The sequence below is a fragment of the Psittacula echo genome (assembly GCF_963264785.1).
Source record: "Psittacula echo genome assembly, chromosome: 17".
In the NCBI taxonomy this organism is placed as follows: domain Eukaryota; kingdom Metazoa; phylum Chordata; class Aves; order Psittaciformes; family Psittacidae; genus Psittacula; species Psittacula echo.
This window is the reverse complement of record NC_137753.1, coordinates 6967970-7038143: the sequence shown is the minus strand read 5'-3', so window position 1 is coordinate 7038143 and position 70174 is coordinate 6967970. Positions and strand designations below refer to the sequence as shown.

The following is a 70174-nucleotide window of genomic DNA, read 5'->3' as shown; positions in this document are numbered from 1 at the left end:
ACAGAAGCCTGGGGATATTTAGCCTGCTTCACTACCAGCTGGCACAAGCAGAAAAGCGACCCAAGCTCCAAGCAGGGTGCTACAGACCTGTGCTGCTCACGCACTTCCCTTTGCCATTTTGCAAGCATCACTTCTGTGATCTGCCCCATCGGCCACCTTTGCTTGGAAGGTGATGCTGAAATGCACAACTACAGCAAGCGGCCTCTTGTCTCATTGAGTGCAGCTCCTGACATCATTCAGCTTCTCGTGGGTTGATGCTGGTGGATGGGGCATCATTGCTCCCTCAGGCTCACACCTTTTGCCATGTAAGGTTTCAGGGTTTTTAACCTTTCTTTTCTTAAGCTCCTGTGCCATCCTCAGGAGTAGCACTGGAACACACGCGGTTATTCCTGAAGGATGTGAGCTTTGCCATCTGGTTTGGGGAGGCAAAGGTGTTTTCTTGGAAAGGATGCATCTGGAAGCTGTCTAAAGGGGCTACGTGCAAGAGAAAGAAGAAATGTCCCGTACTGGGACAATGATGCCTGGGGAAAAAGTCCTGCTGGAAGCACAGGATCCCAGCAGGGCCGGTGGAAGGGGGCTCGGGGGTCCCAGACCAACCTCCCACCACCAGCAGGACGGCTTCCAGCACTAGACTGGGCTGCCCATGGCTTCGTCCAGCTGAGTCTTGGACAAACCCATCCTGCACCTCTCCCAAGGCATGGGAAGAAGAGGTTCTCAGTGTCCTGCCTGGACCTTCCAACCCCCAATATGTCACCATTGCCCCGGTACCATCAGCTTGGCTCTGTGCTCTCTGTAACTGCTCTCCAAGTACCTGCTGCTGCTGTGTTTCATTGCAGGGTGGCTCTGCCATACAGTGCCTGGTCAGAGCTCAGAGAAGATGCTCAGGCACCAGCCCTCAGGGACCGGCTCTCAAGGACCCCACAGCTGCCACTTGTGTGAGCAGAGGTGATTTATGCTGACTTTTCATTCTGTTGTTTAGTAAACCAGGACCTTGGAAATCGGCATGGTTTCTTGTGCGAGCCTCGCTAACGGCCGAGGTTATCACAACAGCTATAAATCCCCTGCGATTCTGGATGGGAAATCTCATTATTTCTCCTCTCTCCTCCCCTCCCTGGGCCATGAGACCTGGCAGAGCCACGGGAGAGAGGAGTTGATTCAATCCAGCTCCGGCTAAAGTGATCAACTGTGAATCATCATCTCCTGGAGACCCTCTCCTTCGCTGAGTCTTGACTGCTGGGAAGCTGTGCTTGAGCAGGCACTGCCCCAGGGCTCAAGCAGCGAGTGATGTGGACACCTCCTGCCCTGACAAGGCAGATGCCACAGAAGAGAGATGGAAACCATGCTGTTCTTTTGTCCATGCATCCTTCTTTTGTTCACTCCTGCACTCTCAGTGGGGATACAAAATAACCAGGAGAGAAGGTAGACGATGGGGGACAACTACCATTGAGCAGGTCTTCTAGGACTTTAAAGACTGTAAATGGTCTTCAGACAGCGAGGTTATGAGGACAAACATTCATGAACAAAGACAGACCCAAAGGGCATTCCCCTCCTCTCTTCTGCTGCCTTCCCATCTCTCTCTGCCTCCTGGGAGGGGCTCCACACCACTTTACCCCATGGGTTCCACTCTACTGCCACATGCACCCCTTCTTCTGCACCTTTGGTGCTGTCTTAAACAGATGCTCCAGAGCCTTGCTGTTGGCGTGTGGGAAGGGCATAGAAATCCCAGACTGGTTTGTGTTGGAAGGGACCTTTAGGGTCATCCAGCTCCAACCCCTGCCACGGGCAGGGACCCCTTCCACTGGAGCAGCTTGCTCCAAGCCCCTGTGTCCAACCTGGCCTTGAACACTGCCAGGGATGGGGCAGCCACAGCTTCTCTGGGCACCCTGGGCCAGCACCTCAGCACCCTCACAGGGAAGAACTTGTGCCTAAGAGCTCATCTCAGTCTCCCCTCTGGCAGGTTCAAGCCATTCCCCTTGGCCTGTCCCTACACTTTTCTCCCTGCCAGCAGCTCAAGGGAGTCAGAGGGTTTATGACGTTCCCTTGTACTTGGCAGCCCTCTGGGTGTCCATGTAAGTCCTTCTCAGCTTGTAAAAGCAGCTGCATGAGTCCCACAGCAAGATATCACCTTTTCATCCCTGCCACCCCAGTTTTGGATAACAGCAGATGGTGAGATGGAGTAAACCAGGTTGTGTGGGTATCCCCAGGCCAACACCTTCTCCTCACCTGTTCACTCCATTGTCCTCCCTCCTGGTCTCCCTGGTGCACTCCACTGCTGCTCCCCAAAGTCCTTCTGCCCCTCTGCTCCCCCATATCCCATGGGACATGGCATGACCGCAGGGGAGGGCTGCTCTGGAGGAGGGCACCCTGCTGGCTTATGTGATGGCTTTATAATATCCTCCAGATTCCCCTCCATTCCCACCCCTGCTGTGTCCAATTGTTTCCCTCTTTTTGGGGTTCTTTTTTGTTTTGCTTGCTGCTGAGCAGAGATCTTTCTGTGCACATTTCTGTTGGTGCACAGTCATTTCATTCTTATATTCCTACACAAGCCTTGGGTGCATCCTGGGGCTCAGTGACTTACAGCTCTTCTGACACCACTGGTGCTCATTGTATAACCTGAAAAGAGCAGACCCAGGGTATTTTTCTCCCCAGCATCCTCTGTGGTCCTGAATGACACGAAGAAAACACTCAGCTTCCCACTGTTACTTTTTGCCATCACCCTCTGTTTCTCTCCCAGGCTTCCAGCTACTGGCAAACATCAGATTTTATGCCTTTTCATGTCTTTTTGTGTCTTTTTATTGCTTATTTTTATACCTTTTTTATTTTATAACTTTGTTTGCCATTCGCTCTGATGAAATCCCATCCTAATTCCCTTGTTAGGTAATCCCTGGCATGCTTAACGCTTGCTTCTATTGCCTGCGCTAAGGCTGGATTTCCTCTTCCTGAAGTACCCTGTTCAGCTCAAACACACGATGAAACCCTGTCATTTCAGCAAATGCTGTTGATTTTCTTTCCCACATGGGCCTTTCTGCTTTTCCTCTTAGGTTATGCAACCTTCAAAGCCTCATTGATGGGCACGTATATGGCTTCCATATCAAAGCTATGGCCTTCAACGAATTTGCCTTTAGGGCCCTTTAAATGAACTCTCCTGATTTATTTATTTTGAAGTAAGTCCCCACTTTCTAACACTGAGCAGCCTCCAGCAGTTTTGGAGACAGCACTTCCCCAAGTGACTCTGCCTCATTGCTTTGTGAGCCCTGGAAGTTAATAGCTCGCCACTGGCAGCTTCTTGAAGCAAAACCTCCACTTCAGAGTGGGGCAGAAATGGCAAGATATCTGTTCACCCCCCCAAATAAATAACCCAGGCAGCAGTTGTGACTGTGTGTGTCGCTGTCTGGCTCACATCAGTCACCCCTGCCTGAGCTGGAACCCAAATTGTTCACGCTGCAGTTGCAGTTATTGGTGGGAGAAATGTCAGTTTTGATAACAGTCATTACAATCAGGATTTGAGGGGGACAGGAGCTTTAGTTACAGTTCCAAGTAGTTTTGTCAGATGGGTTGTGGACTCCTTGACTCTAAAGTAAAGGCAAGAAAATGAGGCTTGAAGCAGCAGACGTTCCCCCAAATGCTGCAGATTCCCCAGCTTTTCAAACCAGAATAAACTTGCAAGTACCATTATACCCATGCCTGCGTCTTAACGGCATCCCTTGCAAAAATACCCTACATGTGCTATGGTAAGGAACTATTCCCTCAAAGCACGCTTCCCTGGCCCATCCCCTTGTGCTGCCCAGATGCTCCAGGGCTTGTGCTGAGGGTTATTGCAGTGATGCATCCCCAGCTCCCACAGTGCATCCCAGTTCCCACACAGCACAGGCTGTGCCTCCCAAAACAGCAAGGCAACTTCTCCCCCTTGAGAGCTCTCTGCACTTATAAACAGCAGCTTCATCCCCGTGTCCCCACAGAGGCAACACGGCTCCTGCTGCCCTCAGCCCCCAAACAGCTCCTGGATGCGGCAGGCGTGCTGCGGGCTGCATCGTGGACCGCTGAGCCTGGCGCAGGCAGCTCCCTGCCAGCTCCAGCCGGGAGCCAGCATTCCTCAACCGGCAAGCCTCTGGCCCGATGAAAAGCCCCAATTCAGCTGCCTGTGTGCCGAGTACCTGACACCTTCCCCAGCACAAAGAGGGCTTTCTGCCTCCCGCACCCGGCTGCTGTAGGAAGCGGTGGGCACAGCGAGCTGCCTCTTGCGGAGAGGGGTCACCGAGCCACATCCTGCACACAGCCCGAACAAAACCTGCTTGTCTGGAGCGGGGTGGCAGAGAACACAGCCCGGGGCAGGTGGCTGCCAGCCGGGCTCGTGGCTCCAGGTCTGCCAAGCTTCGGGATGGAATGGCTTTCCCAGGTCTCCAAGCATTCCTCAGCTCAACGGGACGGCGAGGCTCAGACTGCAGAGGTTTTAGGATCAGCGCGGTGGCTCGGCTCCTGTCTCTGAGCTGGGTGACCGCGGGTGATCAGTGTCCCTGTGCTCCTGCACACGAGCCTGGAGCTGGGATGGAGCGCTTGGTCACTGGTGGGCTGGATGGGGTGTGATGATGCACAGGCTTGGCTGGGAGGTGCGGAGTAATCTCAGAACTGAAACAGGGTTTGTGATGGATGGAGGGCAACCCATTTAGGGAGGTATTCACTGGGGAAGCACTGGTGAAGCCATCAGTCTTCATGTTATCTTCTCTGCTCTTCCTGTTCCCCCGGAGAGTCAAAGCTGGAAGTGGTCCACAAAGGCTCCCTCCCCTTCCAGTGCCTAAATGTGGCTGCAGTGCGTGACACAGACCCTGCAGGACATAACCTACTCAGCTCAGAGACCCTAGTTTTCATCCAGGGACTGTCAGATGCGATGTACATGAGCCATCCAGGAGAAGAGGACCAGATCTCAGGTCTCCCATCCTGCTGTGGCATGCCAAAGCCTCCAGCCTGCATTCAGGCCCCCATCCTCAGCTTCCCTGTCCATCCCCAAGGGAACCCAGACTTCTAAATCTACCTATCCAGACACCTAAAAGACAAGCTGTGCAGTGCAGAGCACTGCAGCAAACCCCCTTCTTGGACCCTTTGAAACTCAGGGTGCGTTTTGACATCAGCCAGCTTTGGTTCAGGCCCTGTGGTCACCCCAAGGGCAAATCATCCCAGGTCTGGTGTCCCACAAGCCCCCAGGTGCTGCCCAGAGAGGCTCAGCCCATTACAGGAGACCAGGGAGATACTGGCTGCACTCGCATTCCTCCTGAATGCAAGTCAGATGTGAAGCGAAATGTCACAGTTCAGGCAGACGGGCCAAAAAACCAAAACCAAGGTTGCGCTCAGCAAGATGTGCAAACCCTTTCCTGGCTCCCCTCATCATCATTCTGCCTTTTATTGCTCTCACAAACTGTCTCGCAGAAAGCACATGTGGCTTCAAAAACCCCAGATCCATTCTTGGTTATTGCCCATGCTTCCAAAACAACATCTGGGCACTTTGAAGGGGAAGCAAGACATCCCTGTGGGGGTCTAATGAAGGAATAAAAGGCTGAAGATGCTTGTGGATATCAGGGGATACAGTGCCCAGATCTGTGCAATTCTTGCATGTTTGTCTAAGCAGGAACCCAGCACAGCTCACACATCTCATGGCCATGTCTACCTCCAACAGCAGTGCTGCATGCAGTCCTTTCAGAAAGGAGTGGAAAAGGCTTGCTCCATCTGTACATAACAGCTGGGAAGAGCAAAATCAGGCTCCAAAGCCGCCTCTGCTTAATGCACTGAAGTCCCTGGGCTCCAAGCTCTCCAGCAGTGGTTGCATCAGTGGCTTCGTGGAGGCTGCAGGAGAAAGCTGGTGAGTAGTGGCGTTCTGTGTTCTATGATAGTGCAGAAATGGCCTTGTGAATAGAAAGCCCTGCAGTGGTCACAGCACAGGGCAGGTCCCTCCACTCATGCAGTCCCCAACAACAGTGCAGTTGCTCTGGAGGTCGTTAGGCCTGATCCTGGCATTCCCATGCGATCAGCAGGCACTTCTACTGGGGAGAGGATGCTGTCAGGACCATCGGGGGAGATGCTTGGAAGCATCCCAAGCACTCAGTGGGATGTGCGTGGGGGTGGCAGCAGACATCTCTCCACCTCCCTCCTTTCCTTTCACATCGAAGCATCTCCTCCCTGATCTCTTTTTCCTTCTCTTTCTTCTGCTTGGAGCTCCCCTCTGCACGCCACCGGCGCAGAGATGCTATAAACAGGATATGGGCTCTCTGGCAATCTGCAAGCAGGAGTGGCTGAAGGTATTTAATAGTATCCCTGCAGTAAACAGGGATAAAGGGGGATCAGCTGTATGGAGCAGGGAGTAAGTATCAGATGGAGTTGCTCTGCCATGCTGGCTCTTCACTGAAACAGGAAACAAATATTTGTTTTGGCTTTTGCCAAAAGAAAGATTTCTTTAAAAATGTGTTAATATTAGAAGTAAAAATGAAGCTTTTGGACATGTAAAGTGGCCACATTCACTGCCGTTTTATTTACTATATAAAGGTTAACATTGGTCTGTTTATCCTACGGACGAGATTTCCAGCAAATTACAAGAAGGGTCATGTAACAGTCAGCTCCTGCTTGCCTGAGATTATTTGCCAGAGCCAAATCCCTGAAGCCTGCGGAGCTGGAGCAGAGAGAAGGGATATTTAGAAGGACTCAGAATGGGAGAAAAGGAATAACAGAGCTTTAAGTTGCTTTGAGTTCACTCACTGGGGAGGTGGAGGCTGGGCTCACGCTGGTGCTGGGGTGGTGAGAGGCAGGGATGCTGTGTTGGACCCCCCAGTGCGGTCAGTTGGAGGAAGGCTAAAGAAAACCCATCACCAGTACAAGCAATGCTTTCCTGCTAACCCCAAAGAGCCAGTTTAAAGCCTGGATCAGGAGATTTTATCCCTTGGCCAGTGCTTCCCTCCTAGTTTTACTATGATTACTGTGCTTGAGATATGGTGGTCTCCATACATTGTCTTGGTCCTTCATCTGGGAAGGACATCCTGAGACTTGTGCTGAGGGAACACTGCCATTCCAGTTTCTCTTCCAGATGTGCTGTCCCTTCCCTGAGGGACCAGGCTACCTTGTACCTCACCCTATCCCCCCTGACCTGGCAGTCCCCTGTCTTGAATGGGCTCCATGAGGTCGTCCCATCTCCTCCGGCCACTTTCGGAACTTGCTTCTTCCTGCAGCTTCCCACACTGCCCTGAGGGAAACCAATTCTCAAAACGGTTGTGAAAGTCCCAGAAAATTATTCTGTGTTAAAAAATACATCAGAAAATGAGTACATTATTAATGGCCCTGCTGTCAGCACCGCAAAATCCTGAGTGAACAGGGAGGAAAGGTTTTCTTTAATGAAGCAGCGCTGGTGCAATCAAATGACATTGCTATCTCGAAGAGATGCTTTAGACAAATTATTAGCCCTAACACAGAAAAATCAAGGTAAAGATAAAAGGCTTGAGATACCTAGGAGGTTGAATTAGGGGATTTACTACTTTTCTTGTGATTTGCATAGCCTTGTTAGCAGGAATCAACATGATCTTACAATGGACCTGGCAGAGGACAGGCAGAGAGCAGGCAGAGGAGAGCCTGGCTGCAGTCTGGAGATCTTGGCTCTTGGCTCTGGGATGGGAGCCCTGAGGTCTGGTGCTGGTTGTTTAACACATGGGGACACCTTGGCCACTGGTTTGTGTGGTCATTCCTCAGACTGGTTGGCATCGATGCAGTGTGACCTGCTGCTCCTTTACAGCGGGAGGAGGAACACTGGGTGCTGGCAGCACTTCCACTCCATAGGTGTCAAACCTGGCATGGCCATGGAGGGTGAGGGGAAGGACGGGTGTCTGGAGAGGAGGGACGGCCAAAGCAAGCTAACACCGACCTCTGCAAGTCTGTAAAGGACCAGGCTTTGTACCTACCACCATGTGTGGTCTGTCTGGCTCCAGGAGCTCGGGGACATTATTGGGACATTGCCTGGTCATGATGTGATCTCATGGAGGTGATTTCTCCCTGCCATGTTTCACTGCCTACCCACACTGGCGAGGTGCAGGAGCTGACAGAAATTAAGATATCACAAATATCACTTCGGCTCCAAGACTGGAGGCAGCCAGGAGCCACCCCACAAGGGTGCGTGACAGAAAGTCTTGGCAGCGGTAGCCATAGCTGCTGCTATATTGGCTATTGCAGGAGGGAAAATCTGAATCAGGAATAATGAACCAAGTGGAGAGCCCTGCTGATGGCGGAGACAAGTGTTCCCTGAGCATTAGGAGCATCCCAGCATCACCGTGAAAGAGATTGTTCCTTTCCAAGGGAACCTTTCCAGGACCAGTCCTCCTCAGGGGTCCAACTTCTTGCCTTCATTACCTGGTGAATATGAAGAAACCTCCCCAGGCCCTCATTTTGCCAAAGAGGTAGAAACAGCTTCCAATGACCTTCATGGATCTGTGTTTCCTACTCTCAACAAGCAGGAAAGCTGAGCTGTGTCCTCCCCAAGGAGTCACTGTAAGTAGAGAGGCCCTGAAGGAAATCTTGCCAAGTTTCCTTTCCACTTTGTGATGAAGGAGGCAGCGTGCACTGTAAAGGATGGGGAGAAGAACGTGTATTCAGTTACACCCCCAACCATCAGGTTAAGCAGGGTATCTAGCTCCTCTGGGGGATCAGCCCAATATGCCATGAAAAAGGATGGGTTTCTGCCCTCCTTTTGGAATCCCAGGCTGAAACTTTTCCATTATGTGCCAATGTTTCCTCAGATCTCCCCATGTCTTTCCCCATATCTGTGAGAGAAGGTTTAGAAGGAAAAGGTGGTTTTATTCCACACAAACAAAACCGTTTTCACTCACTCTGTCTCATACCCACAAACAACACCAGGACAAATGTCCAGTGTTCATGCTCTGAGATATTGGTGAGTCCTTGACACAACACAGAGAGAAAGGAGGCCAGAAGCAAGTCTGTCTTGAAAAGCTACTCACAGACGTGCTGTAATCTGAATGACCTTGGTGCCATAAATGCCTGATACTCTTTTACCCCTTTTTGACATCTCTTCCTGAGCTTTGACCTCTCGCTCAGGCTTTATGTGTCTACTACACATCTCCACAGGTACACATAGGTCTTTTGAAGGAAGCCCAGTCTACTCCTGTCCTCTGCTCTGATCAGGAGAGGTTGTGTCAATAAGGCACGGTGTTTGCTTTCGAGAGCTTTTCACCTTTACCTATACCCCACTGCTGGGCAGTCTTGTGAGGATTGTGGCCCAGCCAAGGAGAACACAAAGACTTCTGCATGCTGTTCAGTCTGATGTCTTCGTGATGGGCAATGCTGGCATGATTTCTCTTTTCCAACCAAGCTCCTCACACTCTGAGACAGGACAAAAGCTTTGGGTACCAGAACGGTTTCAGTAGTTTTCTTCTGCATGTGGAAAGCTGGCGTGGCCCTCAGTAAGAGCCTTTGTGTTCCTAGGAACAGTCTTTCCTCTTTTCTCCCCCAGAAGAACCCAGAGAAGGTTTGCATCCGTATTTCTTTAACTGCTGGGCAAGGTGATGCAGCCACGGTGAAGAGTCATTTGGTTTCCAACTCCTCACCATTCTCCTGGCTGGCTGGTACACCTCTAATGGCATGTTCTCTCCTTGCTGGCCATTGCCATCTTCACACCATTGCTGGAAATGGAGGGCTCATAAACTGCAGCTCAAAAATGCCGACGAACGTGTGGGTTGGCTGTGTTGGACAGCAGATAATTTGTGGTGAAATCCACAAAACGTCTGGGATTTGTAAATGTTTTCATGATGACCTGGCTCTTCTCCAAACACTCCCATCTACTGACAAACACGAGCCATGAATCACCGCACACAGGGAAATCTCCCAAGGCCTTGACTTACTCCTGACCCAGCTCTGTTCTGATAGCACTCGCTGCCTGCTGGGGAACGAGGGCTTCAGGGTCAAGGTGAAGGAGATGCTTGGCAGCCCCACAGATGCTCTATATTGGTCTCTGGGTAAAGGAGGTGGGGACATGGCATACTGGCTTGTCTCTATGGGTAGTATCCCATGGGATGGAGCAGTGCTGGGACTGTTCTAGCTGATGTCAAGGCCCCTTGAAATAGCCCAGAGATCACCTCCTTTCCCAGAGAGGGGATTTGCTTTCCACCACTGAAGGTGGGGCTCAGGCAGTTTTCTGCCTGCTATCATCTGAAGTCAGTGATGCCTTCCTGCAGACTGGGCTGTTTGGGACTTGCAGAGCTCCTTGCCTGCAGTGTTTCCCATCAGTTCTGATATTTGGACTCAGGAGTAAGCCTTGAGCCAGCTGACCTAGCAAGAAAAGCCCTCAAGAGCTGCAACCATAGGGCACCTTTGTCATCTGTCACCCTGTCCCCAGCAGGACCCTAGGCTGAGTCACCATCCTGCCCCAGGGTCCTGCCCTTCAAGAACCCTTTCAGAGAAGGAAACCTATTGAGATGTTTTGCCCTGGAAACACCTGCAGTCCGAGCAGTTTGCTATATCTGAAACCAAACTATTCACAACTCCCTGCAAAGCTGGAAGCCACTGCTTCCTCCCAGCTGCTCTGGATGTGGCTGAGGAGCACAGGAGGTCTGGGGCTTGTGGTTGCCTCAGAGCTGGGTGGGCAGATGAGCCAGCAGGGAAGCGGGCAGAGCCCACAGGTACCAGTGTGCACTCACTCAAAACCTGCACATCGCATGTTCAGTGATGCTGCATTCTGCCAAAAAGCATCCACCAGTGAGCTCCCAGCCTGTCCCAGCCCCACTTCCCAATGCACATATCCTAACAGCCAGAATGGGTAAGCAACGGGCACTTACGTGTGACGGCTCAGCATGTGGCTTCCATGCCATAGGACCAGGAATGCTCTTCATTCCATGCAAACCTTGAGTTTGTGCTTTCAGGGCAATGCCACACGGCCTGAACAGTGGTACCTTTACATGGGAACGTGATGGTGTCTGTGATGGGATAGTTAGACTAGACAGCTGGTGGCATGGGCCAGTTCTCTTCCCACAAAGATCTCTCCCACTGGCTGGTAGATGTGCCGCTTTTGACTATAAGTATCATGACATTTCCTCACACAGAGGAAACCTGCACAGGTTTTCCTGCAGGGTGCCAAGGGGTGTCCTTGAAGAAGGCCAAGGTAAGGACAGGGTTGGAGAACCAACAAGCTAGGCAGACTGAAATATTCCAGACTCAGGGACACAGAATAGTGGCTTTCTGTTGAATGCCACTTGTGTGAGTGTCATCCTTTACTGGTAGATGCTTTTCTTTATCAGCAGATTTCCTTTTTGGGACTTTTGTGTTTGGTGAATTACTCGTACCCCCAGCACGGGATGACTGATGTGCTGCTTCTGTCAGAACTGCAGGGACTCAAACCCTGGGCTATATTTGTCTGTATGCTTGTGTTTCAGACAGAGTTCAGTTAAACCAACAAGGGACAGCATAACAGTGATGCTGTTGGTCAGCAAGAGATGCATGGTCACGTACAGGAAACATCCCTGATCACATTGCTTATGGCCACCGCATCTCTGCAGGTCCTCCCAAGAGATTGGCTCTCCCCTTGTACAAGTGTGCACATGAGATCAGGTTTTCCTGATGGCACTAGGCTTCTAGAGAGGTCATGCTGCATTACAGAGGCCAATTTGGAGAGGTTAGTATTAGAGGTCTTACAGTAACCAGGCTTACCCCTTGACGGAAAGGAAGGTGCTTGTGTGGAGTCTCCAACACAAGAAGGTAACTAGAAGAGATGGTTTGGGAAACCCAATATTATGGTGTGTGGAGAGCGAGTCTCCCTCAAACACGTTCAGTGGAGCCTGTGGGGAAGGATTCTATTTTCGGGGGATTTGCAATGAAGTTTTAATTCAGCATTGGAATTAACATTCATTTTATTATGGGCCCTTTAAATATTTCCAGAGCCTGACCTTTCCTGGAGGCTGTTGACTAATTAATGTCTGGTCTGGTGTTCTTCAAACTTTCCACATAGTTCAACTTGTTGCCAGCTGCTTTCAAACACATTTTTCAAGAAATTAGGTTGTAATTAAGCACAGTTATTAATGACTGTTTTTCCTGCCTTTCCCATTGGGTTTGCAACTTACTTTGCTCCATGTGGCAGAAAGGATGGCCAATATTTCACAGGGTGAGTGAAGGAACGTCTAAGGCGATGTTTGACGTGTCGATTTGACTCAGCTCCAATTCTGCAGCACGTGGTGGTGACCGTCAAACCACACAGAAGAGACCTGGGTTGAAAAGCAGAGAGTCAGGTTCAAGTCCCTATGGGCGAGCTGACAGATGGGGCAGGGAGATCCTTCACCCTTGGACAGTGAGCACATGGGGTGAGCAGTTTGTGCAGATGGGACGATGCGTTGGTTGGAGGATGGAGAGGGAGAAGGATGGAGAGGAGAAGCTGCAGACCTACCAGAGAGAGGGGAACCGCTCTTGTGCTTAAAATTCCAGGCATGCTGAGCTGGGAGCTCTGCAAATAATGTCAAACCCATTTGTGTGAACATTCCTCTCCTGCCTGGTCCTCTCTCCACCCAGGAGGGACTCGCAGGGAGACCCATGTATGGAGAGAGCAGATGGAGCCGAAAGCAGCCAAGAAGGGAAGCAGCACTCCTACGCAGAGCCCAGGAAGGTTTTACACGCTCTCCGCTCTCCGGTGTCGCTGAGGTCACTCCTCTTTGTCAGGCACATGGCAGCAAATCCTCCTCTAAGCCGCAGATCTCGAAGGCATTATAATAATGAAAGCCTGGGCTGAAGCGTCTGAGCAAACACATCGCCTAAGCAAGTGTGTGGCTTCCCCCAGCCACGGGAACAGGTTATTCTAGGAACTGGCAATGCTGAAACACCAAGGCAGGAGCATCCTCCATGGAAATCTGGTGCCAGAGGGTGGGCAGGGTGCAGGGTGAGGGAGCTCACACATGGTAGGTGCACAGCACCCATTTCATTTCCTGACTGGCCTTCTATGAGTCCTGGCAGCCCCAGGCAGATGAGGCAGCAAGGATGGAGGCAGATTGGTGCTGACAAGTAACTCACACAGGCATGGGCATGGGGGCACAGATGTGAATAGCCCCTTGCCAGAAGGCTGGAATTTCTCCAAGCATTTGACATCCCCTTTTTGTCCAGGGTTTTGCCCTTTTCCTTTTGCTTTCTCCCAGTATTCCAGCATCCCCAGTAAGGCGGAGGAGCCCTGTGGCCTGGCACTGTCTTGGCCATAGGGATGAGCATGTAAGCATGCACAAGCTCACACGCGCAAACATGCACACTGCTTCTGGCACACGTGTTCACACATTGTGCACGGCAGAGCTGGCACAGCATGGTGCATCTCACATGTGATGGGTGATGGACCAGCACGGACACTGGTGTATCCCAATGGTCAGAAATCCATCCGTGCTCTGCTCCCAGTCACAGAAACTGTGCTCAGGAGCAATGAAAACAAGCCCACAGTGACCTGCCTGGAGAGGTTCTGAAGGGCCGGTCAGCCCATAGCGCATCCTTCCTCCCCATGCAGCTCCAGCCACAGCCGGGACCTGTCCCACCGCATGTTTTATCAGCAGATGTCCACACATCTCAGCCAGGCTGCGCTGCAGTTCATCAGCCTGCCCTTCAGCACCTGAGATGCTGATCTTTATGGGCTCATTACTTGATGCCAGCCCTGGAAGCAGCTGGAGGAAGGAGTAAAGAAGGAGGTGGTGAGAGAAGAGATGGGGTGATGAGTCGCCAATGGAGGTGAACTGAGAAAGGTGGGACTTGATTAGGACCCAGCACAGCCCGTGGCCATTCCCAGAAGTGGAGCAAAGTTGGCTTCTCTGAAGGGATGAGAAGCAGGCCTGCTTCATCAGCTCAGCCACTAGGAGGACGGAGCAGAGCCAAAAATACAGGAGAAAAATGTTATGCAAAATTGTTCATCTGTTACTGATTGGGAGGCTGAGAGCTCAATTCAAACCACCCAATAAAACCGGATTGGACGAGAATTCCCTGAATCCCAGATTAAGTGAATAAAGATGTTTCAGGAGTTCAGGGCCGCAGTTGGGTGGTTTGCACACAATTTGCTGTTGGTTTCACCCTTTGTTGCTTAATGAAGAACAGAAGGAGGATCTCCCATCTCATTCAAGCAAGGGAAGAAATTATTTCTTCTGAATTTGAATTAATTTCCTGTGGCAGGCACAGCTCTGTTTATCTGACCTACGCAGGAGCTCCATCTTGGATTGCAGCTCCTTCTGCTCTGTGCAAGACACTCTTCCCCTTGGGGACTGCAGCTTCTCCAGGCTGGTGGCATCAAGTCAGCATGGCAGGGTTTCTGCAAGCAGAGCTCAGAGGCCAAAAAGCCAATGGTAGGAAGAGCTTTGAAAGCCAGGTCTCAGTTCTGAGTTAAACCCTGCCGTTTTGGACACTCTGTGTGTCACTCCAACTCATTCAAGGAACAGGTCTGTCCTTTCCATACCCCTCACTGCCACCAATGTGTTCCTCAGTGATGCCCTTGGAGGAAGCCCCAAGGAGCGGTGGGTGCTCAGCTTGGATGTAGGTCCAGCATGGAGCACATTATGCATCACACAACCAAGGCAATTCCTCACCCTTGCAGCACGCGATGTTGGAGAACTGGTTGACAGGGGCTTGCACAACCCTGAAAATCACTTCATTTAATAAGCCTTTTATTAAAGAAGGGAAGGGGAACCAGCCTCTATCTCCCTGAAGTCTTTAGAAAGTTTCCAGGTCATGCCTACATCTCTTGCTCTTAAAGGCCTCAATCTATACATCTACCTATTCTATCTCCTTTCCTCTCCATCATTCACCTTGCTGGTAAACACTGAAGTCTCTACAAGCTGCAAACCTTTCAGTCACCTGGTGCCTGATTCATTCCTCTAAGTGGCATCATGTGTTCTGCTGGGACTTCAAGCTCTAAATAAGTGTGGAAGTTTTGCAGCCTTGGGTCCAGAGTCATTACCACCATATGTAAAATGTAGCTTGTCTAGATGGCAACCCAGGGAAAATATGACAGTAACTGTCAGCAGGGATGTGATGGGTATGAACACCAAGGAGACATGCTTTCAGAGTGCCCCATGGGAGGATCAGCAGCAGGAGTAATGGGATGTATGTGAGCAACAGCATATTTAGGCAGAATATCAGGAAACATTTCCATGTCAGCTATTAGTTTTATTAGGAAAAGTCTCCCGTGGGAAACTGGAAGCTGCATCACTTGACTCACTCCAGGCTAAGCACTAGATAACATGAACCAGAGAACAGGCATGTGTTGGCGGGGGCAGATGGCCCAGATGACCTAATGGTCTTTTCCATCACTCTGATTACAATCTACCCCGGGTAGAAGCTCTTTGCTCGTCTCCGTCTGAGTCAGGGTAACGACAGGCTTGAGAATAACATGTGAGTTTGTTCCAGTGTTACTCTCCAGTTTCTTCATTTGAGGTCTCTGGGTAAAAGATGGGCTGCGCAGTGACCTCAGCTGGTGACAGTATTTCCCAGTCCTCCTGCCACGTCCTCCTTCTCACAGGGTTTGTAAGCGTTGGTGTGGGGGCTGCAGGATGTCATGGGCCCTGAAGGTCCTGATTCAGAATCTGGTGCTTAGCAAAGGAGTGGAGGAAATACAAATACAAAGCCAGCCAGAAAAGCTCGAGGAGCCTCTCACCTGCCTTTGCCACCTGAATCACGGCTGCTCCACAGCTGGTTATTGCCTTTTCTTGGTGGTTGCTGGTTTCCCATGAGGAAGGGTGGGAGCAGTGGGAGATGCAGGGTGTTTTGGTGCAGCCAAATAAGCACAAAGGGCTCAGTGCATCTTCCTGGTGCTAGGGGAAAGCACAGCTCTGCTGAGGTGAACCCAGGAGAGACCCAGGGCTCTCACACTGGTGGCTCTGGTGCCCAGCCAGGCTCTGCTGAAACCTCCTAGGTTGCCTCTGGCTTCACAGGACTTGGATTTGATACAGCTTAAAAAGGTATGACCAGACTTTTCCATGCTCCTCCCACTGCAAGGTACTCAACTGAAGTTAAGTAACATGAAAGATATTTCTAAGTGCTTTATTACAGGGCACCATAACCTCTTAAATACTTTGTTCACTAAGAGCCTTCACAGCTAGATGGGAAGTATCCCCTTGAGATATGCAGCGAGTGCATTCAGAGGAGTGTGTGAATCCAACATCTGCTGTGAGGAAAGAAGGGCAGTGCTCACCAGAGCCATGCAGTTGGGATGCAGGGGGATGCTGCTGCCCTGGCTCCCATCCTTCCTGGGGCTAGGTGAGGATGCTGAGCTCTGCTAAGAAGCACATACATGAATACTGGAGCAAGAATCTGAGGGAACTGAATGTGTCATTTCGTGCTATAGAAAACAACTGGAATGGTCTGAGCAAAGAGATGGCAAAGATTTTCTTTCCCTGTTGGAAGCAACTGGTATGCCGCAAGCAGAAGAACTTCATGGGAAAAGCTTGTTTATGGGATTAATGACAGCACAGAGTGGTTGTCTGGGATGGGATAAAATCTTATCTAAAGAAAAACACAGACAAATACTTGGTGGCACAGGAAGAAATCAAGCTGGAGGGATGAGCAGTTCATAGGCACCGGAATATAGAAAACTAGGGACATTTCAGTCAACATTTAGTGACTGCTTGGTATCAGATGTGCAACTGCCTCGATGGACCAGGGGAAGCAGGGACTCTGGAGAGAGGCTGAAACCGAGAGAACAGAAACTCCCACTGCTGCTGCAAGGCTGAATATGATCTTGATACGCACGAGCAGGGAATATCACAGAGGTGGCGTTACCCCTGCCTGTGATTTTAGTGACATCACCACCAAAATGGCACATTCAGGTCTAGGACTTATGCTTGGGAGTGACACTGAAAACTTGGACAGGACTCAGGAAAGAACTAGAAAATTATCCCAGGGCTAGAAATCATTCTCAGTGAGAGACGAATGGAACATGATCTGTTTAGTTTATCTAGTTTTTAAGAGGTGATTTAATCATGGTCTGTGAGAACTGATGTGGGGGAATAGTTTGAGTGCAAAGGGCTCTTTAAGAGGGCAGACAAAGACAGAAAAAGAAACAGGGATTGGAGAGCAAAGCTGGTGGTTGTTGGGGTTGAGATAAAGTCACTATTTTTAACAGTGGGAATAACTGATCATTGCAACAAAGAGCCCAGAGACGTGGTGAATCCTCCATCCCATAAACACTTGAAATGCAGGCTGGCCACTCTTCTGTGAATATGTGAACTGAAACTCAAGCTGTTGGTCTTGGTGAAGTTAGAAAAGTGAATTTTCAGCTAAGAAAACTTCAAATGACCCATGTTGGCAAGAGAGAGATACTCCAGCTTCATCACATGCTAACATGGTTGGACAGGGCTTGCAGCAGACAAGGTTTATCCAAGCATGTTACCAAGGCTGTGAGAAGTCCTGGATGCTGATACAGATGTGAAGAAACAGCTGCACTCTTATGCACTAGTTTCTGGGTGCTGGGAAGGACTAAGATCTTCTAAATGATTTCTTTGTAGAACTGGGGATATGCTTGGAGCTGGAGCCTTCTTCCTAACTCAGCCCAACCCGTTTTACCCATCCCTAGTTGCTTCCTGTGTATCTTTAATTAGCACTTTCTTGTAATGGGGCACTTGAGGTAAGATCTGCATTAGTTGGCTGGGAAGATGATTCATTATTATGATGACCTAGCTCTGCCTGAACCTCACACCATGCCTCCTGTTCAGGTGGGGTTCATTTGTAAAGCAGCCTCAATAATTTAGGGGAAATACACTGGAAAAGGAAGATGGGTTATCTGCAAAGACCTTCAGGAGAAAGAACTAGAACTGAATGGCCTGCATGGGTCTCTCTGTGGTACACAACCTCTGCCGATGGGTGTACAGGATTTGTGTGGCACCAGCTAGTCCCCATTGGACCCATGCAGCCAAAAGTGTTACGTGTTTGTAGCTGCATGTGGATGGTCTCAGTGACTGGGCATGGACACAGCATGTGCTGTGCTTCCTATCAATAAGAGCTTGCCCTCCCCATGGTGAGACTGGAGGTGATCCTCGTGGGCACATCCCTCAGTCCCATCGCTGAGACACCCCAGTAGCTGAGTGCTAACTGATAGGAAAATCCTGTAGGAGAAAACTGGAACAGAAGAGGGAGTAGGAATATAAGAGATGCATTGCTGGGTCAGAGCTACAGCCCATCTAGCCTGCATCTAGGAGGAGCAAGAGGAGATGCTGTTTTGGGTGAGCATTTGCAACCTAAGCACCTTACTCTTTAGCATCCATAGTCTTGGTACAGTAGAAGGCACATCCCTGCCTGCTCTCTCTGATATTCCCTTATGGACCTGCTGTCCACTAACTGGTCTAATCCCTTTCTGACCATGCTGACAGCATCTCCCTCCACAGCCTCTTGCAGCAGTAAGTTCCTGAGTAAATTCCTCACTGCATGAAGAAATCTTTCCTTTTCTCTGTTGTAGAGCGATATCCTACCAGTTCCACTGACTGCCCCTAGTTATTGTCATTGGGATTTGATTTCATTTTCACCTAATTCACCACCTTGGGGATTCTGCAAACTTCAGTCACATCCCTCAGTTTTCTCCTTTCCCAAATGATGAATCCCAACCTTTTCAATGCTGCTTCACAAGACAACTCTCCAGCCCCTTGCTCATTTGAATTTTTAATTGAATTGCCCTTCCTATATGAAAGTTAAAGCCTCCAGGTTTGTTTCTATCATCCCTTTAGTTCTGAAGAAGATTTGGAAGATCTTCTCTAGGGGCTGTAATTGTGGTGACTGAACATTCAGCTGCTTGTAAATATATCCTAAAAACACCAGACTGCTTGTTTGTGGTGTTGGCTATAGTCCTTCTGGATTTATAGGGCATTGCTCTTGCTCCAGCAACCAGTACTGGTAGTTGAAGACATAAGTGACCTACTGCTAAAGAAAATCTCAGGAACTCTTTCAGCTCTGAAGAAACAAAAGGCTGTTGTGGTTTAACCTCAGGCTGAGGAACAGCAAAACTGTGAAGACAACCTCAGATTGAGGTCTAAAGTCTCCCAGGCTGATGTCCCTGGTGGCTTACCATGAACATGCATTTAGTTAACACTGAGCTGCATGTGGTCATGGAGCATTTGCAAGAGAACGGTTGCTATGTCTCGTCCTTCTTCCAGAGCTGTCTGGAGATCCCAACTCTTTGCTTTGCAGAAGCATAGATGCGCTTAAGTCTCTTACCAAGGCTCACTGCAAAGGTTAAGCTGCATCAAAGGAAGCTGGTTTTCCAGAGTCAGAGTTGAAGGACAGAGCTCTGGTCTACCAGCACCCAGTTTGTGTGGTTGTGATGGTCCATCAGGTCATCAGAAGAGCTTTGGAACAGAGAAGGAGGACATTAATTTATAAATATTCTGGTCTCCTGAAATGCTCACTGCTGAGTGAGTGAAGAATCCCAGACTGGTTTGGTTGGAAGGGACCTTAAAGCTCCTCCAGCTCCAACCCCTGCCACGGGCAGGGACCCCTTCCACTGGAGCAGCTTGCTCCAAGCCCCTGTGTCCAACCTGGCCTTGAACACTGCCAGGGATGGGGCAGCCACAGCTTCTCTGGGCACCCTGGGCCAGCGCCTCAGCACCCTCACAGGGAAGAGCTTCTGCCTAAGAGCTCATCTCAGTCTCCCCTCGGGCAGGTTAAAGCCATTGCCCTTGGCCTGTCCCTGCAGGCCCTTGTCCCAAGCCCCTGTCCAGGTTTCCTGCAGCCCCTTTAGGCACTGGAGCTGCTCTCAGGTCTCCCCTTCAGGAGCCTTCTCTTCTCCAGGCTGCCCCAGCCCAGCTCTCTCAGCCTGGCTCCAGAGCAGAGCTGCTCCAGCCCTCGCAGCATCTCTGTAGCCTTCTCTGGCCTCACTCCAACCGCTCTACATCCCTCTTGTGCTGGAGCAGATGCAGACCTGCCCTCGGCTGTCCCCATGCAGATCCTGCACAGCATGAGCAGGACTCTGACCTCTCCCTGCCCAAGGCTGGACACTGTGGTCTGTGCTTTGGGACCCGCTGACTCACACGTCTGACTCACTCTAAGGCTGAATTTCCACTGCCCCAAGTTACTCCATCCTGGTGACGCAGGGGGATCCTCTCCTTGTGGCAGGGATGCTCTCAGCCCTGCTGGGAGAGCAGCAGCTCTATTGAGAGTCATCAAAATAACCCTGCACATACACGAGCAGTGTTCCAGGCCACCAGAACACGAGCCATTCTTCATCCTTTTACCTGGAATAAAAGACCTCCCAGGGTTGATTCACAGGCTCCATCAGAAACACGCTGTTAGCCACATAACCCACCAACAAACTTTATGGAGCTTTGCGAGAACCTTTGCCACCCTCTTTCTGAGTCTCCCCTCCATTCTCCAGATGGTGCAGATGGCTGGCAGGCACGGAGGAGATGCTGGTGGTGATTTTCTCAGTGGGCGACTGTTGCTGGGTACCCTGCATTATAACAGAACACACCATACAGCCGGTGCAGTGTCACTGCTGCCCTCAGCCAGCACTGGAGGGGTTGGTGGCCATGCACAACCTGTCCCCAGTGTGCGGGGAGAGGGCTAACGCAGTCAGAGGGCTACAACACTTCCCTTGCAAACAGCTCTGTGACACACAGACCTTTCTCAGGTCTGCCCTGCCCAGAGCGACCTGATAATAAACACTGCAGAGCCCAGGGGAGGGAGCAGCAGGAGCAAGGAGAGGGACAACCTGGCACACAGGGCAGCCACATGCATCCCTGCTATTGACAGAGCCAAGAGTAACTCCAGCATCTCTATTTGCTGCTGTTTAGAAAAACCTCCCCCTCCAAAGGGTGAACGTCCCCAAAGACAGGATCAATATTTATAAATGCCGTGACTTACATGCCCTGGTGATCCATATGGGGCCCGGGGCGGGCAGGGCTGCTGCATTAACAGTGTCAGTCACCTCTGTGTTCCCCAGGGCAGGAACATGGGCTGGGGTGAGGAGGTCTGGGCTGTGCAGGGAGGCTGCTGGGCAAGGGCAGCTCACACAGAGAATGACCTTTCCTCCCGTGTGAAAACAGAATGAATCCTTGAGGATATTCGGTGCCGGTGCTGACCCAGCTGGGTTGGAGTTGCCAAGTAGCACTGGCCAGTGGTAACCTGCTTTCTCATGTCAGAAAGGGCTGGGGGTGCTCTGTTACAGCAAAGGGTCTGTGCGGCACCTCCGGGACACAGAAGACTGTCTCCATCCTCCCCTGTCCAGGGTCCAGATCAGCCTTCCTCTTTCTTCTCAGGAGCCTGTCCTGCCCACATGGAGAAGAGTCTGAAGTCAGTGCCTCAGCTTTCACAGAGCCAATAAGAAATGCTGCAAAGAAATAACTATTTCAGGACAATGTGAACTGGGCACTCAGTTTTCCAGATTGCAATTTTCCAGGCCACAACCAGGCAGCAAACACAGTCCTTGCCCAGCTCTGGTCCCCTCCTACGAGTCCCCCTCTCACCACAACTGCAGTAACACAGCATGTTTTCATGGGTGACAAAGATGACTTTAATAATTCCTCTCCTTTCTCTCCTGCCTTGCCATCCCCTCCACTGTTCCTATCCAACTGACTGTGGGCTGCTGTAGAAAGCAGACGGGGGTTATATTTAACCCCCAAGTCATCTCCACAGCTTGATCTTTAGCACAAACAAATGTGTCAGCAGATGGCAGGGACAACAAGCTGTGGCATGAGGATGGAGAGATGATTACCAGCAACTCTATAAACTGATTTTCCCTAACAAAAAAAACCTCTTTTGTGACACCACTTCCCAAAATGTCCTGCCTGGCATTTGGACTGGGATATCTGAGAGATGGCATATGGGCTGCAGGTTGCTCTGCCTGCATCAGCTAGAGATAGATTCCTCCTTCATGGATGCCAGCCATTAGGGCCTCTTCTACTCAGCTTTCAGTGATCCTGCCACACAGGACAGGTCCCAGTCCACGAGAAAAGACCCTTCTGAAGTGCTTGGACACTACTCCTCTGTGATGGAAGCCTGGAAGCAGGATGCTACCCAGGCAGGAGCACAAGGCACGGCGTGGCTGCGTGATGAATAACATCAAGTCCTTCTCTGCTCTGCAGCTCAACCCTGCTGCCTGGAGAGGAACTCGTGATCCCAACCATAGCACTACCTTGGCACTGTCCGGGGTCTGCAGGAGTATCCATCCCCTGCTCCTCCAGCAGTGGTGGAAACGCAGAGCGTGCCTTCTGCTCCCAGCCAGCAGCAGGCACCAGTGAGCAGTTGCCGAGAGCCAAAAAGGGGACTGGATGGAGCCTCTGCCCCAGCAGGAACATGGTCCATGCAGCAACTGGGATGGGACGTGCTGAGGGACATGTGTCCCAGGGGCAGCTTGGAGGCAGAGCAGCTAAATCTGCCGGCAAGCCATGGCTGGAGCCCTGCCAGCACCTGCCCCCTCTGGAAATAGCTCTTACAGAGAACGGGCTGCAGGCACGGAGTCCTCTTCCCCTGTGTTGTTACGCAGCACATGATACATGAAGCAAGTTGGCAGCGGTCAGCCTGGGGAGAGTTGCAGCAAGGGAGGGAGTGAGATTAATAGGAAAACAAATCAGCACCTAGAAACGGAGCAAACGGACAACATAGAGGGACTCAGACCACCGGGGATGCTGGAGCGCAGACAAACCCATGCACATGCACGGAAGGAAAAACAGGCTCTGAGCAGAGCTGGCCACCAGGAGTAAGAGAGGAAAATTAAAGGAAAACCCTTTACTATCTAAGTGGGGATATGATTTCTGGAAGAACAGACCCTTCAGCCCAGGAATGGTGTTTGAAGCACTACAACAGCTGAGAGAGGTGTTGACGGGTGCTGTCACCAGAAAAAATGAGAGCACAGAGATACTGGTTTTTACCTAAGGCCAAGACACGGGAGAAGAAATAGATACTTGATTCTGGAGTAGGGAACTCTGCATCAGCACAGCCTGCAGAGGTGGTACAGCAGAACCTGTAAGGGAGATGCTGACAGAAGCAGATCTAACACAGAAGAAATGTCACCAGACTAACAGTTATGAGTTATGAGCTTGTTAATGAGAGGTAGCTGCCAGTGTTTGGGACACGCCGGCTGAGAGTGATGTACAATGGACACAAGGGAATAGCGTGGCCAGAAAAAACGTGTGGCACTGGGCAGCAGTGGAGGAACTGCTCTGTGCTCAGTGCCCAGTGCAGTTTGCAGCTTCCACATCTAGGAGCAGGGATCCCGCCAAGGCAGAAGCTTGCTGCTTTGCGAACAGAGCATCTATGGACAGGAAAGGGGTTGCACTCAAGACAGAAAACAAGCTGCTGACTGCGTCCTCTGGGAGGGGATGAACCCTCCAGCTCTGCAGTGCACACACTGAGTGATGCCCAGTCACCATGAAGCAGCTACTGAGAAGCTTTGCAGATAAGCTCTGAGAAAAAAGGGTTCAAGTAAGTTGAGCTGGGCTTACCTTACACTGCACGTGCAGATGAATCTGCAGTCATTTAGCTTGCTACAGCACTGGCACAGGTGGAAGGAGAAGCTTAAGGGAAGTTACAAAGATGCCAACAGAAGCAGGTACTGAGACAGGACAATAACTTGTACAGCAAGGTTGGTGAGATCTCAGAAAATCAATGTGACAGACACCAGCAGTTCCTACCAGCACATGAGGGGTGAGCTCTGGACCACATTTAGGGTGGGATTTTGCTTAAAAGAGGCCAGGCACTAATACCAGGGGACTGAAGGACTGACATCATGGACAGATGCCTAGGCATGCTGAGTCGAGGATGAAGGCATGCCTGGAGTGGTGCCAGGGCTGGATATTGATGCTCAGCTGAAGACAAGCCCTATATCCCATCCTGAAAGGAATCTCTGCAGCCTCCTGAAACTCCAACCCCTATGTGAAAAAACAGGAAGAAACCTGATCACATTTAGTAATGGGTCACAGATACGCGATCGCTGCAATAGCAACCACAGAGCCCAGGAACTGGAGTCTCTACAGGACACTAAAGTCAGAATCTGATGGAGAAGATGCACTGAAGATACATTCAGAAAGCCTGATGTTCTCAACATGTTCTGCTCAGACACTGGGACACCACACTCAGCAACAGAGTGGACCCAGTCTGGCATCCTGTGGGAACCTGGACACAAGAGATCTTTCCCTACATACCCCACAGAAGAGAGAAGGAATGGCAAATGCCAAGGAGAGTGTCCTGGGAGGGGGGAACCCTGGGAATCATTACAATGAAAAGCAATAAAGACAAGGAAGCTGGTGAACCAAAAACTATAAGAGGGCATAAAGAAGTCAGTCGCCTCTTAAGTGAAAATTCAGTTTGGCTGGAGAAACACAGCAGTGATATACTCCAAACCCATTTCCAATCCCTGCTTCTTAATGTGAATGTCCCCTTCCCAAAAAGATCTCATCAGAATCAGTTTTGAGGGGAGTTTAGTTGGAATAACAAGGCAACTTACAGTGTCTGAGTACAACCTTGGACTGTGCTGGCAAAGGCAAGAGGATGGGGCAAAAGGAGGGACAGAGACGCCTCTGCCATGGAATAGCTGCTCCCTTGGGAGGAGAAGTGAGAAGAAATCTGGAGTTTGGTACACGGAGAGTGCACTTTGCTTGGTAACTCCCAGTGTCTCCTCTGGGACAGCTTGGAGGGGCTGGGCATGGTGTTCCGCTCCATTAGTAATTACTTTATGCCAGCACATGTAAATACTTATTCTGGCACAGCCTCCCAGCCCAGTGCTGTGTGCAGTCCTCCTAAGCCCTTGTAGCATTGACCCCACAGCACAGCCTGCTCTGCCAGCTCCCTTGGAGGCCGACACTAGGAGCAATGAGATCTGTGTTTGCACACGGACAGGCTGCAAGTCCCTTGCATCAACAGCACTTTGGAAACTTTAATAAGAGTATCTGTGCAGGTGAAGTGTATTTCCATGTGAATCAACTCACCGCTTCCCCTCAAGAACTGATTGTGCAGCCCACCCTCTGCCCTGAAATCAGACCCTCAAGAGAGAAGCTTTGGAGTTAAAAAGATGGAAAGGGAAAATGCTTACAATAAAGGGACAATAAAAGAAGTCTCCATCACCTATTTTCTGTGAAAGCTTTTGCCTGGGATGGGGTTCATTTCAAAGCTACAAACCCATGTGAACAGCAAAGCTTCCAGTGGAAACCAGAGTCCTTGCAAACTGGTGTGCCTCTGAGCGGTACAAGAACCGAAATCCGCCTCTTTCTGAACTCCAACAGTGCCCTCAAGTGCTTAAAGGAGAAGCCGCAAGGCAGGGACGGAGCTTGCCTCCACCCAGGCTGCAGCGCAGAGCAGAGATTATGAACTAGGAGGGGAAAGATGTGGCTGTATGGCCTAGAGCGTGGCCCACTGAGCCTGTGCTCAGATGAAATGGCTGCATCCCCTTGCCTAACTTATTTTTCCCTTCGTGGGCAGATCTGCACCATGTGACAGCCCCGCTGTCACCAAGAGATGCTCCAAGAGCATCCAATGCAGATCCGTGGTCTGTGTTGCCTGAAAAAGATGCACATGTCAAAAGCTTGTGAAAACAGCATGGTTTGGACTTGACCACTGGAACGATCCCACCCAGCCAGACCTGGACACGTCTCTCTAGAAGAGGGGACCTCCTCTGGAAAGCAGAAGACTGAGTTCTAGTGTCCCAGCTCTGAGGGGAGGTTGTGTTTCACCCCATTTGACTCCCTGCCGTGAGCTTTCCAAGCTATGTGGATAATTTTGGCATAGCAAGGCAGAGCAGTCCTCGCTCCTTCAGTGAGCTCTGTCTCAGCAAGAAGGGCTCTTTCAAGGAACAAGAGATAAGGCCTGTTTGGATGTGTGGGATCTCTGCTTGCTCTCAGTGAGACACCGGGAGCAGGAGACACTGGACATGCTCCTCTGGGCTCTTCTGTGACACAAGTGACCCCTGGCAGGATGGTGAGCTCAAAACCAGCTCACCTTGGTCATATCTTCCCCTGTGGGTTCCCTGGAGAGTCACTTGGTGGAGCTTTATCCTACGATCCTACACTCAGGGGAAAGAGAACACTTGGTACACTTCCCTCACCAGTACTTGCTATATGAGAATTAAGATGTTTCTAAGGGACAACAGGGTGTTATTATGATGGGAATTGACAATGGTATGTTGGGACACTCTTTATGTCTCCTATTTCCTCAACCTCATTTGGGGAAGCTGCTCTTAGCCTGGATCATGGCATTGATTTACACGAAGCAGTCCAAAACCCCTAGAGAGTTGGCAACCTGGTCTACTGGAAGGTGTCCCTTCCTGTGGCAGGCGTTGGAACTGGATAAGCTTTAAGGTCCCTTCCAAATCAAATAATTCTGTGACTCTCTCATTCTGTAACCCTAGACTTAGTAGGAAAGGTTTTGCTGCCCCAGAGAAGGCACCTACTGTAACACACAGCTCCTGCTCTGCTGTGGTTCATCACTGCCTCAGACAGCATGAGACAACCCTGCCAGCAAAAGCAGATCCAGCAGTGATGGGGATGGTGTTTCTACTGCAGTGGGCAGCACTCGCTGCCCTTTATCTCAATTACGTTTTGGCCAGTGCAGCAAATGGGGAGCAGGTTTTCATCTGATGCAGCCCAGTTGTCACCTTTAGGTCAGGAGCTGTCAGCAGCCACACAGTAAGTCACTAGTCACTTCTCAGGGCTCCAGCATCAACTTGCTTTGATCATCACCAGTCTGGGGATAAAAATAACCAGATCTGGGTCCCACACTTTTTCATGGGGGTCTCTTCAGCACATAAATAGGAGCACTTAGGAGAAAACTGGTGGAGTGGGAACTGGCATCTCTAACAGAGACAACTAGTTGCTGGAGACCAGCAAGGGACCATGGGGTGAGCAGGTCCCCAGGAGCCTCTCTCCAAACCTCCAAAAGAAAATCTCCTGTCCTGCTTTCTTGCATTCACCAAAAGTGACCTTGAAACCTGCTGCTGCGATGGCACTTCTATTCTAATGGCCAGAATTGTGCCCAAGGATCCCAGCCAAAAGGCATTTCCCTGGCAGAGCACAGTAGCCCCAGAGCAGAGCAAATCTCATCACGACACTGTGGGTTTCTAATTAATACCCATTTGTTTGCAGGCTGATCTACCCGACCACATGCCAGCTTCAGGATTTCATCTGCTTCCCTGTGGGAAGGGCCTGACCATCACCAGGACCCACTGCCCCGGCCCTGCCACTCTCTGCCAGGTCACACACAGTCTGGTTTCAAAGCTACATAGTCGAGGGTATCGCTCTCCCCACCTCCATGCACTTATCCCGAAATTAGCACTTGTTTATGCAAATGAGCTGGCTCATTAGGTCTCTCCCTCAATCCATCAAGAGATGGCAGCAGACAGTGCCCTTCCAGGTCTGGGAATACAAATGGCAATGCCTGAGCCTGCTGCTCAATGCACATTCTAGCTATTTATTTTATTATTTCTTTTTTTCATGCAAAATACAGCCAAATTCTTTCCGTGACCGTGCAGAGGGCATCGCTCAAGTTAACACACACAAGAGGGACCACATCTTTGCTGTGGGGGCACAACTCACACCCTGCAGAGGTTTGGTGAGGCTGGGAGGGACACTCGGTGCCTCGCTGGTCCCTGCACTGATGGCTGAGGGCAGCCCCATGCTGTGGCCATCTGGAAGCTCTCAAAGGTGCTGAGGTGAAATGCACCCAGAGCCCCACTCTGAGCTGTGGCTGGGGCAGGTTACTGGCAGGGATAGAACAGAAATACACTGAGGTCTTGGGAAGGAACACGGAGCACCCCAGCCATGCCAGAATGGACCAGGTTGGAAAAGGCCTTTACGATCAAGTCCAATCGTTCCCCAGCAATGCTGATGCCACCCCTAACCCATGGCACTGAGGCCTCGTCTCCACGGGGTGTGAACCCTTGCAGGGACGGTGACTGCAGCCCTGCCCTGGGCAGCCTGTTCCAATGCCTGAGCACCCTCTGGGGCAGGAATTGTTCCTCAGCTCCATCTAAACCTGCCCTGGTGCAGCTTGAGGCCGGTTCCTCTTGTCCCATCCCTTGTTCCTTGGGAGCAGAGCCCAGACCCCTCCTGGCTCCATCCTCCTCTCAGGCACTTGTAGGGAGCGATCAGGTCCCCCCTGAGCCTTCTCTTCTCCAGACTGAACCCCCCAGGTCCCTCAGCCCTTCCCCATCACACTGTGCTCCAGGCCCTGCACCAGCTCCCGTGCCCTTCTCTGGCCCCGCTCCAGCCCCTCAATGTCTCTCTTGTAGTGAGGGGCTAGAGCTGAACACACAATCCCTGTCACTGGTGCTGATCCAGGCCAGGATGCTGGTGACTTCTTGGCTGCCCAAGCACAAGCTGCTCACGTTCAGCATGACACACGTGAAGCCTCACCACCTCTGCCCATTCCACCCCACATCCTCCTGCATGCACACAGGACCTTGAAAAGCACCTGAGGGCTCCTTTGTACTTCTCCCCTGTGCTTCTTGGGGCCAGCCATGCACTGGGGGTCCCCGCTGGGGTTGCCAGTGACCCCAGAGTCAACTTCTCAGCCTGCAGACCCCCGCCTGCGCTGCAGGACCCATGAGGCTCAGGCTGGCTGAGGAGGGAGGGCAGGGGACACCGATGGGAGGTGCAAGGGTCACTGCAATGGATGTTGTACCGGCCGAGGTGGCTCCGACGGCGCCTGAGACAGCGGGGCACGACGAACGGCAACCGCGGACGACCCCCATGACAGCGAAGCCCCTGACGACATGGCTGTCGGGGCACTGAAGCAGCAAAGGCAGGCCATTACGCATGCGCAGCTGTCGCCGGCTACATATACAGCCCTCCCACCCGGCTCTGCGTCACGTGGTGCAGGGGTCGGCCCGCAGCCCCTTCAAGATGGCGGCGCGCGGAGGGGAGGGGTGGCTGTTGTTGAAGCTTTATTGTTCCCGCGGCGCCTACCTCCGCGCGCCGTGTCCGCCGCGCTGCAACCAATAAAGGTAACCATGGCGACGGTGGCCGGGCCTGGGCCTGGGCCTGGGCCTGCGCTGCGGGGACAGCCGGGCCCACCCGGCTCCTCCTTCCTCCGAGGGGCTCGGCGGGCACCTCTCCCCTTCCGTCCCCGCTTCCGGCCTCCTGCCGCTTTCTCATCCTGATGCAAACCCGCGCGGGGGTCCGGGTTCTGCGGTGCTGGGGATGGGGCGGTTTTGCCTCGTCCCAGGGCAGAGGCACGGCAGGGTCTCGGAGGGACCGACTCCTGCGGAGCCTTTGCCGCCAGCCTGACGGGCACTGGGTCCCTGCGGTAGGGCCTTGTTAAATGGAGGTGTGCTTGGGGGGATGCTCCACGGGTGGCCACGGAACTGGAGGGCCGCTGCCCTGCTCCTTAGAGCAATGCACGTGTCCCTTGTGCCGGAGGGAGCTGGTTGATTGCATTATTGGTATGGAAAATAACGGCAGTGTTCTTCCCTTCTGTAACCTGAACTGAAACGTGCTTCCACCAGAACCCTTGGCTCTGAGTTTGTAGCTGGATTCCACTGACCCCGAAGGTGTTTCTCTTTAGATGCGCTTCAGTGCCTCTTTCATAGAACCTCTATCTCCCCTCTTTGAGCTGTGGTCAGAAGCTTTCAGCCACTCCAGAAAGTTCTCTTAAATGTAGTTGTGGAATTTTTCATTCCCCAAACTATTATATTTCTATTCAGAGAGCTCACCTAAGTGTTGTGTGCTGTCTGCTGCCTTTAGAGACTGCAGTGTGCTGAATTGCGTCAAAACGTTGCTTGTTTTCCTCTATTGTCAGTCTGTACTGATGCTCTGAACTGAAATAAAATAGATTGAAAACCAAATTGGTGTGCCCTAGCTGCTTGGACTGGATTTTACATTATCCTCTGGGAGAGCTACGTACTCTGGCCCTTTGGAGCACCTCCGAAGCAGGTAATAACCCCTCAGCATCTTTCAGTGCTTCGAAGACTGAATTACTTTTGGTGAGAGGGGTAAGAAAATTGAATTGCAGTATGTGATTTTGTGGCTTTCTACTCCTTTTAAGGTCATCATCTTAGTAAGGAGAAAACAGCAAACTGGTAAACGCACACTCAGAGTATTCCGATGCTGATTTAAGGCTGTCACTGTCCTTAACTCCTCAGTGAGAAAACCAGAAAGCAGCCTGGAGGCTGCTGTGGTAGCCGAGGGGCTGCAGGGCCAAGGAGCACTAAAGAGCAAATCCAGAATGGGCAGCGATGGGGTGTGCTCCTCTGACAGGGGCAAGGAGCCTTCTTGGAGTGGATCCTGTACTTGCTTCGGTGACATTTGCTCTGGAGCCAGGCTGAGAGAGCTGGGCTGGGTCAGCCTGGAGAAGAGAAGGCTCCTGAAGGGGAGACCTGAGAGCAGCTCCAGCGCCTAAAGGGGCTGCAGGAAACCTGGAGAGGGGCTTGGGACAAGGGCCTGTAGGAACAGGCCAAGGGGAATGGCTTGAACCTGCCCGAGGGGAGACTGAGATGAGCTCTTAGGCAGAAGCTCTTCCCTGTGAGGGTGCTGAGGCGCTGGCCCAGGGTGCCCAGAGAAGCTGTGGCTGCCCCATCCCTGGCAGTGTTCAAGGCCAGGTTGGACACAGGGGCTTGGAGCAAGCTGCTGCAGTGGAAGGGGTCCCTGCCCGTGGCAGGGGTTGGAGCTGGATGAGCCTTAAGGTCCCTTCCAACCCAAACTAGGCTCGGATTCTATGATGTTTGCTCCCTTGATTAGAAAGCTGTGAGCACTGAAGGGCTGCTCCTGTGAGACACTCCGATCAGCTCTAACAGAAGTGGCATTTACTTATGGTAGAGAAGTTGAATTTTTCCATTTTGCTTTTCTCTTTCTGTCCCTTTATTTATGGTATTACTTTTTTTCCTGCCTGCTTTGTTTAGCTATTTAGAGCTCGCATAAGTATTGCTTCTGCTGTGCGCCGAGTGTGCAGGTTGTCGTATCCATCAGTGCATGGCATCGCACTGCCCTGTGGTGGCAGCAAGGGGGAGCACAAGGCTGTGGGTTTGTGCCTGAAAAAGCTCTGTTCTGGTCTTGCTTAATTCCTTGCTAGTGCAGCAATAGTGGTTGGTTTGGGGTGTTTTTAATTATCTTTTTTTAAGCTAAAATAAGCCTGCTCCATGTGCATCCCAAGGAACAATGTCAGGTGTGGAGCCCATCTTCAAGCTGTTCACTGAGATGCTACTGATCAGTGAAGCAGGCAGCATTGGGCTCATTATTACACTAACTCCAGCAGATGTGTTGACCACCACCTTGTAAAAGCCCTTAATTGTGCCAGTGAGGGACACATAGAATCCTTTTGCTAAGGTGGTGGCATTAAAATCCTTTCTGTGCTTTGTGATGGGCTTTCTGATAGTGTGAGGGTGCTGTGGCAGCCTCACAATTGCAGGGGAGGGGTGGTCTCATTGTGCATCTGTGGAGCACCCATCTCTGCTGTGTCTTAAAGTACTCGGTCCTAAATTTAGATTATCTTTTGATGAACCTAGTGATGTGGATGGCTTTGGAATCTGTTGAATCTAGGTTGGAGTAATTGTATGAATAATGAAGAGAAGTAATTTAATTTGGAAAGTCCGTTTCAGTTCTGCAGGTTGAATTGGGTGTTCCTGTTCCCTCCTCTATGGAGAAGCATTCGTGCTATCAGTGTATCCTTTTTCTGTTTTAATGTAGCTTAAAGAAAAAGACATGATCCCCTCAAACTCTGGAGGTATGTGAGGGTGGAAGCACCTAGAGAAAGGCAGCTGAAATGGGGCAGCAGAGGATAATGTTTGCTGCAAACCCATTCTGGACCTCCTGTGCCTGGGAGGATCAGAAGAAGGATTTTCTTTGCTGAAGTGGGTGTCTTGAGAGCAGTCACAGATAATAACTTCTGCTTAAGGATGACAGGAGAGCCTTTATCAGCACGTGGGTCAAGTACAGCCTTAGGAATTTTAGGCACTTCTGAAAATTTGGCTCGAATTGATTCACAGTCTCACTGGAAATGGATGGAATGAAAATTCCTAAGCCACCTTGGTGTTCTCTGTGGGAAGCTGGCGGGACAAGGCTGAAGATGTCCCCCAGTGTTCCTCAAAAGGTTCATTTTGCAAAGCCTGTTTGTCATACAGCTGAGATGAGCAAATATCTTGTCTCCTTTGTCCCCCTTTCTGACTCCAGTGAGCCAATACTGCGGAAGAAGGCGGTGCTGGTGTGGCTCTGGTGTCAGCAGCAGAGTGTCAGCTGGTGTCAGTGGCCCCAGAAGCAGCTTGAACAATGTTTTACCTGAAGTTTGAAATCCATGAGAAGTTCCCAGTGAGCCTGGCTCTAAAGAAGATGCTGAGAAGCAGCTTTAAGCTGAATAGTGGCTAGTGGTGCTGCAGAGGCTGATAGCTCTCGCTCTGCAAGCACTCATCCCTTCTGAAGTGAACCTCTGAACCTGCTCTCAGAGAGATTCCTAGTTCAGCCAAGTCTCCCAGCCACATCTCCTGAAAGCTGTCTAGAAGGTGGCTGGGAGATGAAGCCAGACGAATCTGGGTAAGAAACGAGGCATGTAATTTAGAAGAATAAGTATGGCAGTGAAGGGTCCTCCACCTAAAAACCTAAGAGTTCTTACCATGACCTTGCTGGAAGAGCAGCTTTAGCCAAACCCAAGTTACTGTGTCTGGAGATGTAGGAGGCAGTGAGGGAGAAGTCAGGTTGCTGGTGGTGGTTCCTCCTGGCCATAAGCTTTGCAGAAAAGCCTGAAGCATGTTCTAAGTAGGGGGCAATTGCCTTGAGGATAGTCTTGGCCCTTGTTAAAAACACCTGTTCTCTTTGGCAGTACTGGATCTTTGGGTCCCTATAATTAAAGAAGTAAAATGTATTTAAACAAGTATGTCTGATCTGATTGCATTTTCTAGTGCTCTGAGTTGCTATAATAAAGGAGGGGAAGTGTTGCTAGGCTGCTTAGAGCTTTCCTGTTTCGAGCTGTCATGGGCAAATATGTCTTCTATATTCTTGCCAGGAATAGAGAGAGCAGACGGTCTGCAGCTTCTTCCAGCTTGCTATAGTGGAAGTGATGGGTTTTATGGAGAAAGCTATTCATGGCAAAGTGAACAGACCTCTCTTCCAGGACATTGATGTTTCCTGCTTGTCCTTTTGGAGGAAGAGCCACAACTATTATTATTTAACCAGCAGATTCAGTTTCTTCTTAGATACTGGAAGTCCTTCAGCTCCAGAGAAGGAGTGGGTGGACTAAAACTGCTATTACATTGAGCCTGGCAAAAGAAACAGATCTGTTTCTTCTCCCACGACCAGCAGCAACTCCACTGATGGCAGCTTGGTTACTCAGGATTTACAAAGGTGTGGGAGGACTGCAGGGCCTGTGTGGTTAATGGGCTGGAAGTGCAGGTGGCCGGCCCTGTGCACGGGTGAGGGCTGGATCTGGTACTTGCAAAGCAGCAGAGATGAGCTGCAGACCAGACAGCCTTTGGTAGCAGTGTGCCCAGAGAAGCTCTGGCTCCCAGAAAGCAGGAGGGTGGGGTACCAGATACTACTTAGGTTCCCTGCCTTCCAGAAAAGGCCCCAGCTACCCAGTGCTCTCACTTCAAAGGTATTCAGATGGGGAGCATGACACCTCTGTTTTGAGGTGATGCCAAACCCATCTATGATCTTACCCTGATGGTTGAAAAGCAAGTTATAGTACTTCATCTTTAAAGCACGGGGGAGTTCTTGGCTGAGCAGGAGTGCTTTCATGCATGGGTGTTATTCACCAGCTCAGATGCCTGTGGCTTTGGGCAGGAGGTCCTGTTTCCCACAGCCTCTGAGATCCAGAGGGGCTGGCACCTTGCAAGACAGCTCAACCTGCACCCAGTGTCCGCTTGCAACTTGCAGTTCAGTGCAAGCTGGGAGTAGCTCTGAGCCTGCTTTTGTGTGAGGCAGCTCTTAGGATGGTGTATGAGCATCGTCAGACCTCATGCCCTGATGATAGGCAGCATTACTCCTGTTCTCTACAAGACAGTAGGAAGCTGAGTGCAGAGATGTTAAGCGGTTGAAGGTCATGTAAATCCTGTTCTTCTGGGTGCTCTTCCTCCAGCACTCATGCTGCTTTGTGTCAGCATCATTGCCAGCACCAGTTAGGCAACCTAGAGTGTCAACAAGGCAGTAACAGCTTTATCCTGTCTGAGATAAAAACTCCAGATATCCCACTGATAAAATTCTGCTGGCAGATGTCCTGTCCTGTCTCCTGCAGTGACATGGGGGAAGTAAAAGGGAGGCTCTGATAGATAGGATTAGGGCTGTGGACTTCTGCAAGAAGTTACAGTTTGGGGTAAAAGACTTGTAAATCAAAGAATTAGGACAGAATTAGGACTGGGGTGTTTTGAGAAGGGAGGTGCTGAAGGCTCTGGGCTGAAAGCAGATCTCCATCTCTTGTGCCTACGTACCTCTGCTGATCTCAGCAGTGATGTGGGGAGAAAATCAACTGGTCCCAAACCAGTTAGTGCTTTGCAGGTCAAAACTTACACCTCAGATTCTCCTGTGTTTGGTAGGAGATCTAAACAGGTCTTCCTGCACTGCTTCCCCACCTGCCCTTTCAGAAACCAGGTCCAGCTTCTGGGTGCAGGCAAAGCCTGGCACTGCAGTGCCTGATCTGAAGAGTATTTGCACCTGCTTGAGCTCTATGGTAGGGGGCACATCAGGGAGTCTCTTCTCCCTTTTTGTGCCACCTGGGGCTCAGTATTCATTCTCAAGCTCTTTCTGAAGTACTTCTATTTGAACAGTATCTAGACTAGCTCTAGCAGTGTAAGTTGCTGAATTTGGGGACTGCAAGTTCAGTCTATGGGGCCTCTTGCTGTAACCACTGAACTGCAGTGTAGTGAGCTATTGGGAAGTGTAAACTGAAAGGTAATTTTTGCTTCCTCTCTTTCTGTCTGGCTCCTCTCTGAGGAAAGTGCTAACAGCATCATTGTCTTTTTCACTAGCAGGGTTTTGTGGAGACCACAGCAGGAGGAGGCCAGTAGACCCTGTCTTGGTACCATGGAGCTTCCTGGTTACAGCAGGCAGCTGCTACAGCAGCTCTATACTTTCTGCAAAGAGCAGCAGTTCTGTGATTGCACCATCTTCATTGGGAATGTTCACTTTAGGGCACACAAGGTGGTTTTGGCTGCTGCCAGCCTGCTTTTTAAATCCCTGTTGGACAGCACAGACACCATTTCCATCGATGCTTCTGTGGTAACCCCCGAGGAGTTCGCGCTCTTGCTGGAGATGATGTACAGCGGCAAACTCCCACTGGGGAAACACCATTTCACCAAAGCTATCTCCGTGGCAGATAGTCTGCAGATGTGTGATGTGGCTCTCAGTTGCAAAAACCTCCTCAGGGACCTCATCAGCTGTTCTACTCCGGACCAGGTAGTAAATGAAGTCTCCAGCCAGGCAGCAGACTCATCTGAAAACCATGCTGAAGCTAATAACCTGCCCCAGTCTGAAAAAACTGATGAAGGAAAAACAGATGACCTCCTACCACAGAGACTTTCCCCTTTTCCTGGCCCTGAAGAAGCTGAAGTGGAAGCAGATGTTTCTCCTCCTGGCCAGGAACTTACTGTGAATCACACATGGGTTCACCAGGATAGGATATCGAGTGACTCCAGATCCCTCCAGGAGGATCCAGGCTCTCATCCTTGTCAGCCTGCCTGTGCTGAACAGGGTGGCTGTGAAGAAGAGGAGCTTCCTGAGCCTCCAGAGGAGAAAGGAGTGAGGAGGGATTTAGGTGAGACTTTACAGGTTTGGACACAGCATTGCCTCTTGTATGCAGCCATGTTGACTGATGTTTTCCTGTTATTGGGCATCTTTTTCTCTGTGTTTTAGTTTGCCCTAGGTTGGGAACAAATCCCTTTCCTGCAGGGATTTCTTCCTTTGGCACTGTGCAGTACTCTCCTTTGGTCTTTGCAGTTGCCTCACACTCACCACTTCACCAGAGCCGTAAGGAGCAAAACTTTTCTTACTCATGCATATGATTGCATCTGATGTAGAGTAGGGATCTGCATTAGTGCAAGACATGAGGTTGACAAGGCAATCTGTATAACAGTAAGTGAACAGAGTTGTCTGCTAATGCTGCTTTATCCTTTAAACTCCTGTTCAGCATGGGAGGAAAACAGAGGCTGTACTGGGTTTAAAATAAATGTTCCATTTATAACTGGTGTTAAATAAACTGTTGGTTTTCCCTCCAGGCTGTGTGATATCTTCAGATGGGATTTATGAGTCACAGTTTCCCTATTATAACCAATGTGCTGGTTACGAACCGGTGCCTTTCAATCACATCATGCTTTCTGTGAATCCCTTCAATTAGCAAATAACTCATCTTGTTTCTCTCACACAGCAGCAGACAGCAAAAGCTGTAAACTGGATTTCTTTCTTCGGTATGAAAGCATTTTCTCTGAGGCCCTTTCTGATGCCCAGGCTGTGCTGAACAGGCTAGAAGAGTGCAGAGAAATTGATGCCTCTCAGAAGGAGGTAGGTGTGTTGACTTGGGTAAACGATGCAAGCTTTTTCTATCCCCTGCTGAGGGCTAGAGTAGGTTGTGCCCTGTTTAGGAAATTGTTTCATGGCAAACTGGGGCTCTGGTGCCTGGTTGGTTGAAGGGCAATATGTGCTCACCTGAGCAACACGCTGGGCAGAAGCATCTGTAAGATCAAGCTGCTTGTGCACATAGGTAAAGAAGTGTGTGTCCTGCCCTGGAGGCATCTCCATTGTGTTGTGGGAGTGCTTCACCACTGATTTCTCTCCTCCTTTCTAAGGCATTTGCTTTGGGAACTGTATCAACTTGTCAACATATGAGATCCCAAAATAGGCTTCCCAAGCCCTGGGTGAGGGTTGGCTGTGGAGCACCTGCTCCATTCTGCATGTGGCAGGCTGCTTGTGGGGAGCATTGCGGGGGGCTGTGGGTGCTGCCCCGTGGTGCTTTAGAGCTGTCATCGCTGATGAATGGTGCTGAAGTTACTGCTTGAGGGTTATTTGAGTCTGGTACTTGCTTCATGCTGGAGGATGCTCTGGGCTCTGAATGATGATACCAGCCATTGTACTGGCTTGAAGCCACCACAGAAGCAGCAGATGAGTCTGTGCTGGTGTGGCAGTCGTGCAGGAGGACTCAGAGCTGGCAGTGGTGGTGTGTCTGGTGAGCACTGGTGCTGGCTGCACTCTGCTGTGCCATTGCAGGCTCTGTGCAGAAAACTGCAGCCACTACAGAGCGAGGTGGGGACCACGCTTGCTCTCTTCACCCTGGTAGAGCTTTTTCCACACCAGGCTCCATGAATTTTCCCGTGTGTCTTTTCTGTATGTGGAAGAGTGGGAGTGTGACTGTTTTATGGCTGGCTCTCCAGTGGCTCTGTGGTTAGTTGACCTTTCGAAGGCAAGAAGTGCTGTTCCATAGGTTGGGGGGCTGTGATGCTCTCTAGGTTCCCATGCTGTTGCTAGCTGGGGAGGTGTCTGGATTCAAGTCACTTAGTCCTTTCAGCACCAGTATGACCACGGGACATCTGGGCTGTGGTGACATTCTGCTTTTAAAAACCCAAGGCAACATGTTTATTAGGAAAAAACCCTTATGACAGCAGGGAGGGGAATTCCCTTGGTTTGGGGAGTGCAGGTTTCTTTTCTGATAAGCCGTTCAATGTTGCAGGAGGGGAGCCTGTGTTCCCTTAGCTGTTGACTCTCCTGATGGTCCCGAACTGAACATCTTTAGGAGCGAGATGTGGGTCCCAATTTGTGTTTGTAGCAGCAAGCCCAAGCACTGAGAAGCACCTTTGAGCGCACTGCTCTCAGTGTGCCTGAATGCCTTGGGAAGGATTAGGGTTTCCTATGTTTGTTCATCACCCTGATCAGAAAAATATGTCAGGTTTAAGGTTTTACCTATTCTGCACCTTGGCAATTGGAGCAGAGCAGGAAGGGTGCTGTACCATGTGGATGGGCACTGCCAGAAGGGGTTTGGCAGCTCCATGCACCTGTGTAGGCAGTCAGCACCCATGCCGCATGCCTTCCCCTGCCTGCTTGTGCTGCTCCAGGGTCGCAGTGCAGAACCTCACTGCACAGTGCCCAGGCAGCCCTGCTGCCTGGCTTCTGCTCTGTGTAACAGCCCTGTTTTCTATTGCTTTCCTGTAACTGTTGTTTCTTGCTTCTTCAGCACCTCCAAGAACCAGCAGGTAAGGTTCATACACCCGTGCCTGGCCCTTTGTGCTCCCAGATGAGCTGTTGCAGCAGAAGCCAAGCGAGGGGTTGTGGAGCTCAGAGGCAGTTCGGTGTCTGACCACAGAGCAGCAGCTGGAAGATTTTTCTGCAGCTATAAATAAACACTGAATAAATGAGAAATGGATTTTCTTTAAGCCTCCCTGAAAAAATCACTTCTCAGCTGTGACAAGCATGAAAAGTGTCAGCCCCAGGGCAGTGGGGGGGGACAAACCGCAGCCATTTGTAAGCAGGGGCTCAGCTAGATCTGTCCCTCTCTGAGCTCCCCTCTAGGACAAGCAGGACCTGTGGGCACCAGCACTCAGTCTGGGCTCTGTTTTCAGCAGACAGAGCAGCTTTTTTCCACAGTGGCCTGGTGTTTTCCTCGGGGGAGACACACTTGTGTGTTTCTAAAGTCAAGTCATGCTTAAAGTGCAAGTTCAGCTCCAAAGAGGCCAGCTTGGGATGTGTAATTGAGGCTGAGATTTGTGCCAGTGGTAGACATCAATGAATTTGTGGGTGTTCTCCTCTCTCCTTTCCCCCCACCCTCTGTCCCCCAACTTCTCTGTATTATTTTGCTGCTCATTTGCTTGCAGTCTCTCTGGTGCTTCAGGACGAGTAGCAGTAGGTCTGGAAGCTGGTGAGATGCCATTTCTTTGCAGTAAGCTGCTGGGTGCCCTTGCCCTGCTCTAGGGAAGATCTCTCACCCCTCCTCCACATCCTTCTTCAGCTTAGGAGCCTTTTGTGGGTGGCTGGTCTCTGTAGGCAAGCAGCAATGGACAGCAAAGCCTGGGAACGTGGGCATTTTGCAGGGCTGTCCTGGTGTTCAGGCTCTGATTTCAGTGGGATTTTGCCTTGGACATAGCCTCTGTGTTTCTGGTCCTTTGCTTGTGAGCTCATCCCTGTCTGGGTGCCTTGTTCCCTCCAGTACTGCTGCCTGCTCCCCTCCAGCATTGCTGCCTTCTTTCCTGCTACCTCCAGGGCATTTCTTAGGGCCTGGGGTTTTTCCCCAAGGAGGTTTATGATGCAGACCTTGCTTTTGTGAGAATTATTGCTTCTCTCAAGTTTGATGTTCCATTCTGCTCTCTGGGCTGAAAAATGTGGATGAGTTACTTTTCTGTTTAAGGAGATGTGATTTTGGGGGGTTTATTTTGTTTTAGAGTCTCTCTGTGTATCTCACAAACTATTCCTATCTAATTTGGTTCTGGCTTGGATGAAACCTGCTTGGAAATGAGAACAAGGCTGAAATTGCAGTAATTTGGGGAAGCGTAGAAGAGCTTTGCTGGTGTCGAGTCTTATCTTCCTGTGCTCTCTTAGAGAAACTCAATTCAAATTATTGCACAGCTCATTTGTTCCCTCTGCTGCTGGGTTCAGATGAAGTGGAGGAGCGCTGATAGTCCCGCATAGAGTAAATGTCACTGTTCTTGTGGATCATTTCCATTGCCTATGGGCCTGTCCAGCTATTGTCATCCTTCGTTTGCATTTCTGGATGCAGCATAAACCAGTTTCCTGTTGTCTTCTGCATCCTGATTAGGAGTGATGGTTTCTGAGGGGGGAGGTTTGTGGACACAGAGCTGGAGAACTTTTTCCCCCTGTTCTGGTGTACTTGTGGGGGAGTTTGGGCTGAGGTTTCTGAGTAGGGAAACAGTCTCTTTTGGTTTCCCTGCTCAGAGAGATGGTCTCTTGCTCCAGTCTGGAAGCTGGATGTGTGCTGATTTGTGCCGTAAAGGGCCAGTTTGGCCAGGAAGGCTCTTGCAAGTGTCCCATACAGTGAAAGCCTAATGGATCAGACTGTATCGTGTGGGCACATTATGACTAAGTGGAAGCCGTGATTCCAGTGAACATCAGTATCTCCCAGTTTTCTCCAGGATCTTTGGGAATTGTTAATGCTTCAAAGTGAGTCTAAAATGCACTGTGTGCTCTTTCAAAACAATGCTAAAAGGCTCTGCTGTTCCCACTGAGCAACATGTCCAAGGAAAGGTCTTCTGGAAAAAGACTATAAATAGCAGAGCCTTTCGGTTTCTGAAAACTCATTTCTATTAAGCAAATCCGTGCACTGAGGAAGGGGTGGTACCTGAGCCCTGGGTAGCAATGCTGAGCCGATTGGAATTAGAAACAAATTAAAACAAGGGAGAAAATACTGCGACAATGCAAGTTACTTTTCATCCCTGTCATAAACCCAAGAATTTGGCAGGGTGCTGAGCCCCTTTGGGATGGTGAGAGTCAAGATGGTTTGTGTTTCCTTCTGATCTGGAAGGGGCCAGGCATGCAAACCTTGGGAACAAGCATGATCTGGTTATCAAGTCTCATTACAAATTCATGTTTACATTAACAAATACCTTTCAGCTGGTTCTTCAGCGTGCCTGCAAACATCCCCTTTCTTCCTTTATAACTGAGCCCTTCATGTCCATGTTTCTGTTTGGCAGGAAAAATGCCATTAGCAGGTAAAGAGCTGGGACTCCTGCAGCTTCCCCTCTGAGGATACTCTTTGCAATAGGTCATTGCACTGTCATGCTGCCCTTAATATCTGAGCATTTACACCTGCTAGGGAAAGCAAGTCCACCATCCCCCTGGTGCAGCCCCGAGCAGTTGCATTCAGTCTTTTTATCATTGAAATAAAAATGACAATGACAGCAGAAAATGGTCGCTCTCTAGAGCTGGGCTGAGCTCTCCACTTCAAAGGTACTTTTGTAGCATCCCTGGAGTCTCTGATAAAGGAGCCTGCTCTGAAAGGCTGGCATCTCTCCTGGAGAGCTGGGAAGTGTGTGTCTTTAGGGGTGATATTTGCGGCGTTAAAGGGCTCCAGGGAAATGGGAGCAAGAGTTCCAGCTTGTTTCTTTTCCTTTTATTTCTATAACTGCACAGGCATGTTTGCCTCTGGTCGCTGTTTCGGGTCCCTGGAGTGGGATTTGGAGCTTTGGCCATGATTGCCAAGCATGCAGAGAGCCCACAATGTGAGGTTTGCTGCCTTCTCTCCAAAGCTCTCTGGGAGATGCTGCTCCACTGTGACTTGAGAATGGAGAGTCCTGAAAGTCCCACTTAAAATGCCTTCTGTGCAAGTGTTCTGCAGTGAAAACCAGTATCCCCTGCCCTGGCTTTGGGCTTCAAAATTAACGGTGTTTAAACCATGTTTCATTAGGTCTCTTATTGGCGTTTGGCTATTAGGGGAAGCGATGAAGTGATGTTTGGTGCTGGAACCTGCTCCAGTCTGTGAGGCTTCCTGTAAAGGTAAGGGCTGGAGCGCAGGGCTTGCTGCCTTCCTTCACATGCCTGGTGGCCACAGACTGGAGTTTGAGTTCAGTGGTGGGTTTCTATGTGGTTATTTTGTTGGTTTAATTTTTTTGTCCCCTAAACAAAACCCCAGGATCCTGCTTTTTGTGTCAGTTTGTACAGGGCAGTTGATTCTGTTGTTAAAACCTTCCCTGTTCTGTTGCAGGCTCTGGTTTCCTGCCTGGCAGAGACAGGGGAGCAGTCACTGTTCAAGAAGCTGCTGAGCAAGGTGAAGGATGCTCAGCCCCTGGATACTCAGCCCCTGGATGCTCAGACCCTCGTGTCTTTACTGAAGCTGTTTCAAGACACAAACCCCAAGCTGAGAGCGGCTTTGCTGGACAGGGAACAGGGCAGTGAAGAAGCCCTGCAGCAAGGAGGTAGGGAATTGAGTGCAGCCACTGGCAAAGTGAGTGGGCAGCCTTGCAGGCAAAGTGGGTCTCCAGAAATCCTGTGTCCTCACTCAGATGCAGGAGGTTTCTCTCATGCTGGCCAGGATCCTGGAGCATTTCCATCCCGCAGCAGCGGGTGCAGGCAGCACAGGGCTCTCCCCATCGCTGCCTGCAGGGCTGGATCGATCCATGGCTGCACGGGTCAGAGCACAGCTGAGCCTCGGGATTGAAAGCTCCTTTTTTACTTGAGTCTGACACAAAGCAGTGGCCTTGCAAACCTGGTGTTAACCCCCAGCTTGCTTTATGGCTTTGTGCTCTGTTAGATAAATGAGACGTTTTCCTTTCATAGAGTTTAAAGAGAATAGTAAAGTGTTCCTCCTCTGCTGCTTGTGCTTGGGATGAGCTTTGCTATTCACTTAGATCTTTCTCAGAGTCTCACTCGCTTCGGGAGCCTGTCAGTTCCTTCAGACTGACTTTGTGTTTCTGAATCCTTTTTCCCCCCAGAGAGCACAGACGAGGGAGAGACGCTGACTGCTCGCTTGCTGGGATGCAGGGAGGAGCTGATCCAGAGCGTGACACAGCTGAGCCCCATCCTAGAGTTCTTGGAGGCAGCAGAAGAGGGATTCCTGACTGCCTCGGAGAAGCGGGTAAACCAATCTGAAATAAGGAAAGCTGTGGATGGGAAGGTGGGGAGCATCTGTGGGGCAGCATCTCACCGCTCAGTTTGCCAAGTGATGTGCTTGCCTCACCTGGCAATGTCATCTCCCTTTTGCACAGCATGGATTGCACAAGTGTTGTCTTGGGTCCTTCTGCACTGAGCTGTGAAGGCAGCCTCAGGATGATAACAGCTTGGTGCAGTGTCAGATTGCCCTGCAAGCAGGGGAGGTGCCTGGTGCTTCTGTAGACCCTGAAAATGCCTTTTTGTGAGCCAGGAGAAGGCTCTGTAGTGCTTTGGTTTCAGCAGAACCACTAATGACCTCTGTGCTGCCTGCTTGCTTGTGTAGGTGGTCATCAGCTTACGTTTCAGCTGACCCTCCCAGCGTTAACTCATTAACCCCTATCACACAGTTGCAAGAGCAGCACATCCACTGACTGGCATGTTTAAAAATATGTTTCTGATGTGTTGGATGCAGCAGTTGGTGGGAGAACTGTTGCTTTCCTGCAAGCAGTTGCTTTATGTATACTGATTTGCAGAAGCCACAAAGGAGAAAAGATTTCCTCTGTGGTTTGTGGGGAGCTGGCTGTACCCTGCCTGTGCAGCTAAAACCTGCGAGGTGCCCTGGCATGCCGTGTTCAGCATGCAGCCTGCACACCTCCTGTCCTGGTTTTCATGTCAATCTAAGAAGGACATGGAGCTGCTGGAGCAAGTCCAGAGGAGGCCATGAGGATGATCAGGGGCTGGAGCACTTCCTGTATGGAGGCAGGCTGAGAACGCTGGGGCTGTTCAGCCTGGAGAAGAGAAGGCTGCATGGAGACCTCAGAGCAGCCTTCCAGTGTCTGAAGGGGGCCTACGAGGATGCCGGAGAGGGGCTCTTCATCAGGGACTGTAGTGATAGGATAAGGGGTAACGGGTTAAAACTTAAACAGGGGAAGTTCAGGTTGGAGATAAGGAGGAAGCTCTTCACTGTGAGCATGGTGAGGCGCTGGCACAGGGTGCCCAGAGAAGCTGTGGCTGCCTCATCCCTGGCCAGGTTGGATGGGGCTTGGAGCAATCTGCTGTAGTGGAAGGTGTCCCTGCCTGTGGAACTGGATGAGCTTTAAGGTCCCTTCCAACCCACACCAGTCTGGGATTCTATGATTCTCCTGATGGGCTGGGCTGTGGCTGGCAGCTGATGAATTTTCCCCTCCCAGAGCAGCATGATTGAGCCTGGAATGGGGATGTGAGAGAATGGAGTGAGGTGTGTGTGCAGGAAAGGGCTCAGTGTCTGCTGGGGGGGATATTGTGGTTGTCAGCAGAGACCTGCACATTGCTGAGCCATGAGAGCTGCATCAGCAGCAAGGAGATGATGATTTTTCGTATATCCCTGTTCCCTTTCCCTGCACTCTTCTTTTTGTCTTCATAAAATTAGGTAGTTAAAATGCAGCCATTTTGAATCTCCCTTCCATTGAAAATCAAGCAAACAAAAAACTCCAACCACCAGTGCACCAAACCATTCTGCTACCATAAGTGTGCTCCTTGGTCACAGGATACAGCCTTGGATTGCATCATCATATACTAAGAGACTCCAGTCTCGTTTGGTGAAGGAGTGATGTTGTTGGCTATTTCTTAGCCTCTTCAGTTACTGTGTCCTCTGTTTGCTGCAGAGCCTCCAAGCCCTGATCCAAATACAAATGGGATCCCTTCATGCTCTTGTTTTAGCCCCCAGGTAATAATATTTGGGGAGCACTCCAGTGAGGCTGGGTGCATAGCTTTGTCTCTGCTGTGGCACAGGAAAGTACAGCAGAATTGCCAAGTGTAGAATGACCTCGGGGTGGTGGGGTTCCTTTTTTGCAGGCTTGCTTTATTTGTTTGGGGGTTTTTCTTGCCCTGCAAACAAGTGGCAAAGTGTTTGATTAGTTTAGAAGTTAAACTGAGTCAAACAGTGGGCCTGTGGCGTATGTGTGCATTTGAGATCTCTGGTGTCTCAGCTGCAGCACTGGGAAAACAAAGATGGAATTAGCAGCCACCTCTGAAAGTTTCATCTTACCTGATTGATCCAGCGTTGCACTGGTGCTCTGGGCTGGCAGAGAGAGGATGTAGTTCTCCAAGAGTTCGTAAAGATGAGGCTTTCCTTTTTCTTCTCACACTCACTGCCACATTAGCTACACATTTATTAAGGAAGACAAGGGAGTTTTAAGTGTAACAGTCTTTTTTCTAGGCAACTGGGTTCTTCCTGTACCTGACCCAAGCTGTACATGGAGCAAGTCTGATTTTCCTTGCTGGAAAACCAGTACATGATCTGTTGTGAAGCCTCTTCCTAAAACCTTGGTTTTTGGGGGAGATTTTACCTAGCATTTCTGTTTTTAGAGTGCTGAACTCTGTGGCTTTATCAGTGTTTCTGTAGTGGGGGGAGGTAGGGTGGGGGATTTGGGGGATGGCTTGGATGCAGATTATCACTTAAAATGAATAAACTTGGATACAAAGGAAGAGCAGGTAGCCCCTCATGCATGGTGTCCCATGGCTTAGGTTGTTGCAGAATTCAGAGCGACCAGCCCACAGCCCTGAGGCTGGAGCAACAGAGTAAATGGTAGAACCATTCATCCTCTTCTTCTGTCCAGGCTCTCTTCTAGAGGGGATGTGGGTATTTTGAGCTATGTGCTTTCCCTCCCCTTTGGCTCCAGTGTCTACACAGCTTAATGCTCAAACCAAACTGCTTCAGAGCTGGGACAGAGAATCATAGCATCGTAGAATGGTTTGGGTTGGAAGGGATCTCAAAGATCAAGGACCTTAAAGATGAAGATCTGGAAATCCTGCTGCAGACAGGATGTGGGGAGGTTTTCTGACTGTCCAACCTACTGGTGTCAAAATAAGTCTTAAAGTGTCAGTGCTGCATCTCCCACTGCCATGGACATCACTTCTGCATCTGTTGACACTAGCCTGAGAGCAGTGGTAAGTTACAGCATGAGCATCCCCAAAAGGATGCTGCTTTTGTACCTGTTTTTGTGTTGAGGACTTCAGACTGAGTGATCCAGAGTCAGCTGAGTGAGAATTAGATGGGAGGATATGTCAACAGGTTCACTAAGAGAGTTTTGGCTACAAAAGGACAGCTCTTTAGAAATGAGAGAAACTAATTAGTGAGATCAGGTGGTGGTGAGTGCACAGGAGGAGCTGTTGGATTAGTTTCTTTTATGTTAAAGGTAGGAGAACTGTCTGAAGTTTGCATCCTGAACAAGAGAGGAGAATTTGTATGAGGGGTCACAGACCTGAGTGAATGGATAACTCAAGGAAGAGTATTAGGACCTACAAGGAATGGCTGAAATGTCCAATAGGCAGAGAAATGTCCTTTAGAGGTATGAAGAGAGGCTTGTGGCGCATCAGGCATGACAGCAACAGGCATTTGTCTGACCAACTAAAGAGAAAGAATAATGAGAGGAGATGCCCTGTAAACTCACAGCTAAGCCTAGTGCCCAGTCTAGGAGAAAGACACAAAAAGGCATTTCCTGCAGCTGAAGGAAGATCACAACTCAAGACAGGAAGAGCTGACACACGTGGCTGTGAGACTCACAGCAAGGTTTATTCCTGTACTTTCCAAGTTGAGTGGTCCCTACCATTGATGACCAGAACAGAGATGTAAAAGCAGTTGTTTAGACAGTCAGCTCTGTGTGTGCACAGGAATGTGTGTTGGGACAGGCATGAGGGCACTGCGTCTAAGTAAAATAATATAGGATAAAATGCAGCTGAAAACGTTTAAATTGCTTCTGACCTGGAGCCTTCATTGGATGAGAGAAAATGTTTGGGTTTTTTTTTCTGCCTCAGAGTAGATTTGAGCAAAGCATTTGAATTTCATGTGAGGAAATTGTTCAACTAGAGGAAGTGGTGATGCTCAAAAAGGATACATCTTACTGGGAGTGAACTGCAGATTGTGCTGAAGGCAAGACTGACAGGATGGAGCAAGGTTACTAGTGGGGTTCTTGGCACTTACTTAATATTAACACTAATGTTATTGACACAAAAATAACCAAAGTGTGTTTAGGAGAGCTCGCTGATGAGCAAAACCAGCATCTTTTGTCCACACAGAGGAGGATCTGCAAGAGAGAGAATTACATGGCCAGACAACTAAGTAATGAGAATTGAATGTCGTGGTAGTCTAAAGTGAAGGGTTTGTATTTGGATGTAGTAATGAGAACTAAGAATTAAGACCTCATGAGAAATTTCTGCGTGCAGGTCCAGTTTTGTTCAAAGAAGGTGAACTCATGTTGAAGCAGAGACATCTGCAGAAAAAGCTGGGAAGACAAGGGAAAAGACTGCCAATTGACCAAGTATTTGCTGCAAATATTGAAGGAAATGCTGTTTTCACCCCATCTTTAAGTCTCGTTTTGTTTCCTTTTGAAAAGGAACAGAAGTGCCTTGTCAGCCACTTCCCATAGCTAGACTTGGCAGAAGAACCCACCAGGGTAGTTTTCAGGGTGACACATGTCGGATATACCTGGGATGTGCTTAGGTGTTCCTGTAGCTAGGACCTCATGACACCTCCCAGTTAATCAAATAAGGGGAAGCAGTGGGTATGGATTTACCACAGTCGTGTGTACTGTGATACTGTTCCTGTTTCTGTGATCTCTGTTCAGACCCTAGAGTTTGTAGGAAGCCCTCACAAACAGGTTCTTGGCTGTTTCTTTGCTTCAGGTGGTTTTGGATTGCTGTGGAGGCAGCTCTCAGAGGGAAGCCGTGGACAATCTCCTCAGGAAGGTGGATGAAGAGAAAACCCTAAAAGTGGAAAGCTTGGTCAAACTTCTTGGGGCTGTGAAAGCATCATTCCCTGGTCTCCACCTTCTGCTAGACAATTTAGTGGCAACAGCAAACGTCTCTGATGGCAAAGGTATGGGTATACTAAGCTTCAGAGCCTGGGGACTCAGTTCAGGGCATTGCCAAGAAGGTTGCATGCTTGTCTGGACTTTAGCATGCTCTTATAGTCTTGCTTTCATCTTGCTTCGGAGAAAGCTCCAGGAATGAACTTGCCAACCAAGTTTTCAAGTTGACAAGCAGGTATTCTTTATTGCAGTGCCGGGAGACACGGGGGACAGCTCCTCCTAACGTGTGTCTCCCCATATTGCTACACAAGCCGTCCTTATATAGCCACTGGGCATACATACATATTCATGAGGCTATGTATGGATTACATCATTTTCCAGAAAGTTCCCCTCATGCATGCAGAATTGTGGTGGTGGTCTCTGAGGGTCGTTTACTTCTTCCAACAATCTTCATCACTTCTGGCAGCCTTTGAAGCACGCACAGTAGATGCTCATACCAGTTTAATTGGTTCATTAGCACCAGAGACTCAATAATCCTCCCACTTATCAGTTACTTTAACTGTAGCGCATCCTGGACACCTGCCATTCCCAGATACTCCTTATCCTTATGTCCTGTTCTAGACTGTTTTTCTTAAAACTATGTCAACTCTAATGATTTATCTTGTACAACAATTCTCAGTATGTTCTGTAGCTGTACTCTATTTTTTTTCTCTATGTATCATGCACCTCAGTAATTTTCCATTGCTACTGTTACAAAGCCATCAAACTTAACATTACTTCAAACTAATTCTAAAGGTTTATATATTCCATTTTGTGATTTTGTGCCCCCCTTGTCTCAATCTAAGGGGATGGGTTGGCTATTATATTCAAACAAAAATGGTCCGGGTGCACTGGGGTAGGAGCACTATGCCAGGAAGAAGGCTCCTGCTCTCCAATGAAATGCGGAGTAGGGCAGGATCCTGTTGACTCCTTCCTTTAGTTCGCCATTGATAGGGTGGAAACTAGGATGTCATCTCTGGAAAACAGGAGAACTGTTCCCTCCAGTGTCAAACTGATTCTTGGTTTTGAGTCACTTAAAAGCAGCAGCATGAGTCTCCATATTAAACAGAACAATTTTCACAGAAGAAATGCTTCACAGGTTGAAGGTATCTTTACCAAACTCTGGTCCATTGGTGACTTTGTGGTATTTGGTGGCTTTGAAAGCAAATACCTAAAAATTCCCCAAAGTCAGTCTTGACATTAAATACAGACAGTGTCTTTCCTGCGTGCTGTCCTTGTGAATTCCTTGTGGTTGAGGAAGACTGTGGGGCTCAGATTAGGTGGGCTGAGCTCCTGTCCTCGATCCAGGTAGCATTTCTGCACAGCGTGGTTGCTGACTCGTGGTCTCCTGTGTGGAGCAGAACGTGCTGATGGGAACCCCACACATATTGTCTCCATTAGACATAGTTATCTTGGACAGTCAGTCCCCTCCTGTTTGTTTTGGTGGGGTTTATTGTTTGTTGCCTGCCCGTGGTGGGTCAGGGGCTCCTGAGATGCAGAGTGGGACAGCTTTCCAAGTTCTGGGTTTAGGCACATCCTGAGCAATTCCGAGAGAGAGGCAAATTTCACCAGCTCTGAAGTCACATAAAAATTAAAAACTAAATTAACATGCAGTGAAATGTAAATGAGTGTTTAATAGAAAGCAAAACTGTGCTCATAATGCTGATAATTTCCTCTGTAGCAAACGTTCCCGACAGGCAGTTTGCTTTGTCATTTGTTAAGCACGATTGCTTTCTTAAAACACCAGACTCCCAACATGGTTAATTATCTAGTGGTAATACCCAACGCAAGGAGGAGCATTCCTTAATTACACAGAGCTGAATCTCCTCAAATTGCAGCTTGAATAAACAGAAGCACAAATATTTCTTATCGTGAAAATGAAGAGGGAGGGAATGATTTGAGCCACTGGTGGCATCTTTTGATGTCCTGTGCTGGCCTGCTAGCGGAAAGGAGGACGTCTTGACTGTGGCACAGGGCATGCTCTGGTGGTGGAGCTCACCTTGGTACAGCAGCAGAGCTGAGAGCACTTTCCTAACAACAGAAATTTAGGTAATAAAATCAGAAACATTCTGATGGGAGAAGAGAGGAAATAATTTCATTTGTAAATCATCCTCTGATCCCTGTGGGGCACATCCAAGTCATACCTAAACCCTACGGAGCTCAAGTGCTTAATGAGTTTCCTTTAGCTCTGCTGGGGAGTAACTCATGTCTCCAAGAAGGCTTTGGATTTCAGGGGGGTTTTCCATATTGGCTTAAAATCTTGCATTGATAAGTCCCAGAGCCTGCCACTATCTCCTCCCCCATCCTGGAGAGCTTTCTGCTCTTACCCAACACCGTGCGTCTTCTGGGTCTCAAGCCTGTATTTTCTTTGCACCAAGCTGTCTGTATTTAGCTGCTGTGCTGTGTGAACAGTAGCTTGTTCTGTTTGCTACTGAACCAAAATGATGAAAAGACCTAAACACACACAGAAAACGTGCGCAGATGTCTTGGATGAACTACAGTTTGGTTTGGTTTCTCCTATAAAAGGGTAACTATGCATCTTCTCCAATTTAGTAACTCCAACAGTGAAAAAAAATCCTTTTCAGATTCATCTATTTGGCAATTTCCAGTTTTATTTCTCAAATAATCTGGTGACAAGTACAATCGTGTATTACTTTTGGTACATGGTGTACTTTGCCCATGTCTCCTGTTATCCTGTATAAACACCGTTCCCCTTTCTTGAATTCTGCAAAAGTCAGAGTGGGTTCTCTATAATTAGAGGAGGGGGGGGAGAAGAAACCCTGAGTCTTGGGAGAACCATGCCTGCTTCTAGAGGTTGTCACTGTCTCTTTGAGCAGCATGCCTTGGAAGACCTGATTTTCTCACCCAAAGTTGGGCAAGCAGTGAGAAATGAGGTCTGCTAGGGTTTTATGCTGGATGTCAGTGCTGCAATTAGTATAACCAAAACTTGCCTGCAGTTGTTTGCTGTTTCCTATGCCCTAAAGGAGTCATTCCTGCTGTTAACAGCTCAGCTTCAGGAGTGGGCTGGACAAAGCTAAGCGAGGTTTAGGCCTTCAGGTTCTCCTTGGGTTTTGTGTTTTTAAATACCTTTACTTTTCATTCTCAGTGGCCAACAGTGAGAGCACAGCCATTGAGATCATCCTGCGGCACAGCAAGCTGATCTCAGAGGCCATCCAGAAGAGAAGGGACCTGGAGGGCTTGGCCCCGGGAGAGGCAGGACTCACTGAAGCAGTAAAAGAGGTACGAGGAGATGCTGGCGTGGTTCAGAGCTCAAAGGGTGGGTGGACAGGCCCTCGTGCACTCGAGTCAAGGGGCATTACTTAGGTTGGGGAAGCCATCCAATGGTGGAGGTGCCCTTCTGCTGCAGTGAGAGTGTGCTGGGTGTGTTACATAAATCCTGTGGGAGTTTTTGGGTAAAAGAAATTGCCAGTGAGATTCTCAGTTTGTGAAATTGTGGATGTTCAAACACAGCAAAACTGTTTCAGCTCTGCAAGGGTGCTAAGGGAAAGCAGAGCTGCCAGGGAGTGGGTGTCCATTTCAGTTGGCTGTTCCAGGATACGTGAGAATGAAACGCTCCTAGAAAGTGCACTGAGGATGCCATGATTGTGTAGCACCCCAGAGTGCTTTGCCTGTTTTCCCTTTGGCAAGGAAAATGGGCTGTGTTGGTAAGGAGCTAGCCTTTTCCACCTAGCAGTTTCTGGTTGCTCATTCCTGCTCCAATAGCTGCTGCTGGAGATCTGGACGGGTGAGATACGTATGGGCATGCACAGATGAGGATCTGTGCCTTGGGTCTCCTTGCAGTGCCTGGCTGAAGCAGGCTTGGGTTTGGAAGGAAAAGCCCAGAGGGAGGAGAGAGCTCTGTATGAAGCACAGATTTATGAGTTAGGGAAGCTTGTAATGCTGTAAGGCATTGAGGAGCTGCTCTTTCCATAGGGAGGTGGGTTTCATAGAATCATAGAATAGTTAGGGTTGGAAAGGACCTTAAGATCATCCAGTTCCAACCCCCCTGCCATGGGCAGGGACACCTCACACTAAACCATGGCACCCAAGGCCTCATCCAACCTGGCCTTGAACACCGCCAAGGATGGAGCATTCACAACCTCCCTGGCCGACCCATTCCAGTGCCTCACCACCCTCACAGTAAAGAATTTCTTCCTTAGATCCAATCTAAACTTCCCCTGTTTCAGTTTGAACCCGTTACTCCTTGTCCTGTCACTATAGTCCCTGATGAAGAGTCCATCCCCAGCATCCTTGTAGGCCCCCTTCAGACACTGGAAGCTGCTCTGAGGTCTCCACGCAGCTTCTCTTCTCCAGGCTGAACAGCCCCAACTTTCTCAGCCTGTCTCCATACGGGAGGTGCTCCAGCCCCTGATCATCCTTGTGGCCTCCTCTGGACTTGTTCAGTGAGCTAATAACAAAACAAGAGTGTGAAAATTTCATTTGTTGTAACTTTTTTCAATCCTGAAATTCCCTCAGCTCATGCACATGCATCAGTGGAGGGACGAAGACCTGTACGGAAAGGGATTTCATTTCTCGTTTCTCAGAGCAGGTTCCCAGCAGTAGGGATGAAACAAAGAGGATGTGCCCCCATCCCGACCTTTCACAGCCCAAAATCTCTTATGGTGTTTTCTTCTTACTTCTCCAGCTGCTGAGTATTTCTGCTCAGAAGGAGAGTTCAGAGGCCACCTTGAAAGCAGGCCTGAGCACAGCCCAGGAGAAGTCTGTCCTGGCCATCAAGATCTGTCAGCTGCTGTGCAATGTCCACGAGTCCTTCCCGGACCTGCAGCCAGTGATGCAGGAGCTGGGGCATGTGGGTGAGTAAAGCACAAGTTTTTGGCCTTCTGTAATCTTTTAGACATGGTTATAGGGGCCATGGGCAGTTTGATAGTGGACCTCAGTGTCCTTGCTGTCATTTCACAGAACTACCCCTGGCCAGATGTTGGGGTTGTAATTACAGGTTGTAATTGCCTCTTGGATCCAAGCACTGGAAAGTGCTTTTTTCCTGCTGGCAAAATGCATCATATTAATGTTTTGTACTTTACAAGGGCTGTGGAGACTGTGACTGAGCCCATGCTGGTATTCCTTACCTGATTTTACATTTCTACACCTCAGTCCTTGCTCTGGAGGCATTTAAGCCACTTACCTATGTAATTTGTATCTATATTGGCTTATTTTGCAGAATTATTATCCTTAAGCTGTGGGGTTTCTTTGGCTCTTCCTGTGCTCTTGGATCTGTGTGAGTTTGGGCTTGTATACAATCCCTTGACTTCATATGTGTATGTGTAGATACTTCACAGGCTCATTGCAGAAAGGTCATGTCAAGGTGTGCTTGTCTTGTGCAAAGATGAACATGATGGTGCAGTTTGTAGTCCCAGACTATTTTCTATGTTAACTTTCTTACAGTGCCTTAATTTGGTCTTACTATATATATACTTTACAGAGCAAATGATCCCCTGGGAGGGTCCCATAGCAGTAGGGGAATGTTACATTCTGTACTAGTTTGGCAAAGAGATGAACAAAACATACGCAGAGAGCAATTTGGTGAGCCTCAGAAAACAAATGCGTGGCAGTAACCATGTGTGAAACCCTGCCCTGAGCTGTGAGATGCTTTCAGCTGAGCCAAATTGTATCTGTGCATCTGACATTTGGATGCAGAATGCTTAACAGAATAATTTGGTGCTTTAATGAAAAAGATAACAGAGGGCCAGGAAGCTAAGTGCAGGTTTGCGTTCTCTTGAAAAGGATGCAAATGGGACTTGCTTATTCTGTTTGTTCACAGACATTTTTATGGCATCGTGTTTCCCAGTGTATCCAGATTCTTTGGGCTGCAGAGTCAACTGGGATGTACGTAGTGGGATTTTTTTATCCAAGCACAGGCACTGGTTCAGTCCATCCCTATTTGTGGTGCCAGAGCTTCTTAGCTTGTGGAAATACTGGCAGATTGGTAGGTAGGTAGAGCAAGCAGGTTGTTGTTAATGTCTCATCTTTTCTTAGGGATTGAAGGTTTGATTTGCTTTGTCTGACAGTTTGGGTCAGGGCCATGGCTGGTCTGTATGAGTGAACACGAGCCTTGTGGCTTTGACACTCGCCATCATTTTGTGTTTGACAGTGACAGGCAAAGCCAATGCTCCCTGTGTGCTGGGAAGGGACAGAGGGTGACCTGCCCCTTGGATACTCTCAAGGTTTGTTGGCTTGCCTATGCTCTTGAGCAATGAGGAAATGTTTTTGGGGTGGTAGATGGGACTGGGTGACTGGAAGCAGTTCATGTATAGAAGAAACCAAGGATGTGTGTTACTGCCCTAGCTGTAGGTCTCAGAAGATGATAGCACATGTTCTGCTCCACTTTTTTGACTCAGTGGCCTTAGTGGTCTCCCTGAGAGATGTATTACACTGTACATCCAGTGTTCATGGCCAGTTTAGATCTAGGTCCTCTCTTCTGACTCCGACAGGAGCTGCCACCATTCCAGCTGGCTTTTTCACCATGTCATGACTCTGATGAGGAATTCCCGAGAGAAGGCCATTCCTTCTTATCTGCCATTCTTTCTCTGTCTCCTTCTGATGCTGCAGGCACTTGTCCCACTCCCCTTGACCCTTTCTGGCCATGGGATGTGCTGGGGCTGTTTCCCTGGCGATTCTAGAGGAGTTAAGCCAAGCGGAGTTGCACACGCCTGTGAACGTGCAGCCCACCTTAGCTCCTGGACACCTTGCAGTGCTCAGTAGCGGGGGAGTCAGCTACATTGCTCTGACAGATGCCTGTGTCTCTGGCACCAATATCAAAGAGAGCAGACTGCTGTTACTAAGTGTCTTTGCAGGGCTTCAAGCCAAGGTTGAGACGAAATCAAGCAAGGAGCAATATCAAAAGCAAAAGCTCTGGAAAAATGATATTTACTTGGCAAAAAGATGTATTCCATATGAAGTGTCTAGAGGAAAATGGCCTGTTACCGGCCCCTTTTTGGCATCCTATAGATCTTTACAGTGAGCTTCCATATGTTAATTTCTAGGTCAGTCTCCTTAGCTCTGATATCGCTGCTTAGCAGACCTAATTGTTGCAGGTGGCTTAATGGTTCAATAACCATGTGGCTCTTGGCATGAGATATGAATGATAACTGTGGGCCTCATGTTTGAGGGCTGTGAGCTTCCACCTGAAACAGGGATCTTACATTTCTGAAGAGCATATGTGCTGTTCACAGTTCGCATTTCCACTTGAAAGCAACAGTTTTTACATCTCTATCATGCAAAACCCAAAAAGGGGTGAGCTGAAACACTTGGAAAACACAAGGCATCCCTGTGGAGGAAACTGTCTGCATCGATCCCCAGCCACACTCAGCATTATCAAAGTACTGGGTTGGTTTCTTTGGTGAAGGTACAATGTGAAATCTGTTAACTTCTCCTTGGGTTCCTTCAGTAGCCAGAGCGCTTCCCTGTTGGCAGCTGGTGCATGTAAGGACGAGGTTTGGTTCTTCCAGCCAGCTCTGTAACCTCCTCTCTAGCCGTCTGCTTTCCAGGTCTCCATGCAGTCACTTCCTGGGAGATCATGTTTGTCAAGATATGTCTCCCTTTTGAATCTCAGAGATGCGAAGAGCTCCAGCAGAAAAGCTTTTCCTCTTCACAGTCTTGTGTTTAAAAAAGACAGTTAGCACCTCACTTAGGCCAGAGTCAGCCTAGAATAGTTAAATTGGAGGGTCTGCAGGCAAAATGCCATTAACTGCAAAAGTTATGCATTAGAAACCACCATGCATGTCAGGAACCATTGGATGACCTTCGAGATGCAAAGGGTAGGTGGGATTTTCTTCCAGCTTAAGCTGAAGAGGTGGGAGATGGGATGATCACACACACCAGGAGATCTTCTGTTTCTGGAGTTCTGCAGGGAGGGTAGAGCAACCACCAGTTACAGATGTTGAAGGCCACTTACAAAAGAGAATTTGGTGTGAAATACACCATAATTAACAGTAAGGTTTTCTTCGTGTGATCTGCTTCAGCTTTCCTTCAGAATGATTCCCTGGGAGTAGTAGCATCCCCCTGAAGATGGAGAACTGTTCCTGGAGCCCCTTTATGCACTTCCCCATGAAGGTGGACTCAAGTTGAGAGCTACCCCTGCTTTTATACCATTACAGTCCTGTGCTGTTGTCCAAGCTAAAGGTTTGTCATCCTGAACAACATTTTCACATGCATAAGAGCAGTAGGACCTCGAGGTAACTCTTGGTGCACTGGGGTCCATGGCAAAACTCTGTTTCGTCCACCTCAGCTTACACCTCTGCTGCCATGGCACTGCTTCTAGACATTTCCAGTGTTGGTTTCCTTAGTGCTCATCTCTTCATCCACATCCATCCTGCCCAGCAAGATGACTCTTTTTGATGTTTAACATTTCTGGGAGGTTTAAAGATACTTCTTCACTTGAGGCAGAAAACCTGGCAGTGTTGGTTGTAGGGAATGTGGGAAGAGAGCTTAGAAGTGAAAGGTGTGTGTTGCTATCTTGACAGTGCAGGGCAGACGGGAAACCTGCCCTCCCGTCTGTTTTTCTCCCTTGATGTGTTCACAGGTTGGTGGGTCACTACCACTTGAAGTATTAAGGTTTCTAAGTCTGTTGGGCTGTGTCACCAGTTTTTAGTTGGCAGTAGCACTGTGCAGGGAGGACACTTTGCTGAGCTCTTCCCATAGTGAGGACGGCAGAAATGAAGTTCTGCAGGCACAGGCTTAATTTCCTGTGGGTTGGTAAAAGGAGAAGTCTGCACTGGTTTCCATGGCCACGCAGTTGCATGGTTCTGATTAGAGCAAAGAAGCCAAATATATCTGTTTGTATTTTGATTCCTTCCATACGTACATTCCCTGTGGGTCTTTTCTGTAGATTGAGATCCGAGGTGAATTTTCCAGCTTTTGCTTTTTGAGATGATGGTGTTACAGGGACTCAGGAAAGCATTAGGGTCTGAAAGAAATGAATGTAATGAGCGATTTAAAGCACCTCAGGGCCCTAACCAGAAGACTCAGAAGGGTTGTAGCAACATTATCTGTTCTCTTTCTAAGAGTTTGTGTTTGGGAAGTGTTCCTGAGAGTTCTTGCGATTAATGGCTAGATATCCCCTCTCTATGGCAGGCTTAGTATCATACCTGAGGCTCAGACCTTCAGACATTTAAGCACCTCTGTAACTTCATGTTAGGAGGCAGATGCTTGGAAACAACAGTTGTTGCTGTTTGAGGAGCAAGCTCTTCGGAAAATCTGGCTCTTGCCACCTCATCCAGCCCCTGGTATTGTGGATGAAGAAATTCAAGGAACAAGGATGCGATTTCATGCATCGTACCATGCCTGGCCATGGCCACTTTTGGGCAGAGGCACACACCACCGCTGTGACAGGGACAGTGCGTCTGATATGTGTCTGTTATTGCTGTGCAGGCACAACTGTCAGTGTGAGAGCATTCAGGAGATAGGAGATCAATGGGCTGGTGTCCAGTCCTGCTGGTCACCACCAAAACAGGACTTGCTATTCCTGTAGGTCTCTTGACTGAGGGAAGTGGGGAGAAGCCTGGGATTAGGAAGTGGAAGGTGAACAGTAAATCCCAAGTTGAAGCTCTGGACAAAGATGAGGACAAGGCAGGAGGTGCTGGTGCCAAGGAACTGAAGGAACCCCATGAAAAACCTTCTTCCAAGAAGAGTTTTGTCTGCAAAGCCTGTGATAAGACCTTCCGTTTCTACTGCCGCCTGAAGGTGCACATGAAACGCTGTCGGGTGGCCAGAGGGAAGCAAATCCAGTGTAAGGAGTGCAGCGAGGTCAAATCGACGAAGAAGGAGCTGGAGAAGCATCAGCTGGAGGTCCACGGTGTGGTGGGGATGGTCAAGAAGAAGAAGAAGAAGAGGCTCCCTGTGATGTGTGACATCTGTGGCCGAGAGTTTGCTCATGCCTCAGGTAGGACTGGTGGGAGCAGGGGCATTTGGACGGAAGCCTGGGCAACATAGTAAAGAGATAGTTGGAAATCTCCTCCTCCCTGGGCTCTGTGAGCATCATGTGTGAGAAGTGCAGCTCGGCTCATTTCTCCTGCCCCACTGAGCACAACCGCTTTCTGATTAGCTCTTCCTTAATTGGTTTTCCACATGGCTCATCAAGGAAAAGTGAGGCTACTGGCACATTTAAAAGCCTCCAAAAATAATCAAGCTGTTCCAGCTCTGTGGCTGGTTTAGCCGGATGAGTAAAAGGAGTTGAGTCTCTTTCCCTCCCTGTGGCAGCTCTTGATATCCTGCTGGATCCCTGGTGTCATGGGTGGGCTGGTGGACCTCCAGGCTGGGTGGAGTGGTGCCTTTGTAGCAGGGGTAGGCAGGGCTGGTCCTGTGTCCCACCGGTGCCACCCCAGTGTCCTGCCTGCCTCCACAGGGATGCAGTACCACAAGCTGACGGAGCACTTCGATGAGAAGCCCTTCTCCTGCAAGGAGTGCGGGGCCAAGTTTGCAGCCAACTCCACACTGAAGAACCACCTGCGGCTGCACACCGGGGACCGGCCCTTCATGTGCAAGCACTGCCTGATGACCTTCATGCAGGCCTCGGCCCTTGCCTACCACACCAAGAAGAAACACGCTGAGGGTGAGCCTTCCCCATGGGACCCAGCCATGGGCTCAGCTTGCTCCATCCGTGCCCTTGTGCCCTGTTGCTCCATCTGCCTCTGGGTTGCTTCTCCATCCTTTGGGCAGCCCTGGACAGCAGGCTGCTCCCAGATCTCCTTCACCTGCATGATTTTGCTTGCAGTTCCCCACTCTACGTTTTCCCTATCCCCTTCTCTATATCATCCAAATAGCTACCCAGTATGCTCTTCATTAAGAGGATCTTCCTCTTCCTTCCTTGTCTTTCTCCTGAGTAGCTCCTCTCTGTTCCTTTACTCCTGCAATGCCTCCTCCTCCCTCTGGTTAACTTTCTTTCTCCTGTCCCTCCCTCTGGCTGAATTTCACACAGTTCTTCGCACCAGTGCTTCTCCTGCTCCCACACTCAGCCCCATGCACTACTGGTGCTTAGGCATGCCTCTTCCAGCTCATGGGCAGAGAAGATGCATTGCTGTGTTTGTGATAAATACACTTGGGTGTCTTTCCCACTTTTGCTCAAGTGTGATGCACCTGGGGAATTTTGAACATGAGGCCCTTAGTGACATGGTGTAGTGGTGGACTTGGCAGTCCTGGGGGAGCAGTTGGACTTGATGATCTTGAAGGTCTTTTCCAATCTAAGTGACTCTATGATTCTATGAGACACGCAGCGTGTACTACCTCTAGAAGTGTGTAGTACCTCCGGATATTTAAGGTCTGTAGCAATTTAACACTCTCTCTGTGCAGGTGTGGTCTTCCCCAGCACCTCTAGGACCTTTTTGACCCACACCGAGATGCTCTGGCTACGCCAGGAGAGCCGCATTGTCCACTTTACGATCTCTTCCATCTCCCTTTGAAATTAGGCATAGTCCAGAGAGAGCTCCTGTCCTGTTAGGTGCAGGCTCTCACCCTGGTGTCGCTGCAGGGAAGATGTACGCCTGCCAGTACTGCGATGCCGTGTTCGCCCAGTCCATCGAGCTGTCACGCCACGTCCGCACGCACACCGGGGACAAGCCCTACGTCTGCCGGGAATGTGGGAAAGGCTTTCGCCAGGCCAATGGGCTCTCCATCCACCTCCGGACCTTCCACAGTGAGTATGGCCAGCAACCTTCCTGGCTTTTGCAAACCAGCCTGCGGGGTCGTGGCAGACTCATCTGGGCCAGTGGAGGCTTATGCAGGTGTTATGGTGCCTGCAGGCTGGCTGTTGTCTTGTGATGGGATTTTTTTCCTCCCAGGAAAAGCAAAGAAATTCAGTGTTTTGTTGCTGTGAGTAGGGTTATCCCAAAGAAAATGGGAGGAATGGCTTCCAGAAAGCTGCTGCCAACCCACCGTAGGACGTTGTAGGTGAGCGGGAGCAGCAGCATCTCTATGCAAAGTGCTAGTGTTCATCTGGGAAGTAACAAGGGTTTCTTCCCTTTTTCTTTCCTCCCTCTGTGAATTCCCCTCTTAATTCTTTTCATCTTTATTTCTTTGCCCTCTGTGTTTTCTGTTGTGCCTCTGGGTGGCAGACATCGAAGATCCCTATGACTGCAAGAAGTGCCGAATGAGCTTTGCCACCTTGCAGGAGCATCGCAAGCACGTCCATGAAGCCCACTCTCGGGAATACCACCCCTGCCCGACCTGCTCCAAAGTCTTCAGTGCCCCATCACTCCTGGAGCGCCACGTGGTGACCCACGTTGGGGGAAAGCCCTTTAGCTGTGAGATCTGTGACAAAGCTTACCAGGTGAGCTGGGGCAGCAAGGGTTTGATCTCATGTGCTGCAGGTTGTCATTGCCTGTTCCTGCACCAGGCTGTGGCCATGCACGCTACTGCAGCAGTTTGGGGTCAGCAGAGGGAAAGATTGCACAGAGGAGGCAGAGTCCATAGGGAAAAGGTAGGTCCATAGAATCATAGAATCAACTAGGTTGGAAAAGACCTTCACGAATCATCAAGTCCAACCTTTACCCCAGGACTGCCAAGTCCATGATGAGAAGTGGGCTATGACTGCCAAGGGCTACATGCCTGCCCACCTGGACCCTCAGGAATCTCTTTCACCCAAGGTTCTAGCTGCCAGGAAGTGTAGGAATAAAATGCTTGTTTTGCAAATGGCATGCCTCAGTGGGAGTAAGTGTGGGAGCATGTTCCTAGGAGGGAACAAAAATTCACACCGAAAGGAGATCTGCGGCGAGTGCGGTCAGCATGAGAGATTGTTCAGTGAAGGGCAGTGTTCATCTCTTTAGGGCCAATGGAGAACAGAAGTGAGGTGTTGGGTCTTTTCCTGTGGGAGGACGAGCAGGTCTTGTAGCTGCTGAGCACTGCCTCACTGACTCTGTTGCTTCCCGTGCAGTTTCTTGCTGTCATGATGCCCCTGGAACAGCTTTGTTTTGTAACCATGATCTGATCCTTATCATTGCAGCAATTGTCAGGGTTATGGTATCACAACCGGACCCACCACCCTGATGTCTTTGCAGCTCAGAACCACCGTTCCTCCAAGTTCTCCTCCCTTCAGTGCAGCTCCTGTGACAAAACTTTCTCCAGCACTGCTGCTCACCGAAAGCACGTTAAGGCAGAGCACACAGGTAACAGCCCATTTGTCAGCAAGCACAACCACATGGTAACTGCTGGGAGAGGTGTAGTAATAACTCTGATAGGACAAGGCTGCACATCCCCTATACCTGCAAATCACAATGGATTCTTTGTGTACTGTAGCAGTCTCTTCTGGCAAGTCTCACCTCAGCACCTTGCAGCTCATTTGCTCTTGGCCTCTTCTTTTCCTGCCTTCTCTCCAAAGATGCTCCTTTCTATGTGCTTGTGGTGTTGCTGAAGTATTGACAGAGCTCTGGTCCAGAAGGTCTCTTGTTGAAGACCTTGGGAGCACACATTGCTGTTCTTGGCTTTGTTTACAGATGTGAAGTTCCATGAGTGTGAGACATGCAAGGAGCATTTCCCTACCCTGGCCCTACTGCAGGTCCATGTGAAGTGCAGGCACTCAGGTCTGTTGCATTTGCTGTTCATGTTACCTTGTGGGCAATGATTGCTCCTCTCACTGAGTAAGTGATGTCTAAGCTCTAAGCAGGAGAGTGAAGATGGACATGGTAAAGAAACAGGGTGTGAGGAAACAGAAACCATGGATGAACTGAAAAAGCACCGGTTTTGGTGAGGCTGGCACATGTTTGTTAATCTTCTGGAGCCACTGGAGTCAAGGAGGCTTCTGGGTTTGCTTGTTATGGCATAGAAGAGAGCTAAGTGTAGGTGAGGAGACATCAGCACAGAGAAACAAGGAACTGAGCCCTGAGTATTGGAGTATGTAGAGGATGGAGGTAGTGAGAGATTGGAGAAAAAGGGATTTAAGCACCAGAAAGATCTGAGAGGGATCTGGGCTGTGAGGGCAGTAAACTGGCAGACCAGACCACTATGAAAGGTGGGTCTTCAGGGCTGTTCGTGGGCTAGCAGGGTCAGGAGACATTGGAGGGGGCAGCCAACAGCAGCCAGGAGAGTGGGGAAGGGGGAGACTTGCACATAGCTCTCTGAGAGGAGAAAGCCCCTGGGGTGGATGGTGGGTTTGCATTAGCTGCATCAGGAGGTGCAAGCTAGGCCAATAAAGAGCAGTGCTGAGTGATGCAGGAAACAGGGAGAAGAGAATACTGTGAGAAGGGACAGCCCACAGCTACAGCCCGATGCACCAGCCTGGTTTCTGCACGTGGTGTTGCAGGGAGCTAGAGCTAAAGTGGGCCTGAACAGCCACAAGCTGTGTGTAGCAGGAGAAGGGATGTTGGCAGATGCTGTGCCTGAGTCCCTGGAGGGTTTCAGTCCTGGCTGTGCATTTGCAGTTCCCTGTGCCCTTGGGCTGGTCCTGGTCTTCCCATCCCAGGCTCAGGATGTTGCTTCTCCTCCCAGGCTCACAGCCCTTCCGTTGTCTGTACTGCTCTGCATCCTTCCACCTCCCAGGGGCCCTGCAGAGCCACGTCAGCAGCGAGCACTTCAAGCAGAAGGAGAGCACCTTCCCCTGCGAGCTCTGTGGGGAGCTCTTCCCATCCCAGGGCGAGCTGGAGGAGCACTGCAGTGCTGAGCATCCCAAGGTGGTCTTCTCCCAAGCCGCCACAGCCCAGATAGTGCAGGTAAAGACTGCTGTGTGCCTCAGCCCCCAACAGTTGTTATCCATCCTCCACCTCCAACCTGCCTCTTCCCAGATCCATCCTGTGACTCCTGTCACTCCTTCTGCTCCCTGATTCCCCCTTCCTGGAGGAGTCCAGGGTGTGAGCTCCCCAAGCCCACAGTGCTCTGGGATTTCTGTGCTAGTGTGAGGTGGGCTCGCTGAAGGAGAAGCAGCTTAGTCCTGGTCTTCAGGAGCCAAGGAAGAGGGACCACCAGTGTGTGCAGAGGTGCCTGGTCACTCAAAGGCTATTAAAACCCGAGTGACATACCCTGTGAGATTATAGCTGTTTTATTGGAGGCCAAATGCTGGGCTTGAACCAGACTCTTCTGTGACTCAGCCTTCAGTGAAGAACAGCCCCTTGGATGAGGGAGCCCAGTGATTCCCTGGGCTGGCATTCCTCCAGCAGGTAATCACAGAGTGTTTATTGTCAGCGATTGCTTATGGAGCAATTATAGCAAAATAGCAATTTTGTGGAGAGAAATGTTTAAATTGCTCTCCTGTCTTCTCTTTTGCATCATCGGTGTGCCTGGTTTAGTGTTTCCCACTAGTCTCACACCTACTGCAATTGCAGACCTCCGGCGTGAAGCTAAATGTTATTACCAGAACTGGGGCTGGGAGGGATGTGAGCAGCAGAGTGGTCATGGGGGGAAGTGGTGCTGGAAGTGTCTGACTCTTTGGTCATCTTCCACGCAGGTGATTCAGACGTCGGAGCAAGGAGCAGCAGAGCACATCATCTCTTTCGATGACGCCCAACTCGCTGGCTCCCAAGTCTTTGTGACGTTGCCTGAAGCTCAAGTGAGCCAAACTGGCTCTGAGCTGGTGGCAGTGACTATGGAGGACTTGTTTGATGACAAAATCATGCTGATTTGTGAAGAAACCAAGGGAGAGTGAGCAGCGGGTGCCCATGCAGGGCCCCTGGTATCCACTGGGCTCATTCAGGAGCTGTACCTCAATGTGCTGCTGCAGCAGGGAGATTCAGGGTTTCCCTGGGGATGTAACATTGCAAAGAAATGGCATGCAGCAAGTACAGCATGGCCAAGGACAGGAGAGGTTTGTAGACATTCACAAGGGCCCGGGACATCTCTGTGCAGTCAGCACCTGCCCGCTCAGGTGAGCTGGACCACCCATCTCTCCCAGCTCAAGAGAAATAAAGCAGCAGAGGAAAAGATGGAAATTGAGGGTGTTCACATGTGTTCCTGCACTGCTGGCTAGAGCAGAGGGAGGAGGCTAATGAGGACAAAGTTGGGGTGGTGTGAGTATGTGAAACCAATGAAAAAGCTGCCCTGAGAATCTGGGGTACAGATTTTTATGGTTGAAGCAGTGATGTGCTCACAGGTATCTGCTGCTCTGCAGGGTGTGTAAGGGCTGCTTTGTTTCTTCTGTTGCTCTCCCCTATGCCACCGTGCTGCCTGTTATGCCAGCTAGAGAAGCCTTCCAGCGCAGAGCTGACATTTGTGGCTCTCTGCTGAAGCAGAGACTTCTTGGGAGTTGTGCTAAATGGCTCTGGAGCTGTTTAGGTAATACCTTGTGTAGCACAAGTCTTATCCCATCCATGTTTTGCATTTGTCTGTTAGGAAAGGGTCACAGGCATGTCTGGGCATCCATGTCCTCTCAGGGCAAACTTCCCTGAGCCCTCCCACTCCCTCTGATTCACCAGGACATGCTGAAGCTGCCACATCTGAGAAAGGAGAAGGAGCTGTGCCTGTACCCCAGGGCCCCTCGCTGCTGCCATCAGTGAAGGTATTTCTGTCTGAGTGTGCAATTGCTGCAGTGACTGCACACAGATGTTCCCCTGGCACACAGGGCAGTGCTTCGTAAAATGCATTCAGATACCTACTGTAAAGTTTGCTTCTCTGGTGCCAGCCCGATGCAAGAGCTTCATTGCAGCACGCTGGCCCCTTTAAGGCTAAATTTCATAAAGCTTTTTTATCTTCAGTTTCCTAAAATATAATCTGATAATTAATGGTTTGCTGAATCCATTATGAAGTGCAATTAGATAGATGCAGGGTTCCTGTGGCTCTGAGGGGACTGGTAGCATTTATCTTCCTTTCCCTCATGCCAAAAGGTTGAACTCTGCCACTGTGGTATTTACATACTGAGCGGTGATCCCTGAGCAGCCCCGTTCCATTGCGCTGCCCAGAGCCACGGGAGCACAGGAGAGGAACAGATTGGAGTTTTCCAGCAGCATCTCATGCTGGCTGCTCACAGGCACCAGGCAGAGATGGTTGCTGAGCTGGTTGTGCTATGAGAGAGTTCCTGTTACAGTCTGGGGAGAGGTGAGGAGCAAGGGATGCTGCCAAGGAGAGGGGCTTGGTGGAGCCGATTTGGTGTGTGTGTATGGCAGCAAATGACTGCCATAGGAAGTGTTGTGTTTGCCTTGAAGGGCTCCCACCTTTCTCTTCCTCAGTTGCATGCACGGTTTGTCCCCCAGACATTGCAGGGATGGTGAAATGGAGGAAGCATGAGGTTAAGTTGCCACTGAATCCAGGGATGACCAGGAGATGGTGCTCAAGGTCTTGAGGATTAGTGCTGGTGGGCAGGTGCCTCTGCACCTTTGCTGAAGCTCCTCTTGGCCTTCCCAGGCCTTCCCCAGCTCCTTGGACTGGCAGGGAGAGTCCTTAAGCTACTGCAAAGCCGAAGGACAGCTCCGAGCCCTGGGCAGGACACCTACAAACCCTGGGTATTGCTGCTTAAATGAGAGGCTGAAACTGGGCTGTGGCTACCTGTGGAGAGGGGAAAATACATCTGTTACTGAGGCAAAGCAGTGATAAAGGCTGGGACCCTCCTTGGCCAGGAGAAGAACAGAGGTGGAACTGCTGAAGCCCATCTAATGCCTGGGCATGGATGAGCTCTGTGTGGTGCTTAGGATGAGCATGGGAATAATGACAGAACAATCAAGTACATCTTGATGGTTTCAGAGCAGATGTGTTGGGATGTAAACAGTGGATTTTATCCTGCAGGCTGATGGAGGTGGAAGCTGTTCCCCCTTTTCTGGCACCCTAGGGCTGGGAGCTGTGGGAATCCTGTACAGGCTGCATGAGTGCTCTGAAGCAGGGATGGATTGTGCAGGCAGTGCTTTGCAGATGTCCTGGCCTTTGTTTGAGGGCCAGTATCTGCAGGGTGGAACATGATTTCCCTTTGTTCCTGGAAAAATCTGGAGGAAGTGGGAAGGTTTAGCAGGGCTTCTGGAGAAGTTGCCTTATATATAGGCCTCTCATAAGGCAGAGGGAGCTTGGCTAGGGATGCGTACTGGCTTGGATCCATTTGGTCCCTATTGACCAAGCACTGTCACAGGTGAAGGGGAGCGGTGTTGATCACACATCAGGCACAGGCTCAGGTGTCCCATTTAGGGCCATTTCTCCTACCTTGATGACATGTCCTTGGCAGAGTCCTGCCAGCAGTAAACACCCAGTGAGCGCTCTGCAGCTGTACAGACACCATCAAGCATCTCCCATATCATTATGAGGAGATAACAACTCAGATTCCTCCATTCCGGTTTGTTTTTGATGGATGAAACGTGCACATCAGAGCAAATTGCAGTGTTAGCAACACCTATGTCCTACCTGGGAGGAAGATGCGTTTCGCAGGGCACATCCTGGTCTGATGCGCGTAACACTGAAGATGCTGATCACTAGAGATTTCTTGTGCTGCATCTCTTTTTTTCCTCTGTAAAAATAAAAGATGGAGAAGGAAAGCTGTGGTTACAGGTTGTCATGGGACGCAGTTGATTGGAGGGTAAAGTGCTTGTTTCTGAGAAGGTGAATTTTGCGCGTTTTCTCCTAGGTGCTGGGTGACCCACTGAGGTTTGTGAGGTCCTGTGGCCCTCTTGACCTTGGTGCCATCCCTTGTAAGGGAGCAGAGGAGCTGTTGTCTTCACAGACTGAAGCATGGGACCATCCTGCCCTCCACATGCTTTTGGGACCAGAAGCCTTGGGAATAACATTATAATATGTAATAATATATAATATAATAATAATATATATAATAATATATAATATATAATAATATATATAATATATATATTATATATATAATAATGTTATTATTATATAATAATAATGTCCATGAGGACATTAGATCAGCTAATGATTTATCTATCTCCATGCATTACTTGGTAGCATTTAAAGTGCAGGACTAAGCTTGTGGCTGTTAGGAAATGTCTGTTCTATGCCCAACTTTGGCCTGGCATCTGCCCTGTTCATGGGAGGATCCTGTGGAAAAAGGCAGGATGCAGTGACTGTGAGCAGCCCTCACTTGGCATTTCCCAATGCAAAATGTACTTTTGCAGGGTGTTGTTTGAACGCAGCGTATGCAAGCTCAGTGCTGCTGCCTCACCCGTGAGCAAGGGATGGAGGTGGCAGGAGCATGGGGACGGTGCTTGAAGCCCCTCCTGGGGGACAAGAGGAGCAGAGCAGGTACCAGTGGCCTGAAACCCTCTGTGTGAGTGGGGCAAGCCCCGGCTTATGCTGGTCCTGGCAGATTTCATGATGGATCTGTCAGGCTGCTGGCACATCCCCAGCGGATTCAAGCACTGGAGAAAGGAAATGATGTTTCCGATGGGCTCCAGCTCGGTGAGTGCCGTGCAGTGTTCTGCAGGGCAGGGATGAGATGCTTCAGCAGCCAAAGGCAGTTCCCTCTCCTGAACCCAGCGGTTTGCTGCACACAGGGAGAGCCGAGGCGCTGCCCTGGGAGCTGGGCTCAGTAACCTTTGCAGTGGGGAGGAGCAGGCTGCTGATGGAGGGGCTCGGCTGTCTCTCCAGCATCAGTTAATGTGTCTGATCCCCCGGCGCAGTCAGCTGTATGGTGCTTCCTTGCAGTCAGTTGCCACGATTCCTAATTTTCTGTGTTAAAGCAGCAATTCCTTTTATCAGGTCTCCAGCCGGCGTTTCACACAGAGAGCGAAAGCAGAAGCTCTCACTTTGCCTTCCCTGCACCTTGTATGATCACTGAAAGCAGGAAGTCTGCCCAGGTTTCTAATCATATTTAAGCAAACCTGATAAAGTGTAGCTCTTAGTTTGTTTAATATGAGGCATACGGATGCTGCATGGTGCCTGCTGTTAAATGGCTATATATAGCCCTCATCTACAAATGAGATGGGGTTGGGAAGCACCCGTGGGTTAGACCGTGGCACCTGTTTCTCTGACCTGCAAGGAAACAGAAAGCCCTTGTTGGCAAAGCGTGTTGAGGAGACAGGGGCTGGAGGAGTGATAAGGAGCAGTGGGCATCCAAATTGCCAGGCACGCAGGCGCAGCCAAGCTGTGTGTGTCTTACCATGACTAAATGTCAGGCTGTGTATCTGGGAAGAGGTGATGCTGGTGATGGAGAGAGGAGGGAATCATGGCCAGCATGTCTGAAAGCATCCTGAGGTGTGCTCAAGGTAACTGGAGCCGCAAGTGACGTTTAGGGGCTTTAATAGTTGCTTTTGGCAGGAGTCAGGAAGTGTTTGCTGCTGCCCCTGCTCTGAGCACTGCTGCAGCTCGATGCCATTCCCATGCAGCTGCTCACCCACAGCAGTGTAAGACAGGTGAATGACAAACTGGAGGCTGTGCAGGAAACAATGGACAGCACGAGTCAGGAGCTGGAAAATCTGCCTAATTGCATGAGAGCGAAGCAGCAGTAATTGCTTGGTGTGGGTAAGGAGTGAGCTGGGGCAGTTTTCACCCCCTGCACTAGGGACTGTGTTCATTCCTGTCTCTGGACTCCAGCAAAGGCAAAGTGCTGAAGGGCATCAGTGCCAGCAAGGGTCCATCTGTACCCAGCACAAATGCTTAGATTTGCCTTATTTCCTTTCCCCTCTTGGATGCCTTGGAGATGCCCAGCTTTGAGGGCAGTCCTTTTCAGACAGTGACCTTTTCACTTCTAACAGGAGCAGTTGATCCCCATCTTGTTCCTGGGGAGCTCAGGGTCAAATTGTTGGCTGATATTTCCTTCATCCCCTGGATCAGGGATCCTTAGAGCCCTGCAGCATATGGGCAGCCTGGTCTGGGCAGGCTGTGTGCTTGTGTTCTTCTTTGTGCTTCCCAGACCTTCTCCCACTGGCCCCAGAGCCTCTTGCAGATGGGGAGGGCTGGCCAGGGTAGGTCTGCTGCACGCATTCTCACTTGGAGCACAAAGTAGCTGCCAACAAATGGGTCTGTGCAGATAGATTAGATCTACTTATGTGCCATGCAAAATCATCTCAGCCCACAGGTCTTCAGCCACTGGAGGCTTCCTGCCGCTGATGGAGGTTGCTCTCCTCCTCTTGGCTGTAATGAGGTGAGCAGAGCCCTGCCTTAGGTTTCAAACTGCCTGTGGAGATAATCCGTGCCGCTCCAGCTGTGCCGAACCTGCTATCGGGTATGATGATGGCTTTCCCTGACATGTGAATCTGGCTTTCTCTGCCCAAGGAGGCCAGGGCCATATGCCACCAGCTTCGTGGTGGTGGCTGCCTTGGCCAGCACTTTGGTAAGGAAGGGTTGAGCTCCCGTCCTTGTCAGCTGCCTTCATCCCTGCCCTCTGCTGTGCTTCACCTGGACAAGGAGAAGGACTTGGGGGTGTTGGTCGATGAGAGAATGAACATGAGCCGGCTGCAGTGTGCGCTCGCAGCCCAGAAAGCAACCGTATCCTGGGCTGCATCAAGAGGAGCGTGACCAGCAGGTCGAAGGAGGTGATCCTGCCCCTCTACTCTGCTCTCGTGAGACCTCACTTGGAGCATTGTGTGCCGTTCTGGTGTCCTCAACATAAAAAGGACATGGAACTGTTGGAACAAGTCCAGAGGAGGCCACGAGGATGAGCAGGGACTGGAGCAGCTCCCGTATGGAGACAGGCTGAGAAAGTTGGGGCTGTTCAGCCTGGAGAAGAGAAGGCTGCATGGAGACCTCATAGCAGCTTCCAGTACCTGAAGGGGGCCTACAAGGATGCTGGGGATGGACTCTTCATCAGGGACTGTAGTGACAGGACAAGGGGTAACGGGTTAGAACTGAAACAGGGGAAGTTTAGATTGGATCTAAGGAAGAAATTCTTTACTGTGAGGGTGGTGAGGCACTGGAATGGGTTGCCCAGGGAGGTTGTGAATGCTCCATCCTTGGCGCTGTTCAAGGCCAGGTTGGATGAGGCCTTGGGTGCCATGGTTTAGTGTGAGGTGTCCCTGCCCATGGCAGGGGGGTTGGAACTGGATGATCTTAAGGTCCTTTCCAACCCTGACTGTTCTATGATTCTATAAGGTCTCCCTGCAGGTTCACCCCAGCCCTCCACCATCTTCACCTGGTTGTCATCACTCAGAGCATCTTCCTCAAGGTCCATTCCACGGAGATGGTGCATCTCAAAGTACACTTGCCATGAGCCCCGTGCAGGGCTTTGCTGTCTGTAGGGACTACGTGTGGATGCACATCTGGGAAGTCTCCAGTAGCTGGTAAATAACTCCCATTCTGGCCTCCTCCAGGAGTTGTGAGGAGGGCTCTGAGCTGAATGGAAGATGAGTGGGATGGCTGAAAGGACCCCTTGGCAATTACAGCCATGTGAGTCGTTCCCTTTATCTGACTTGTGTTGTATTAATTTCTTCCAGCTCAGAGGCTACAGCTGAGGCAGTATTTAGAGCAGGGCTGCCCTGTCAGCTGGTACTTAATGCCATAATAATGCCATAATAATGCCATTGGTTTAGCCCGTTGCACTGCAAAGCGTGTTTCTTTTGACTCTGAGCATTTAATAGCGGTTGGTATTGAGCTGTCCAGTGACACACGGGGCTTTCTCCAGCATGGTGTAGATGACAGTGAATTTGGTGATACGCAGGAGTAGGTCAGATGATCCCTGTGGCGTGCGTGAACTTCCATTTATCAACAGTACGTTTCCCTCGCAGCAAATCTGGTCTCTGTTAGCAGTGAATTCCCTCTGCAGCTCCCTACAGCCTCTCTCATCGACTAACCCAGATAATCCTCCGCTATCTGCCACATCTCTGTAGGTCTATTAAACACACAAAAGTTCTGGTGTCCTTGTGCGTAACCAGGGTAGGTTGCGAGATTTTCAATCCCCCAGTGCAGGATACTGTCAAACTTCTATTGAAAGCCTAAATAAATAAACCCCTTTTACTCAGTGGATGGAGAGGGCTTTTCTCTCTTAGAGGTGAGGCATTGCTGTTCACCTGATGGGCTCATTCAGAGCACTGGCGATGCAGCTGATGGGACCCCGTGGTAGGTGATGTGATGTGGGATCCCAGGAGCTTTGCACAGTTGATGCTGCGGCTGCCTACAGCTCTGGTGGAGGATGAGGATGGGTAAGACTTGCTTTGGGGG

The 70174-nt window shown here is 50.0% G+C and overlaps 1 protein-coding gene across 7 annotated transcripts; it reads left to right on the top strand.

The window, feature by feature from the left end:
- Nucleotides 1–28782: 28782 nt before the first annotated feature.
- Nucleotides 28783–65515, top strand: ZBTB40 (zinc finger and BTB domain containing 40). 7 transcript variants are annotated; one of them, XM_080631098.1, is made up of 16 exons: nucleotides 28783–28894; nucleotides 34838–35622; nucleotides 36232–36365; nucleotides 41506–41716; nucleotides 42233–42375; nucleotides 47052–47244; nucleotides 50322–50455; nucleotides 51861–52029; nucleotides 56703–57113; nucleotides 57576–57782; nucleotides 58698–58862; nucleotides 59281–59495; nucleotides 60168–60330; nucleotides 60658–60744; nucleotides 61700–61869; nucleotides 62601–65515. In XM_080631098.1, exons 2-16 carry the CDS (start codon nucleotides 34893–34895, stop codon nucleotides 62796–62798), a joined length of 3330 nt encoding a protein of 1109 aa, XP_080487224.1. In that variant the 5' UTR covers nucleotides 28783–28894; nucleotides 34838–34892; the 3' UTR covers nucleotides 62799–65515. The 7 variants fall into 7 exon arrangements, 5 of the variants coding, with proteins under 5 accessions (XP_080487224.1, XP_080487222.1, XP_080487226.1 ...); XM_080631096.1 differs by having other exon boundaries at nucleotides 61649–61869; XM_080631097.1 differs by having other exon boundaries at nucleotides 28798–28894; nucleotides 34841–35622; nucleotides 61649–61869.
- Nucleotides 65516–70174: the final 4659 nt, after the last annotated feature.

Coding starts and splice junctions, on each gene's coding strand:
- ZBTB40 (XM_080631096.1), top strand. CDS start 34,893: ATGGAGCTTCCTGGTTACAGCAGGCAGCTGCTACAGCAGCTCTATACT. Junction 47,245..50,321: donor AAACGTCTCTGATGGCAAAG/GTATGGGTATAC, acceptor TTTCATTCTCAG/TGGCCAACAGTGAGAGCACA. Junction 50,456..51,860: donor TCACTGAAGCAGTAAAAGAG/GTACGAGGAGAT, acceptor TTACTTCTCCAG/CTGCTGAGTATTTCTGCTCA.